At 40.4% G+C, this 69,256-nt stretch overlaps 7 protein-coding genes and 1 long non-coding RNA gene across 14 annotated transcripts; 3 read left to right on the forward strand and 5 right to left on the reverse strand.

Moving 5' to 3' along the window:
* Positions 1–11,042: 11,042 nt before the first annotated feature.
* On the reverse strand, positions 11,043–13,505 carry LOC145648915 (uncharacterized). The gene is made up of 3 exons (XR_014116520.1): positions 12,266–13,505; positions 11,658–11,935; positions 11,043–11,554 (listed from the first exon to the last, which is right to left on the reverse strand). It is a non-coding gene; the product is annotated as an uncharacterized LOC145648915 (long non-coding RNA).
* A 1,090-nt stretch (positions 13,506–14,595) lies between these two features.
* Positions 14,596–33,587, reverse strand: drd3 (dopamine receptor D3). Its single transcript, XM_081695539.1, has 7 exons — positions 33,300–33,587; positions 30,230–30,342; positions 24,113–24,249; positions 22,155–22,348; positions 18,293–18,358; positions 17,173–17,530; positions 14,596–15,042 (listed from the first exon to the last, which is right to left on the reverse strand). Exons 1-7 carry the CDS (start codon positions 33,585–33,587, stop codon positions 14,846–14,848), a joined length of 1,353 nt encoding a protein of 450 aa, XP_081551665.1. The 3' UTR covers positions 14,596–14,845.
* A 2,898-nt stretch (positions 33,588–36,485) lies between these two features.
* si:ch211-161h7.8 (thiosulfate:glutathione sulfurtransferase) lies at positions 36,486–37,791 on the reverse strand. The gene is made up of 4 exons (XM_027016226.3): positions 37,653–37,791; positions 37,027–37,149; positions 36,760–36,922; positions 36,486–36,654 (listed from the first exon to the last, which is right to left on the reverse strand). The coding sequence occupies exons 1-4, from the start codon at positions 37,783–37,785 to the stop codon at positions 36,600–36,602; spliced, it is 474 nt and encodes a 157-aa protein (XP_026872027.3). The 5' UTR covers positions 37,786–37,791; the 3' UTR covers positions 36,486–36,599.
* Positions 37,792–39,494: 1,703 nt separating this feature from the next.
* kpna1 (karyopherin alpha 1 (importin alpha 5)) lies at positions 39,495–47,779 on the forward strand. The gene is made up of 14 exons (XM_081720770.1): positions 39,495–39,629; positions 41,382–41,515; positions 42,198–42,311; positions 42,445–42,544; positions 42,630–42,724; positions 42,967–43,098; positions 43,360–43,448; positions 43,526–43,625; positions 43,918–44,081; positions 44,321–44,399; positions 44,572–44,697; positions 44,919–45,046; positions 45,563–45,738; positions 45,830–47,779. The coding sequence occupies exons 2-14, from the start codon at positions 41,390–41,392 to the stop codon at positions 46,015–46,017; spliced, it is 1,617 nt and encodes a 538-aa protein (XP_081576896.1). The 5' UTR covers positions 39,495–39,629; positions 41,382–41,389; the 3' UTR covers positions 46,018–47,779.
* A 532-nt stretch (positions 47,780–48,311) lies between these two features.
* On the reverse strand, positions 48,312–51,045 carry fam162a (family with sequence similarity 162 member A). The gene is made up of 5 exons (XM_027016222.3): positions 50,797–51,045; positions 49,877–49,957; positions 49,654–49,765; positions 48,850–48,958; positions 48,312–48,734 (listed from the first exon to the last, which is right to left on the reverse strand). Exons 1-5 carry the CDS (start codon positions 50,915–50,917, stop codon positions 48,618–48,620), a joined length of 540 nt encoding a protein of 179 aa, XP_026872023.2. The 5' UTR covers positions 50,918–51,045; the 3' UTR covers positions 48,312–48,617.
* A 128-nt stretch (positions 51,046–51,173) lies between these two features.
* mix23 (mitochondrial matrix import factor 23) lies at positions 51,174–53,675 on the forward strand. 3 transcript variants are annotated; one of them, XM_027016240.3, is made up of 6 exons: positions 51,174–51,671; positions 51,802–51,990; positions 52,578–52,703; positions 52,838–52,984; positions 53,245–53,304; positions 53,410–53,675. In XM_027016240.3, the coding sequence occupies exons 2-6, from the start codon at positions 51,940–51,942 to the stop codon at positions 53,458–53,460; spliced, it is 435 nt and encodes a 144-aa protein (XP_026872041.1). In that variant the 5' UTR covers positions 51,174–51,671; positions 51,802–51,939; the 3' UTR covers positions 53,461–53,675. The 3 variants fall into 3 exon arrangements, with proteins under 3 accessions (XP_026872041.1, XP_081576907.1, XP_081576912.1); XM_081720781.1 differs by having other exon boundaries at positions 53,488–53,675; XM_081720786.1 differs by having other exon boundaries at positions 51,812–51,990; positions 53,488–53,675.
* Positions 53,676–54,451: 776 nt separating this feature from the next.
* Positions 54,452–55,664, reverse strand: cst14a.2 (cystatin 14a, tandem duplicate 2). Its single transcript, XM_027016242.3, has 3 exons — positions 55,484–55,664; positions 54,838–54,939; positions 54,452–54,700 (listed from the first exon to the last, which is right to left on the reverse strand). The coding sequence occupies exons 1-3, from the start codon at positions 55,553–55,555 to the stop codon at positions 54,572–54,574; spliced, it is 303 nt and encodes a 100-aa protein (XP_026872043.1). The 5' UTR covers positions 55,556–55,664; the 3' UTR covers positions 54,452–54,571.
* Positions 55,665–57,763: 2,099 nt separating this feature from the next.
* Positions 57,764–68,114, forward strand: si:ch211-161h7.4 (uncharacterized). 5 transcript variants are annotated; one of them, XM_081720809.1, is made up of 18 exons: positions 57,764–58,103; positions 58,297–58,340; positions 58,517–58,581; positions 58,704–58,825; positions 59,312–59,369; positions 59,460–59,661; positions 59,756–59,836; positions 59,915–59,995; positions 60,078–60,281; positions 61,138–61,568; positions 62,330–62,713; positions 63,070–63,699; positions 63,845–64,430; positions 64,561–64,631; positions 64,748–64,909; positions 65,101–65,261; positions 66,318–66,408; positions 66,499–68,114. In XM_081720809.1, exons 1-18 carry the CDS (start codon positions 58,080–58,082, stop codon positions 66,582–66,584), a joined length of 3,483 nt encoding a protein of 1,160 aa, XP_081576935.1. In that variant the 5' UTR covers positions 57,764–58,079; the 3' UTR covers positions 66,585–68,114. The 5 variants fall into 5 exon arrangements, with proteins under 5 accessions (XP_081576935.1, XP_081576927.1, XP_081576931.1 ...); XM_081720801.1 differs by having other exon boundaries at positions 57,765–58,103; positions 63,067–63,699; positions 66,499–68,111; XM_081720805.1 differs by having other exon boundaries at positions 57,765–58,103; positions 59,918–59,995; positions 63,067–63,699; positions 66,499–68,111.
* The last annotated feature ends 1,142 nt before the right edge of the window (positions 68,115–69,256 follow it).

Consider the following 69,256-nt stretch of genomic DNA (forward strand, 5'->3'; position numbering starts at 1 on the left):
GTTCTGGGTCTACCCCAACTACCACCTCCTCTGAGTTGGCTGTGCCTGATATACCTCTAGTGGGAGGTGACCAAGGTATCTCTATCAGATACCTGAACCACCCCAACTGGCTCCTCTCAACAGAGATGAGCAGTGGCTCTACTCTGACAATGTCCTCTGGCAAAAATCGGGACTCTGTCCTGGACCAGGTATATGCCTTCTCCACAAAACACACGTATGAGGGGAAACTCGCATGCTGCTCCACTATCTGGTAGAAAGAGCTTGTCCACCGTTCCACAGCCAGCATGGGATCCACAGTTTTCCTCCTAGTTTCATAGGTTTGACAGTCCAACTCCTATACAGGGTCCTGGCACAGGCTTTTCGAGGTAGGCTGGGAAGCGAGATCTCTCATGGTTTGCACATACTCTCTAGTCCCTTCTTAAAACTGCAGTTTACCAGACCAGGAGTACTGTTCCTCAGTGTCATGAGTTATTGCAGAGGTGTGTCAGCCAAAACAGTCCCCACAATATCCAGGGCCTTCAACAATTCTGGGTAAATCTCACCTACCCCTGGTGCCTTGCCACTCTGGAGATTTCCAGCTGCCTCAGTTACTTTGGCCAGGTAAATGGAATCTGAGCCCATAGTATCCCTTAGTCCTACCTCCTGCAGAAGAGTCATGCTTGTCAGATTAAGGAGTTCCTGAAAGTGTTTCTTCCAACACTCAAGAATCTTCCCAGTCAAGGTCAGAGCTTCCCCACCGTTCCCTCCTCCTGAGCTTTCACAGCATTTTCCAGAACTTCTCTGAGGCCTCCCTAAAGCCGTGCTCAATGGCATCTCCAAACTCTTTACATGCTCTGTAGTTTTCTTATATGACTGCCGAGGCATCAACTTTTTTCGCCCGTTGGTTGAATAAGGAGTTCCCCAAGCCCAGAAAGCCTCCTCCTGCTAGACGCCGTCCCTCACCATTTGTGTGCACCATCAGGTTCTTGAGTTGCTGCAATCACGGGAAATGACATGTTTTTGGACACAGTTGTGTGCTTTGACAGTGGAGGTCTTGAACAGGGTTCACTCAGATGCCATGTTCCCCACCTCCTCCAGAACGTGCACAAAGCTCTCTCTCCTGGAAGTTGCAATTGAAATCTTTCCTGGCAGAGTCCTTCGCCAGTCTTTCCCAGCCGATCCTTAGTACATGCTTTGGCCCAAGGTGATCTTGTATAAAGTACACCAAAAAGCAACCTAACACTAAGTTCAAACATGGAGTTTGTTAAGGGCAAACTATGCCTAGCACAGGTTCAGATTGGCCAGAGCTTTCCTCCCAAACATTCCTCTGAGGTTTTCCCAGTAGTTTCACATGTGAGTGCTTAGAACTCTTTTCATATTGAGGGAGCCAGATTTACTCTCATTGAAGTGGAGACCCTTAAGTACCAGGTTAAAAGGATGATTCCTTGGAAATTTGCTCATCTTCCACATAACAGCATACAAAGGAAGAGGGCTTTTGGCTGGGGCCCAAAGTGACAGCTGAGCTTGGGTAGATCCACAGACAAGATGTCATACAAAATGTCATAACAGCACCTATTTGGTGAGCTCAACAGGCAATGTCGCATGAAGCTTCGATTGTCTAGGATGCTCTGCCCTATTCTCTTTTTTTCTTTTCCTGCTGCCTTCAGACAGCCTGTAAGGTCAGGCAGTGGATGTAAAAGTTGTGGTTCTCTCCTAACGGAGGCCAAGCTCAGCAGAGCAATTCAGAGCTAGTGACCTCTGAAACTGATGTTCATCTGCTGTTGTCTTTTAGCTCAGTTGTTAAGGTACTTGACTTCTAATCAGAAGGTTGCTGGTTCAAGCCCCACTACGGCCAAGTTGCCACTGTTGGGCCCCTGCACTCACCCATGATTGTACGTTACTTTGGATAAAAGCGATAGCTAAATGCTGTAAATGTTATGTATGATAAAATGATCCAGGTTTGGACCATAATGTTATACTATTAGTGTACTGGTATTGAGTTTAGTTCACAGAGGTTCAAGCTGTGAAGAGTTGCCATGATGATGCTGTACTTGTGGCTTTTACGGCCCATTACAAATCTAACTGCAGCACAGAATAATTGATTATGGAAAAGTTAAAGAGGTTTAAAATGAGTGAAATATCTTTACTGCTTTTACTGAAAGCTTCTTTTACTGATAAATATGTTTATCATCTGTTATTCTATTGCCCTACACTTTGGCAAAAGAGAGAGGTGTGGTTTGTTATAAAAACAACTACTTTAAAAGTTGTACTACTAAATGTGTCTTTTAACTACTTTTAAACTAGAAGTTGGCTACCTGTCACCAAAGAGAATGTATTGTTAAAAAGATGTGATTAGACCCTGGCATTAGTGAAACTGTATGCCAAAATGTTGTTGTCGTATCACACTTGTCTTAGAAATCACTTTGGAACTCCTGACACCTGGCATCTGGAGCGTTCTGTGAGAAATCCTCTGCCTTGCTTAACTGGGGAGGTTTCCAAGAAGATATGTTGTCTGGAAAGGACAGAAATAGGTTCTCCAATTAATTCTTCAGAAATTTATGACACCGGAGGCTTCCTTCAGCTGCCCCAGTCATTGTTGGAAAATAGATCAGGAAAGACACTCGATTCATTAAAACTTGAAAAACAATAACGCATCAACTGCCTTTTGATCAGTGGAGCTGGCGACTTTTTGGAGCAGTGGCACTTGCTTCAGGAGACAGAGCCTCTATCTACATGAAGTGAGACTGAATTGGGTATGAGTCACAGATAATGGAGACATTTTCAGGTGGAGGGGATCAACCTCGCACACACATTCCAGCATAATGCATTATTGATGCATTTAATACATCGCTGATATGCGGTGGTGAAATTACACATACAATATTTATTAAAATCCCTTTATGTTCACAATTGTAGAAGTTTTTATTCGTTGATTTTTAATGCCAGAGAAGAACTATGAATGCGTATATCTTAGCAAAAGTAATGGCAGAGGACTTGGCATCTCCTGGGATAATGGGGTGGTTTTCCGCTAGCAGCAGTAAATGGCTGGCTGCATAGAAAAGGAATAAGGACTTTCACACTAAAGCTTGTCTGTCCTCATGCTTCCTTACAGTGAAACATACAGGAATTTCTGGAAGTAATAGCTGGGTGAGAGAGTGAAGGAAGTTCAGAGAAATGGAGCATAAGTTGGGTGTTGCACAGAGACAGAAGCTAAGAGCCTGACCTGTGGGATTGTGACCATGTGGGGAACGCACAGTTTATCCAGCAGAATCGAAACTTGGTTTGAAATAAGCTCTTTCACTCTGGTTAACCTGTGGAAAAGGGTTTAAGAAAGTTTATGCTCTTCATGAGGGTTTAAGAAAATGCCATTTATGAAGTCTTAAGGTCACTAAGGGATATAAGATCAATAAAGGATTAAATGGTCTATAAGCCATGTCAGAAGAGCAAACAAGCAAGTAAGTAATATATTTCACCATTGACTCTAGAGTATCTTGAGAGCTAATATAGCCCAGATATTCTCATGCTGCATTCTACCCTTAGGCCTTCTGTGATGACCTTATTCACTAGACCTGGCTCTCGGATTTAGGAGCGAAACAACTGGTGCGCTGCCAGAGTCTTTCACCTCCAAAATGAATGCAAATGCAGATTAATGTCTCTCTTTACCGCCACCCCTTCAATCACTTCAAGTGCTGCCTCTGTCACATGCTGACGCCAAAACCAGGCTTCCCTCATTAGTCCCGACACAGAGCATTGTGTGTAAGTGGGTTTGGATGGGATATGTGTTCTGTGTCCCAGAGGGAAGGATGGTATAGGAAGCATTGCAAGGAGTCAGTAGCAGGCTGAAATGCAACCGCATAGCTGAGCTGGTGTGCCAGCGCTCAGCTGCCTGCAAACTCATGGTCACCTCTATCATTGTTCTGAGTGATTGCTGTGGGGGGGCCCATCAAACACACAGGAGTGAGACAGAAACATGATTGCTGTGGGGGGGGCCATCAAACACACAGAAGTCAGACAGAAACACTGTGTGCTGCTTGGATATGGGATGTCTTTGTTTTACAGTTGGCACATGGGGTATATTATTTCTTGTGTGAAAAAATGTATTTACACGAATTCCCCTTTTTTGAGTCATTACTCAAAAACATAATACTGATACTGCGCTGTCTTCATCCATAAAATCTTATGTCCACATTTAGGGGAACTCCAAAAAGGTTTCCAAAAGATCCAGACTTCCTTTAGGTTTCTAAAAGAAACATATATAATGCATGAATAAGTCTCTGCAAGAGTAGTGCACGGGGCACTAAGAATAAGTCGAAAGCAATGTTAACATCAAAGAATTATTAATGAATTTGAATATATATATTCACACTGCATATTTCCTCTTAAATAAACCAATTATGCAGTGGAATCAAGCACAGCTGCCATTGGGCCCTTAGACTTTGATTTGAAGGCACGTTTAATGACTGTTTCCATAGTCCTCCAGCAATGCTTTCGATAAAGAGAACACTTCACATGCACATGTCACTGCCCTTTGTCCGAGTCGGGATGTGTACCATCGGAAAAACGCGGCTTGTTTAACCTTTCTGCACAAAACACGATATCCTGTATCATGTAAGACGGGTCCTCACTCCAGACAGAATATTGCAGCTGCTTATGCATGCGATGCTTATGCTGTGAAGTCTACTTAAAGGACTTTATTTTAATCATTCATAGCCAAAACCTGCATTGGTTCATTTGCATTAGCCTACTGTAATTTCGATTCATTTTTAAACTTCTAAAACCTCTGAGTTTCAAATGTGCAGTTAGTACAAACATTGAGCACTTAGAAGACTTTTTTTTGTGGGCTTCAGGTGCTAATTTTATTTTGACTTGATAAAGCTATAAATTAAGTAAGGCAATAACGTTTCTAATTGGGATTTATAGTTCTTAATTAAGCCATGCTATTAATGACAGTCTGATAAACGGTATCAGTCTTTGCAAATGAACTACGCTGTCCACCAAACTAGATTTTTCCTTTTTGTTGCTCTTTTGTTCAGGAATTAATAACTGTTTAAAGCTTTATTAAGGTCTGAATGTTACCAAAATTGTATCTAAATGTAGCCTATAAATAAATCAACACACACCTGTTTGCCTTAATTGAATGTGTGCAGGCTGTGCAAAAGCTTAGAAAGCTTCAGAGTGCATGGAGCTAATGGAGTGGTCACTCATTATGAGTAAATGTCTGCACACAGTCACCACCAGACTGCCTAAGTCAGCACACAGCATGGTTATGGCTATGGTGCATTGCACAGTGAATCAGTGCACTTTACCTGCTGTCTGTCACACACAAATTCATCTTTATGAATGAATACTTTCTTTGTCACACACAAATTCATCTTTATGAATGAATACTTTCTTTGTCACACACAAATTCATCTTTATGAATGAATACTTTCTTTGCGATCTTCCTTATCTGCACATCTGCTTTCACTACACGATCACTTGGTGTCCCTGTGCAGACACTTGCTATTACTGCATCCATTACACATGCATTCTACTAGGAAAAGGGTTGCAGTGCACATTTCCCCAACGTAATGTGCTCCATTACCCAGGTCTGGGTCTGGCAGACAAAGCCTTTCAGTAGCACAGGCAGCTGAGAGAGCATGATGGACAGGCCTTACTGGGTGAGTGTAGCCATGCGAGCGCAGATTGATAATTGTGTAAGCCGTATGTATGTATGAGGAGAAATGCAGTACAGTTGTTAGTGTTAGTGTTACTTGTTAGTGCACATGTTCTTGATCAAGTGAGTTATTGCAGGTGGCATTTGGTGTGGCTGTTGATTTATTTTCAAGCACATCCTCCATAGTCCTGTAGCTACAGATTGTCCTATAGCCACAGATCCTCCATAATGTAACTCTATACTCACAGATCCTCCAGTATATAGCTCTATAGCTGCAGACCCTCCATCACATAACTCTATAGCTACAGATAGTCCATTATATAACTCTGTACAGCTCTGTAGTCACAGGTAATGACTTCGGATACAGCGGCTGCGGCTCAGAATCAAAGGAGAAAGAGTGTTAGTAGCTGGAAGAGAGATGGAGAGACAGACGGACACACACGCCCACACACCTCTGTCAACTAAGAACTAAGCTAAATCTGCTTTTTGTAGGGTTTCCTCCATTTCTCCTATCACTTTAGCTTCTCTGCCGTGCCTTCAGACAAAACGTAGCATGGGCTCGCGCCTCCCAACATGGCTATCACCAGCTTTCACACATACCTCACTAAACATGTGGTCAATCTGGAAGCAGTAGTAATGCTGATGTACGGCTGGAGAGAATTTCTACCTCGCTGAATTAGATGTGATGCAGTAATACACTCTATAGAAAGAATATATGAGTGGGGCAGGGGCTAGTAACTGGGTAAGTGACTTGCTCCCAAACACCCCTCTCCATCTGTGTCTGCCTCCTTATTCAATTTTGTGTGTGTTTGTTTTTAAATAAATATATTCTACAGCCCGTGTATGTAACAGAAAATGGTAAAATGCTTACCACAAATCAGTCCTCTAATAGGTAGAGATTATTCCATTGTGTGGATGAGACTGGGTCACACCATTTTTAACTGCAGAGCTGAGACCTGAATCAGCAGTGGTCCTCAGCATAAACTGTAAAAGGAACCGTATGTGTTACTGCAAAGATATTTGCAACCAAAACAATTTTTTGAGGGGGGGCGCATTCTCTTCCAGGAGTGGAGCTGAGAGAGAGAGAAGCAGGAGACACTGTGCACATTAGTTAGTAAGGTTCTTGATCTCTTATGTCAGTCCTCCTACATACAAATCCTGTATGTTGCTGGAAATACAATCAAAATGCATGCCATAAACAAAACCAGTGCTGCCTTAGGCTGTATGCATAATGTGGGCATACTCATAATGCAATGTAGCTGATGCAGTTTCCTTTAAACATACTTCTTTTTGAATATTAAAAGCCTCGCCCCGCAAGGCCAGCATAGCAATTACTCAATTGCTGGATTATGGGAACAGACTACTGTTCTGACAGCTTTAGGTCTGATTTTATAGTAATTATTTTAGTTATAGATTTTTCTCATCTCACGGGTAACAAGTGCACAGAATGAAAACTGATGAAGGTTCTTGAGGCAAGGAAAAGTGAAAACAATAGACGCTCGAGGTTACACACACTCGCGCTCTCATTCTTTCTCTTGTGTTGCATGTGTTCTGCTCGCATGAAGAAGAACGTTGATTTTTTTTTTTTCCATGTTGCCTGAAGAATTTACTATGAAGTGTCCTATATGGAGAATGGATGAAAGTACTCTGTGCTGACAGAATAAGGGCTATCTTTGGAAAGATTGACAGAAGGAATGTCTGTCCTCTGTGTTTTCTCAACACTTAGACTCCCTTTGTTTTCCCTGGTTGTGGTCACAAAGAACCTGTGTGCATGCCATGTCTATCATTAACAGAAAATTTCTTCAGCTAATGTTACAAAAAATGCCAGCTGTCCGCAGGAGCCTCCTTGTAGCTACAGAACCAAAGCAGTAGCACAGAAACAGCACACGCATGTGAAAATTAGGTTGACTGTACCTCATATTAGTTATATCAATACTCTAAAACTCACCAATGGTATCTGACAGGCTTTCAAACCCTCTGAATTTCTATTGACTTTTTAAAAAATACATATTTAACAACCCAGCAGTGACTCTGTTTCCTGAAGATGCTGAAGGAAGCGTAACCACCATGTTCTACAGAGAGACAATAGATAGCATCCCGAGTCCTGAGTAGCTGCATCACTGCCTGTTTTGGGAATTGCTCCATATTGAATGCAAGACCCTGCAGAAAATAGTGAGAACATCCCAGAGGGTCTCGTGCTTCTCTATCATGAAAATTTACAATGCACTCTGGTTTCGCAAAGCTACCTGCATTGGGTAGCTTCCTGCGAGAGAAAGGGCCGAATCCTTCTCTCTCTCTTCTCTTTCCTGCCATCTGGGAAGAGGTACCAAAGCATTCAAACCCTTACAGCCAGACTGTGCAACATTTTCTTCCCCCAATACATCAGGCTCCTCAATTCTCTGAGACTGATGACAAATATTTAACAAATATTGTATTCCTTTTAACAATACTGTGTTCTTAAATTGGTGTACGGGCCGTATGCTATAAGCATAGCTACTAAAATGTCACAGTATGGTACATCCTTTGCACATCCACAAACTTTACTCTGTGTTGTATACTGGTCGGTGTTGCCCTATATGTTATCATTGGTCCTGTATTTCATATTTATTGTTCACACTTATGTTCTTCTTTTGGGTTGCAGCACAGTCCTGGAGGAACGTTATTTTGTTTCACCGCATACCTGTCTATAACTGGAATGACTAAAAAGCCTTTTGACCCTTGAACCCCCAGAGAAGATTCTGAATGTTCAGTCCATTTCTTGATATTCAGGATTTAACTACATTTCTGATTATTAGGTTACTCCTTCCTCCCAGTATCATAAATTGGGATGCTGAGATCAGAGCTGCCACACTTAAACAACTAAACTGTCTCCTCTTAACTGCTGTTACATACAGTCGTATGAAAAACAAAGTACACCTCTTTGAATACAATGCTTTTACATATCAGAACATAATAAAAAATCATCTGATCTTTAGCAGGTCGCAGATGAACAGTGAAACATGATAAATTACACTGAGTGATTATTGATTTAACAAAACCTAGGCCAAAATACAGAAGCTATGTGTGAAAAATTAAGTACACCGTTACTGCTTCTATAAAAATTGAGTGTTGACAGTGTTGCTAATTAAATGCCCTTGATTAAGTGTAACCACCTCTATAAAAGCAGAAGTTTTGGCAGTTTGCTCATCTGGAGTGTTCAGGTGTGTGTTAACACAGTGCCAAGGAGGAAAGACATCAGCAATGATCTTAGAGATGCATTTGTTGCAACCCATCAAGCTGGGAAGGGTTATAAGGCCATTTCCAAACAATTTGAAGTCTATTGTTCTACAGTGAGAAAAACTATTCATTAGTGGAAAACATTCAAGACAGTTTCCAATCTTCCCAGGAGTGGACGTCCCAGCAAATTCACCCCAAGTTCATACTGTGCAATGCTAAGGAAAACCACAGAGCTACATCTCATACTCTGCGGGCCTCAGTTAACATGTAAAATGTTCAAGTTCATGATGGTACAATTAGATAAAAACTGAACAAGTACAGCTTGTTTGGAAGGGTTGCCAGGAGAAAATCTCTTCTTTCTAAAAAGAACACGGCAGCACGGCTTGCATTTGCCAAGTTGCATCTGAACAAATCACAAGACTTCTGGAACAATGTTCATTGGAGAGATGAGACTAAAATGGACGCGTTTGACTATAATTCACGGTGCCATGTTTGGCAAAAATTAAACAAAGTATATGAAACCTCACAGCAACTGTCAAGCACAGTGGTGGAGGGGTGGTGATTTGGGTTTGGTTTGTAACCACAGGACCTGGGTGGTCATTGAGTTGACCGTCAATTCCTCCGTATACCAAAGTATTCTAGAGTCAAATGTGAGGCAGTTTATCGGCCAATCTGAAGCCTGGCTGTGACTGTCATGCAACAGGACAATGATCCCAACCACATCAGCAAATCTATAACAGAATGGCCCAGTCAAACAGATCTCAACCCAGCTGAAAGGCTGTGGACTTTAAGATAGTTGTGTGTAAATGAATGCTCACTAACCTCAATTAAGTAAAGCAAAATTCTAGAGAAGAAAGGGCTGTTCCTTCAGAACAATGTGAGAATGATTATCAAACAAAAAATGATTACTGAAGATGTTTGCACAAGATGGTTGTACAAGCTATTTATTCATGGGGTGTATTTTTATTTGTTCACACATAGTTACTCCATTTTTGCTTCATTTTTGTTAAGTAACACAGTGGAATCTGTTAAGTTGTATTTCCCTAAATAAGACATGTTAAGGACTAGATTATTATTATTATTATTATTATTATTATTATTATTATTATTATTATTATTATCATCATCATTATTATTATTATTATTGTTGTTATTATTATTATTATTATTATTATTATTATTATTATTATCATCATCATCATCATTATTATTATTATTATTATTATTATTTTTAATTATTTTTATTTTTTGGTCCTTACATGCAAAACCCTAAAATCTTGTTTTTCATGAGTGGGCCTTCAAGTTTCTTAAGAAGTAGCTGACGTTTCCTCCCTCAGCTTCACACTCTTACTGAAAACCGACAGTGCGTCCTTATTCAGCTGGAGGACACCAAGCACATCAAAACACCTGGTTTCCATTCATAACTTTCTCATTCTTATAAGACTGGCAGAGTGCTAGGAAGATCAGGATCTGGTCTGGGATGGTGTGGTGGAGAATGAAACCTGTGAATGCGTGTCCCTCGACATGAAAGAGGCAGCATGCAGGCTACAGACATTCATGGTACACAATAACCACAGAAACATTTGCATACCTACCAGTACATACGCCACATTTCCATACCAATTGGCCTATAGCACAATGTGCTCACACTGTTGATGCAATAACAGCTGAGTGCCCATGATTTGGGTTCCTGTGCTCACAATTTGTGATCCTGTGCCTGCTATACTGCTGAACATTGCAAATCCTGGATGGGCACAGCTACCAATGCTGGGGAACTTCATCACACACACACACACAATCAGCATTCATTCTGACCAGACTCACATTTTGAATCCAAACTCACTTTCTTACAGTTATTTTTGTTTAAGTACGATTTTGAAAATGGGGCTCATTTTGTCCAAATACTAACACATTTCACACAGCCACACACAAAAGCAATAGTACACCTAAGGTCATTCAAAACTAAACAATGTATAAAATCCCAATTTTGTCACCGTATGGCACACACAGGGTTCATACATTCTGAATCTGGTTGAACAAGTTACACATTGCTGTACTCAGACTAAAAGACCTTTAACATTTCTGCTTTTCAAATTATATAGTCTGGGGTTTATTTTATTCAAAGGTACTGTTAGAGTAATGCACATAAATAACCAAACACAACACACAGGACCAGCACTGCACACTGACACATTTTTATTCCTCTCCACATTTTAACATCAGTCAATATGCATTTTTAAAGGTTGTATTTTGCACTGGATTTCAGAGCAGAACATATTCTAAGCATAAATAAACACATTTGTGGAGACAAAAAAGAAAGCATGAATTAAAAAAAGAAGCTAATCACCTCTTCGCCTATCTGGATGTGTCCACATCACAGGCTATGTCCTCTCTCACAAGACAGTGAAGGAAGAATAACAATGTATCCCAATGTCAACAATGCATCTCGTCTGCTTCTCACCCAGTTCTTATGTAGCCTGTCTAGAAATGTGAGCAGGTGGGCCATGTTGTAAGGACCTAAGATGGCATGACGATGCAGGACCCCGTTTTGTGTGATCACAGCCACAATGCGATGTTACCATCATGTTAGCTCTGTAGCCAGAGATGTTTCTCCCTCTTCTTCTTACTTTTGTTAGGTTAAACCCAGCCTCATCTATAAAGATGAGTACACGCTGGACTGCATCAGCATCCGTTTGTTAACCACTTGGAAAAAGTGGACAACGTGTATTTCAGCCTACTAAAAGATTACATGTAAAAAGGTTCTGTGTTCAGTGCACAATACTGAAGTGTACATTACGGTACTTACCTCCATATAATCAGGCTGCGTGTCTATTATTTTCTGAGAATTTCTTTCAAATGGTACAGTTGCTTCACCTGCATGTGATGTTGTTTTTTTTAGATTCTCCCACGTTGATAGAGAGTCCTGATGGACTTTATTAAAAACTATGCGCTCATTGTTAGGACGCTGGTTAGAATTTCTCTGAGGCGTATTGCATTACTGGGCAAAACCATGTTTATGATAGCGCTCTCTTGATCCTCTGACAATACGGGATCTTTCCTCCTTGATGTTCTCAGCTCTCAATCCTATGTAGACCAATCAAAATACATGTAAAATGTCACAGGAGAGTGTACACTCTTAAAAACTTTTTTTCAAGGGTCCTTTAGTGAGGGTGATGACTATATATAGACCCATGGCAGCTCAAAATACCATTTGTATACTTAAATGGTTCTTGGCATGGTGAAATAGTTAAACAGACTTATAGAGAATGTAATGTATATGTTTCTATATAGCACCAAAAAGGGTTCTGCTATTGTTTGTTTCAACCATAGAATGCAGTGAATGGCTGCCAAAAAATACTGTTGTAGGAATAAATTGTAGTTATTTTACTGTAGACGGTAGAGAATAGTTATCACCTGTGCTCTAGTCGAAATGTCCGAATACTGTTGGAATAGTCTATCCGCTGAGCCTGGGCTGAGCTCTCTGTCCATGTTGCTCGAATGCCATCTCACAAGTTTGTTTTTTGTCTTTTTGGTCCATGTCCTCCTCCATGTCTATACCTCTTCCTCCATAGGCATCCCCTCTCATCCTCACGCTACCTCTTCCTCTTCCTGCAAAGCTGTCTTCCATTTTTTACTGAAGGCAGGTAAACTCATCCATTGCCTTTTCATAGTGCATACACCTGATTGGTGAGTTTACAATTAAGCGCCTAGGTGTCTGTACATCTGACGTACTTGTTTTACCAGTTGGTTCACATTTCTGGAGGTGGTGCCTTGACATGGCAAGGACGTGAGATCACGTTAGATTTCTGTGGCTAATGTAGAGAAATGTCTTTAGGTGTAGAGAAATGTCTTTAGGTTTAGAGAAATGTCTTTAGGTTTAGCTTCTTGAGTGTAAGGTTTCACTAACTGTTATTTTTTAATTTAGGTGTGTAAACAATCATAGAAAAAACTTTAATCCAAGCACACAGATACAATGTTTGAAATTCCATTAGAAGAATTATACACTTGAACCTAATAACTGTATATGCAACCAGTAGAAACATGTTCATGTTTGCGTACAATCAAACAATATCACTGGAAGTAGGGAACAATGAACAAGGGGTGCGGATTAGGGAGCACAGAATAGAGAATGGAGTAGGGAACATGAAACAGGGATTAGTGAACAGGAAGCAAGGATCAGGGAGTAGGGAACAGATAGTAAGGAACTTGGAACAGGGATTAGCCAACAGGAAACAGGGAACAGAAAGCATGGAATAGGGATTAGGGAATAGGGATCAAGTGCGCTTGCATGAACAGTACTGCTTGGTAATAGTCTTAGGGATCCTCTGTTCTATGCCTCTCTCAGCCACATCAAGCGTTCATTATATCCAACCACTATCCACTATCACTGGAGGAATGCACTCAACCCATTTCCTTCTCTCACACATATACACTCACACTAGGACACATCCACAGTTACATGCAGTTAGATATTCTGTTGTAATCATTTAAAAAATTAATTATGTGTGCTTGCATTTTTTTAAATAAGGCATGTCCTTGTGTTAAATACATTGCAAATTACAACATTTATCCCGAATCCCTATGGACCAATTAATGGTTTGGAGTACAGATTTTCCATGGATGTGTAAATATCTCTATTTCATTGGGTCATTTCCAGGATTTTCAGATTTAGTGTGTATGTGTGAATGTTATGTCTCCTGTTTGCAGTGTTGTGTGTGTGTGTGTGTGTGTGTGTGTGTGTGTGTGTGTGTGTGTGTGTGTGCGCGCACGCGCGCTCAGCATCTTGCATGCCGTTTTGTGTACAAACAGCCGGAGTGAACTGATCTGGGATTTTAACATTTTTTTATCTCTCCGTCTCTAGTAGGTCAACCCTCCTCCATTAGCATCTGCCTTCATCGGGTCTTAAAGTCACATAGGTAGGGAAGCACATACACACTCACACACGCTACTTTATATAGACATCCTTCCTGTGAGTGCTAAGATCTCTCTGACAGAACCTCATTGTCTCATGAAGGGAGGAAGTGACTGAACAGGACAGTAGGAAGTGTCAGAGTGAATCCATTAGGTGTCATTCGCCCTGGGCTGGCAATTGGGGAGCAAGCCAGCTACTATCACTCACACTGTCCTTCCTACTGAACCGCTGAAATCGGATATGCACACAGAGTTTCCCCAAGTGTGGCGAGACAAGGCAGGCTGTTCAAAATACACTCAAGCATGGCACACATTCCACCCCCCCGCCACATCAATCTTCATCCACCTTGTTTCCAGCGGAGCCCCTCAGTAAAGGCTTTCTGAAAATCCGCAAACTCTGCTCTCTTTCTCTCTTAATGCTTTCTGTCGGTCAGCGATGTGCACGCTCAGCCCCACCTGTCACTGAGGAATTATCTCCTACTCTTGGCCAGAATGTTCTTTTTTTGCTCTCCTCTTTGTTTAAAGGAATTCTTCTTGTGCATTTGTATTCCACATTTACGAGAGCTGAGCTAATGCAGATACCAATTGGAATTTCATTCACAATAACGCAAATGTGTTCCAGATGTAATGACCTTATCTGTCCCTTGTCTCCACAGTCTTAGGGCTCCTCACCTCTAGGGGAAGCTAGCATCCAAGATTAAGTCTCTGATCTTTCATCCTGCCCCATAGATGTCCCTGCTCCTGTCTCATGTCCTGCCCACCAGTCACATGCCAAGTGCAGATGAGGGACTCCAGAGGCCAGAAACGAGAGCAGCTGCTCAGCTCAGCAGTGTCAGGATCACCACAGCTTTGTGTAGTCACATCCATGCTAGTGCTTTTCCTTTCAGTCATTACTCCACAGTTCTGCCATTTGGAGGTTAAGAGGGCTTATCCTCCATCGCCTTCTGCCATCACCGAGTTGAAGCCCTCTCTACTTCCCAGTTCAAGGTTCACTGATAATAAAGTGCATGAGATGGTATGGAGGATGCCCTTGCAGCCTGGCATAAAGATTTCTCGGGTTCCTTTTTGTAGTTCCGTCAGAATTCAACATGTAAGGATCCTGATGAAGGCGCGGCGAAACTCAATGTTGAAGGTGGTGTAAATGATGGGGTTCAGGGCGCTGTTGACGTAGCCCAGCCAGGTGAAGGCGCTGTAGAGCTCAGCGGGTATGTGACATTTTCTGCAGTGAGTGTTCAAGATGTGAGTCACGAAGAAGGGTAGCCAGCAGATGAGAAAGACCCCTGGAGGACACACACACACACACACACACACACACACACACACACACACACACACACACACACACGCACATATGCACATGTGCACACACATGCACACACACACATGCTCACACACACATATGCATACGTGAACACATAGGTAGATTGGTTATGAACTCGTAATTAAAACATTAAACAAACATATAGCCTTCATTAACATGTAACATATATAAAGCCCTTAATATAAAGATTAGATGTCCAGCAACTGCTCTTTTAAGTAATGCTTGAAAAAATTGTACTCTGAGCTAGTTAGTTTTTTACAATCATTTTTACACTTGTCTCAATACCATGTCCACTTTTTCAAAACTCCTAACACATTCACCATATCAATATGTTATGCAAACTAAACTGTCTATACTTTTGCATTGCTTTGATACAAAAGGCATTCAATAACCACTTCTTCCACCACCAGCAAAAGTCTGTACAACTACATTTGCAGATATTTAAATACTCTGTTCAAAACAGTTAACTTTCAGTTCAAAACCCAACAAAATTCTGAACACTGTGGCTGGTAATGTGTTGCATTTTAACAGTCAGATGAAAATATACTCTTGAAATATGTAAGACCAATTATTCTGAATTTAGCAGAAAGTTGCATCAGTTTTTTTGTTTGCAAGCTTGTTACTCTCAGTACAAAAGTTGTCGTACTTGCATTGAAATGTGCAAGTGTACTATATAGAGAAAATATAGTTGTTGTTGTCACTGAAGAGATATTTCCACTGTTACTGTAGAACATGTACTGCTCAAACACCTGGCTGTCATTTCAGTTAAAGTCCTCCGCAGACGATTTTTGTTTGTGCCCTGTTACCATATATTGGGTGTGATATTGATTTAACTCTAAATGCAGGATGACAGGATGGATGGCCCAGGCCAACAGTGGACTTCTGAAACTGAGAGGCAGACAAATATGTGTGAATTACTGTATATAGTGAAAATATTAATTTGCTATCACAGTACTGTATTTGTTATTGATTGTATATATTTTTTCTTTTCTGAACTACAGTATATTGTACTGTGAGAACAAATTGGAAAATACAGTAAACCTCCTGAAGAAAACTGTGAATACTTTTATATTAGATGATAAATATTGTTATTCTGGGTTGTTGATACAGAAAAACATTCATTACAGTTTACTGTAAATTTATGTAACACATTCATGATATCTATTGTGAGAGGTATGCCAACAGAGCAAAAATTTCTTTAGCTGGCTTGAAATATTTGTGAATGCAAAAATCGAGGAAAGGGAAACACATGCTTATTTAGAAATGTTACAAGTTGGTTGTGTTTTAAAGTTAATTGTACAATGAGTGACCAAGCAGTGTTGGGGGAGAAAGCATTTGTTATAGTTATGGCAGCATGAGTCACCTTTGGATGAAACATGTTTTGGTGATTGAAGTGAATTGAGCACCAAAGGTTAACTGATGTGCTGAGGTGTGTGTTTCAAAAGCACACTGTGTGAAGGATTTCGAAAAAGTGCACATGGTACTGAAACAAATGTGAAAATGATTGTAAAAAACTGTAAAATATCCAGAAACTTATCTTAAGGGCTTGGTCACAAGAACAACTTGACCAATCAGCTTTGAGCTGAGGTAGCATGTTTTATTCGTTCCCCACTTAGGCAAACACCTCACATTGCCATCACCATCAACCATCAACCTCAGAGCGCTTCGACCTTCCAACAATGTGCTGTAGCAGATGGTGAGATATGATGCTAATTGTGTGAATTTGTGCTGACAGCAGCTTTGGAAGGCTGCAGGGCTCCCACTTTAGAGATTCTAGAGATGGGACTCTAGAGCTGGGACTCTAGAGCTGGGACTCCAGAATATGCTCTTCTCATCATCACATCACTTTTTTAGGTGCCAGAATGATAGTGATCAGTAGTATTGCATGTCCTCCATGAGTTGTTAGAGAAGGTACTATCTCATTAAGTCTGAATTCCACATCCCTTGCTCCTTGCTTGGACATGAATTCCACATCCCTTGGCCTTCCTCCTGTCCCTCCTCTTCCTCCCAACTGGGCTCCTGTTTTGCGAAACCTCCTAATAAATCAGTTCAGGGAAGGAACTGGGAATTGTGGCAGAGCATTACTCACCCAGTACAATAGCCAGCATTTGTGTAGCTTTCTTCTCCCTGGAGTGCATGCTCCTGTGACGTGCTGGGGTGACCCGCTGAGGCCCTCGAGGGGCTTGCTGGAGAGTGGTGTGCGTGCGTCCATTAGACAGCTCCTTCACTTCACAACTCCTCAGGGTCACCTGGCCTTCCTCCTGTCCCTCTTCTTCCTCCCGGTTGGGTTCCTGTTCGGTGCGGACAAAGGAGGCCTGGCTTATGCTACAGTAGTTCTGCATGTCCACTGGGGGCAGCAGGGAGTTCTCGGCAGGCATGGTCCGAGGGCGTTTTCGACGCAGGCAGGCAGGTAGAAGCTTGGGACGAATCACCCTCTCTGTGCTCTCCTAATCAAATATCAAAGATACAGGAGATATGAGAGAACGACTTTAACAATAACGTAATGAGTGGAGTATTCATCAAGTTATTCTCAAAGTAACACAGTTTTACATGAAACTTTCAAATGATGGAGACACGTGGGACCCAGTACTGCTTCAGTATTCCTGACAGTATTCCTACACTCTCTTTATAACAGTCTTTAATCTCATCATCTCATCGTTTTCCACCCTCAACAGCTAGACCTTTGCGGCCTCCTCCCACCAGTTTGCCACTGTATATGTGCTGGTGTTTTTGTTTTGGACAAGGTCAGGTCAGCTTTTGCAGGCAGACATGTGCCCAGACCTGACTCATCCCTTCATTATCTCCATACAAGATATTACAAGTCCTCTCTCCAAGTGCCTCTGGTCCTCACACACCCCTGATCCCAAACAGCTACATCTTGATCTTTGAAAACTTGAATAAGTGCCTTGCCCAGTGCCCTATTAAAGCAAGCCACTCTTTGAAGTAATCTGTGGAAATTTACGTGACGAGTACGAGGAGAGCAGCCAGAGGCAGTGTGGAGAGCCGAGGTGTGCCAGGGCTTCTGCAGCTTTCGCAGCTTTCCCTATGGCTGCAATTACAGCAGTACAGTGAGAGAAAACACTCACAGGTCTAGACTGCCAGGAACACTAACCTGAGCCTCTGCACTGAAGGAGTCAGTTACACACTCCAATTTGGTATAACATAAATTTGGATAAAAACTGCAATCTCACAGTTATGCACATATTTACCACATTGAGCTGGATGGGAGACAGATCGTGTCTCTCTTTATGAGTCTCCTCCTGCAAACAAGTCTCCTGCACAAAACAAATCAAAGACAAAGGGTCAGATGCAGATATTGAGAGAGAGAGGTATAGAAAAGAGAGGTATAGAAAAGAGCTATAGTGGCATGATACAAGAAACTGGGATGAGAAAGAGAGAGAGAAGAAGCGAGAGAGAGAAGAACCTAGTTTCCTGCTGTCAACAGTGTTTATCATCAAGACTGGTTGATATGAAAGGTTTCTTTCCTAAGCTTAATCCCTCACTGGCACATGGGTCACAAGCATGCACAGAATTGTGGATACTGGGTGCAGTAACCCTGTGTATTTTCATTGTACTGAAATTTACTCCCCATTCAGGTTATAGATATTTATAAAAGGTTGCAGGTCTCTACATGCTAATCTATCTCTCACAGGTGATAAGATGAATTATCCAAGTTTACACAGTTTTCTGACAAGCCAATTAAATATCTGTAAGCAAGTTCATTTGTACAGGGAAGTTTATGGCATTTATGGCACTTCTGACGTTCTGTCCAACAAGATCGACGGCAGACTGAACAGTGCGAAAACTGGCACCTTGTTCAGAAAGATGTCCAATTAATCAAAGAGATTCTGGTTATTCTGTATCATGACACTCCTTCTCCTATGGCTTTTGTATTTACTGTCCTAAAGTTCTCAGAGGTCATGTGCACCATGCTGTCAGACTATGGCAATTGCAACTGTGCCAATCAGGAGCTAAGCTCTCCTTGCTGAATATAATAGCTTTTTGAAAGAAGGAAAAACTCTCAGCACATCTTAAAAAGCTATTTCTCTGCATATCATATATTAATGCATTTAAATGAAGCCTAACCATGCAATAAAATTCTAGCACCATAATGGCTTGGCTGGGACACTTTGAAAGGCTTGACATTCAAACAAAGGCTATAATATGGAAATCCAGTCCAGTGATTGAGCAAACAACCAAGCACTATCCCACAGTCATGCTGTCCAGTAATGCCTCCTAAGAAAAGCAAATGTATCCAGTGCTTTTTCAAAGGTGAGGAATATAACACCTATATGGGGTGTGATCCAAGATCTATCTCTAACAAAGTGGTTTGAATCATTAAGTTGGATGCAGTGTTGGAACCCACACTAAACCTAATGGATGTGAGATTCTGTTATTAATATCTTGTGTTCTTTTGTATTGTAATGAAAGGATGATGTTTGCAGGACACAGTCAAACACTACAGTAACTCTAAATAGGCAAAAGGTTTATGTGCCCATCTTAGGCTTAGAAAATGTTATATATATATATATATATATACACAGCTACTGATCTCACAGAAAACAAACAAACTCACGGAAAACAATTTTCTTGATAACAGAGACACAGCTACATTCACTGTGTACATCCCAGATGTAGCCACTGAGCTAGCAGGCCGCACAGCAATTCGCCGGGATAGAAACAAAGTAAGAGCAAGGGAGAGGTGTGTGCATCTACGTACATAACAACTGCTGCACCAATACCAAAATCATAGAGAAATCAAGAGAAAAGCTCGTTCCACCATAACAACTCTTAAAGCATAATCTGAAAGTACTTCATTACAGCTCCAGGACAGGTTTGAGAGGTCAAACTGGGATATCTTTAAGGAAGAAGACTTGGAGGTGTACACATCGGTACTCTAGACAAAACTGTGTTGACAACGTCACTGTCAATACACACATCTGGGTGTATACCAATCTGAAGCCCTAGATGACAAAGGAGGTCAAAACTCTCCTCAAGGCCTGAGACACTGCCTTCAGTTCCGGTAACAGGGACCAATACAGTACTCCTAGAGCCAACTTGAAGAAGGGCATCGGGGAGGCAAAAGTAGCCCACAAGAGGAAGACTGAGGATCTATTCACCAACGACGACTCACGCTGGTGTGGCAGGACATCCAACACCGACAACTACGTGACCAGCAACCACAGGAGCACAGTTGGAAACACCTCGAGGGCAGAGGAACTTAACTCTTTCTTTGCCCACTATATGCTACCACCACCAATTAACAGCCACTTTCCCACTATACAGGAACATGAGATGAGACGTGCACTCAGAGCAGTAGTCCCAAGGAAACCTGCCGGCTCTGAGGCGTGATAGGAAGGGCGCTGAAGGAATGTGTAGACCGGCTATGAGAAATCTTCACAAAGATTTTGTGAAGTGACCTGTCCCTGTCTAAATCCATCATCCCACCCTGCCTGCCTGAAGTCTGCCACAATCATTCTACTGCCAAAAAAGATAGCTATCAGTAGCCTCAATGATTATCATACAGTACTCACTCACTCCACTCATTATGAAGTGCTTTGAGAGGCTGGTCCTACAGCACATCAAAGCCAGCCTCCCACCCACATTCGATCCACCCAGTTTGCCTAGAGAGCAAAAAGGTCACAGAGGATGCTATTGCCACCACTCTTCACACTGCACTCTCTGGCCTTGAACACCAGGGGAACTATGTGAGGATGCTCTTTATAGATTTCAGCTCTGCTTTTAACACGGTCATACCAGGCAGATTAGTCACTAAACTCACTGACCTGTGAATCTCACAACCCATCTGCCTCTGGATAAAGAACCAAATGTCCTCAGACTGTTAAAATAGGCACTCACCTCTCCTCCTCTCTGACGCTTAGCATGGGGGCACCACAGGGCTGCGTGCTGAACCCTCCTCTCTATATCCTCTACACCTATGACTGCATCCACACACATCCCATTAACAACATCATCGGGTTTGCGGATGATATGACCGTGGTAGGACTCTAAGGAGCAGATTATACTACAGTGATGAAGTCCAAGGCCTAGCAAAGTGGTGCGCTAAGAACAGCCTCATCCTCAACTCTTCAAAAACAAAAGAACTCATCATCGACTTCAGCAAACACAGTGTAGACACTGACCCACTCTACATCAATGGGGACAGTGTAGAAAGAGTCCCTGCTTTCAGGTTTCTGGGAATGCACATTGTGGAAGCTCTCTCCTGGACCACCAACACCACCGAAATAGTCAAGAAAACACAGAAAACACTCTATTTCCTGAGACTCCTCAGCAAATGCTGCTACAAGAGAAGCTGCTGGTATCCTTCTCCCGTATTGCATCTCGGTGTGGGGAGCCGATTGCTCAGCAGCAGACAGAAGAGCTATTCAGAGGGTCATTGCCACTGACCAGAAAATCATTGGCTGCTCACTGCCCTCCTTGGAGGACCATTTCATCTCTCGCTGCCTCAGCAAAGCAGCCAGCATACTCAAAGACCCAACACAACTCAGAACATCCCCTACTTGATCTGTTGGCCTCTGGGAGACGTTTCAGGTCCAACACTTCACGGGCAAGCAGATTTAAGAACAGTTCTATCCCTGAGCCATATGTGAACTGAACACTACCAAACACCAGCAGTGACTGTTTGAGTCCTGTGTCACTCACACACTGTAAGACCACTACACTGATGCCTGTTTATTTTGACCATGTGTCCATAAGAACAGCACTCTACTCATATACTATATCTAATATATATATATATTAGATATAGTATTAGATATAGTTTACTATAGTATTAGATATAGTATACTATTTATATATACATATATATATGTGTGTGTGTGTGTGTGTGTGTGTGTGTGTGTGTGTGTTTGTGTATCTGCATGTGTATGTGAATGCACACATATGTGTGTGTCTGTGTGTGTATGTGTGATTATACACATTTGCATATGTGTATGTGTCTGCATGTGTGTGTGAATGTTCTCGTGTGTGTGTGTGTGTGTGTGTGTGTGTGTGTGTGTGTGTGTGTGTGTGTGTGTGTGTGCGCGCACACTCTGTTTGCACTGCTCTTACTGTAGGTGGTGGTGCAGGCCCTGGCTGTATCTGGCCACTGGCCTGGCGGAACATTATCCTCTTCCTCCTCCGTCTGAGGAAGATGTAGATGCGGATGTAGACCAGCAGCGTCACCATGAAGGGCAGGTAGAACGACACCACTGACGAGTAGATGACAAAATCCGGGTTTGAAATGGAACACACCAACGGATCATCTGCAACACACACACCACATGACCAAAACCTTTATTCAACATGTATAACTACATTACACATACACAGAGACTCAAAGACTGTTCAACCGTAACTCATATGAGACATTATGAGAAACTGTCAGCTCATTTTTCTATGGTCTTCTAAACATCAAACCCTTATGATGTGATAAGTGGAGCATAGGTAATGAAGTTGTCTGTGCTTTAACATGTTATCGGCATCCTCACATGCACAGATCTTTGGAATTCATGACTGTATTAGCTCGTTTCTATGGTGACATAATTAAAGATTTTTGTAACTTGTCACCATCAAACCTTTAGAGTAGGTGGATCAGGAGTAATCCACTGAGAACATTAGAAAGATTCTACATTATTCCTGGAATGTTTATTTTTGTATGATACTGCCTGTTACATCTCCTTGTGAGGCGAACTCTGTTAACTGATTGCATAAATTAATTGGCTTGAGCATTTGTTTTGCACACATACAAAACTTTATCAGGCTCTGATGAAATGTCAGAAATCTTTATTTCTGATACTATTTATATCAACACTGCTGTCTGAAGATTGAAGAGGCAGACACACATACCCACCCACACAGAGATTTGGGATGTATGTATATTCATTACTTTTTAATACAGTTCCTTAGAAACCTAGCAACTATGCAAGGACAAATGAACAAACATAGCAACATCATGAACAAATATAGCAGCATCATGAACAAATATAGAAAAATTATAAACAAATATAGAAACATCATGAACAAATATAGTTACTTCTAGAAACTAATGTTACTCTATGCTTCACTAGTGAATGACTATGAGACTTTATCCCCCTAGTCATTGGGCAAGGTGATTTTAGACAGTAAGAGTCAGGACTTATATACAAATCATCAAATAGTGAAAATTATCATTCACCCATAACACACAGGCATTAGTCCATATCACAAAATATATGGTTAGGTTACATGTTTGACAACCAGTATGTGTTTCATATGGGAACAAACTATCAATGGTTGGTGAAGTGTTAATTATATAATCTTGGGTTGATTGATCACTAGATCTCAGGATTTCTTCATGAATCATTAACTGGAATAGTGTATAATACCTCTTCATTAGTTAAGAGTATTGGCGTCCTTATTGTAAAGTGATAGATCATGCCACAGAGTCATATGTAATGGATGGAGCGTCATTGAGAAACAAACAGTAACTTCTGATACCTTAGCACATTGTCATGAGTCATTAACATGAACAGTATGTAGTATTTCATTATTTGTCCCCTTCCAGGTTGCCACTATATACAATCATTCTGTATAATCGTTCAATATAACTATTAGAGGAACAAATTATTCCTTCTCATGATTGTTCACTGACTGTTCAATGAAGCATAATGCAATATTACTATATTTATTTATGATGTTTCTATATTCATTCATGATGCTGCTATTTGTTCATGATTTGTCCTTGCATAGTTACTAGGTTTCTTAGTAACCAGGTTCCAGGTTCCTTAGTAACCAGAGCAGTGTGTGGAAGTTTCAAGCGGTGTATGGCAGTTTCAAGCTAACATTGTCTGGCAGCATCAGAATTTAAAATAATTATGAATCTTAGCAAAATAACCAAATCGAATTAACTCAAATTCTGGGGAGATCTCATGATACACAGAACTGTTTCCTAAAGAATCAGAATTGAATCGAATAACTGCGAGATCAGAGATTTATACCACTCCTAACCACCATTATGAGAAGTAGTAACAGATGCCATGAGTGTTTACCTGTGGTATTGAAACCAAACAATAGGGGGCAGGAGACCGCAAAGGCCAGGATCCATACAGTGGCAATCATAACCGACACTCTTTTACGAGAGCTCTGAGTGGTGTTGTACAATACAGGCATCACCACGGCTGTGTACCTATAAGGAAGAGACATGTCATCTACTTGGAAAGGTAAGAGTAGTTAAACTTTTTCACTTTATTTTTTGTCAAGTGACTCAAACACAAACGTTAACAAACAATGAAAAGCTTATTCACAGGCCTCTCTCTGTACATAAAGCACTACACATAAATATACAATTAAGCATAAACCTATAAACATAATACCCATATATAAAACAGCAACCTGTTCTTGAAAAATGTATATTAGAACTTGTTGGCCCTCCTGTGGCCTTTAGAACCTCAGCAATTAATTGTGGCATAGATTTAATTATGTGTTGCAATCAGTCTGCAGGAATCTTGGCCCATGTAGACATGATAGCTTCTCGCAGTTATTAGATGGAGGTACTGACATGCTCTGAAACCATTCTAGCTTGGCCCAGAGATGCAGGATTAAGATCTGGGCACAGTGAAAGGTAAGTAAGTATAAAATAACTCACTGTCATGTTGCTGGAACCAACCCACAATGATACAACTCTTGTGGCATGGTGCATTATCCTACTGAAAGAGTCCTTCTGTCATAGGATAAACAGCTGTCATGAAGGGATGAACTTGGACTGCCACAATGCTTGGGTAAGCCCTATTGTCCAAACGTCCAGCCACAGGTGTCAGAGGATCCAGAGCATGCCAAGAAAGCATTCCCCACATCATTACTCCACTTACTGAAATGTTGACACCTGACAGAAATGGCTCATTGATTCATGTTGCTTGGGCCAGATTCTGACCCTCCCACCAACATGGTGCAACAGCAATATGGAGATTCATCTGACCAGGTGATGTTTTTCCACTGCTCAGTGATCCAGTTTTTGCACTCTTTTGCTCACTGAAGTCTGTCTTTTCTGTTTCCCATAGATAGCAATAGCACTCAAACTGGTCATCTGCAGATGTAGCCCATCTGTGCTAAGGAACAAGAAGTTGTTGTTTGGACATATTAGTTGGAGCACCAGTACAGTCTCAACACCGTTGCATGAGAAAACTCCTCCAGATAGGCAGTTTTTTACATACTGGCTCCAGCCAGCACTGATGATAATGCCTCAGATGAAATCACTCAATTTTCCCATTCTAATGTGCATTCACACAAACTGAACCATGGAAAACTTGCTCACCTGGTTTTATACTGCATTACATGGTCATGTGTCTAATTTCCATCTAGGGAAGCACCAATTGTGAAAGGGCAGGTATAGCTAATAACGTGGCCATTCAGTGTATAAATTCCTGTCTTGCCCTTCCAGTGGGTGGTCATATCTTAAGTGACATTGACTGCGGCATGGTTGTTGATGCTAGATGGGCTGGTCTCATATATGTAACCATTCATTTCAACCAAGGTATGCAGAAGAGCGTCTCTGAGTGCACAATATGTCAAACCTTGAAGCAGATGAACTACAGCAGCAGAGGACCACATTGGGTGAGACTCCTGTCAGCTACAATTCGCATGGGCTCACCAATACTGGGCAATAAAATATTGAAAAATGTTGTCTGGCCTGAGGAGTCTCAATTTCTGCTGTAACATTTGGATGGTAGAGTCAGAATTTGCTGTAAAGAACATGAAAGCATGGATCCATCCTTCCTCATATTAAAAGTTCAGGCTGGTGGTGGTAGTGAACGGTATGTATTTTCTGCCACACTTTAGTCCCCTTTATACCGGTTGAGCATCGTTTAAATATTAAATTGGATTATATTATCAGATGAACCATTAGCATATATTTTATTGTTTATCACTCTAATAACCTGAGGGTAAAAATCCTGTGGTTCTGATATAGACAGCGATGGAAGAAGTAAAAACAATTTAAAGATGCGAGATTTCCCAGTGATCTTTATAAAGACAGTCTTAAAATGGCAGATTTCAGGCAGTCAACATTACAGCAATCCTCACTACCCTATGTAGGCTTTCTTTCTGAGCTGGAAGTGGGACCGCACCGTACTGTAATGCAGCACCATCGTCGTTTCATTTCAACTCCTTGAGGAGTATAGGGCTTCCATCATCACCCTCCACTTCTCTCAGGCTCAATCCATTTTGTTCCTTCCCAGGTCAAATTCGATGATGTCATCTCCTTAGAAAAGGTATGCATCCAGCTTGTTTTGGATGGCCCTTCTTTTGTTTCCCTGGAGAGCTCCAGTCCAGGGCCTGGTTGATGACAATGGATGGTTCCCTCCACAAGCTATGACTGACCAATTGTCATTTCCTCCTACATGTCTGTATGGCAATTGGTTGTTGGTCAGCTATCATCCATGGTGTCTCATTCAGTGCCTTATTAAACCATCTCAGGTGGAGAATTTTTCTCAAGTATTAGTTAGTACTGCTTTACTGCACATATACGATTTTACCAGCCACGCTACCTGTTTTATAACCACTGAAGTGAAAGATACTGGATTACAGTCGCAGGTATGCACAGGTGGCCATGGAAAGTAAAATATTAAAAATGTCTGTAAAATCCATAGCCTGCATAATACAGTTTAAGGACTTGGGACTGGACACCATTCCAAATACCCAAACGAACTCAGTGCTAATGGCCACTGCAGTTCACTTTACTTGTATTCAATTACCTCTTATGCTCCAGGCATATTTAGTCATTAACATGTATTATTCATTAACTATATAAAACTAATAAGGAAGGCATGAAGTTTCAAGATTGACAACCAAAATGATGCCCCACGGTGGCTCTCTCAAGTGTAAATATGATACAATAATAGCAAAGTCTCCCCAGTCATTCAGAGTGAAAATGCAGCACCAAGGTTCGGGGCCCAGCTGTGCTATGTATCACCCCTTGCTATGGGGCAGATGAGGTGAGAGGCAAAAGAGGCTGTCTCATTGTGTAATGCAGCAGAAAGCCTCATATACACAAGAAGGAGCCTTATACTGCATTTTGCCATTCATAACTGGGGAGCTAATACGTTAAATTGACTGAATTATCTGAGATTAAGTTGGGGGAAAAATGACAGAAATGTGAGAACATGATTTGTGTACTCCATTAGGGCATTTGAAAGTTACAGTTTTCAGCTCGCCTGCCACGTAAGCTCACTTTTCTTGTTTGTAGACAAAATTGGATACTTTGGGACCTATTAACTATTTGAATTATTCATGTAGATTAATACATTTTATCATATTGCCAATGAGCCCCACTCCTATCTATCTGACAGGTGAGAGCAATCCTATTTACACTTGGTCATGCATCTAGAGCATGGTTGGGTAATAGTGGAATATTTACCCAACAGTTTTTTGCTTCACAGTTACAGAAGAAGGCACTAATTAGATTACAGTTAAAGAAAAAAAAACAGTAATCAAATTACTAGTACATTTTAAAGGAATTATCCCCATAAAAATACAGGATCAAAGTTTAAATATGATCAGAGTGTCACGGAACGCTCGCCTCCCGCAAGTCACGTGGTTTGGCCAGCCACGCGTAGTGGGAGGATCTGTTTGTGGCCACACCTGCACACACCTGCACCTTGTTTGTTTATATGTATTTAAACCCGTGTCGAAGTGTGCAGAGTGTTGGTCATTGTGGATGTGACGTGTTAATGGTCTTTTCGTCATTAAACGTATTCGTGTTTATCGTGTGTAATACGTGTGAGTGCCGATGCTGTTATATATAAATAAATGTTTGTCCACGTCGCTGGAGTCTGTGTGTCCTGCCCCTCACCCTTCGGCACTCGGGCCACCACACGTTACACAGAGTTACATCTGAATAAGCGCATGGTTTTTTTTTTTACATTTATATACAGTCCACAGGGAATAAAACAATACTTGAAATCCTTGGGAAACTATATTTTAAGAATAATTTTATTATTCTGTATTTTAGGTAACTTAGTAATAAAGAAAAAATGTAATTTATATTTGCTTTTATTAAACTTTACCAATTTGAGGACTTTCTTCAAGGCCATATGTTGTAATAAAATTGATATTTTTTATTAGAAATTAATTAATCACTCAACTGTGAATGATTTACTACAGTAGTGTCTTGGGTTATGCACTGCTGAATGCAGAACAGACCACACTGCATGCTTGGAACCTTCACAAGTCCCATTAACATAACAATTCCTCAAGCCACAGAAAGGAAATTCCAATTAGCAAAGAGGGATGAGTTTTGGCCAGACTAATAGAAACTGATCTCTTTCTCAAGCCATTTACTTCTGCTTCCCATCTCTATCCACAGACATACAGAAAGTGAAAAAGAAGAGGCAATTAATTCAACATTAATATTCATTTCCTTTAGAGGGAGACTGACCTCTGTTGCAAACACATATTCTTAAACCTTATAAATGTCTATTTCTTTCTATCACAATCCCACCATAGAACTCGTGGTGTGGTTGGCATCCAACCCCCCCAACACAGACACCTGCCCATCCCCTTTCCCACCTCTTCACAGCCACACAAATGATCTCAATCACCAGACTATTAATCAATAACCACACACCTGTCCTTCGTTCAACTTAATCGCTGTCTCTGTCTGAACCCGCATGACACCCTGCAATGCTTCACGTTTCACCTCACACCCAAAAGATGTGAAGTTTTATTCAGCCTGCTTCTTTGACAATCCTAACTTTGCCATTTGCAAATAACTGAGTTATTTGCACTCGTGCTTCCCTCTCTCCTTGATCATTTCACAAAAAACAAACTAAAATAGACTCTCAAACCAGCCACATGTGTGTGAGGGTGTTAACAATGCACCTGACCCCTCAGCAGGAACTGAATACATTATTACCACTGTAGCCCCATTATTACAGGTGTGTGTTGCATCCAGGAAGCGCAAACACACAGTCACAGATGCACACTTCCTCTGCAATGTTGTTCATTAGAAGAGAAGCGAGTGCCTTTTGGCTGAAAGTGAATGTGCTGAATGTTCATTAATAATAAATAGAACAAGAACTGCGTGTCTGGTAAGATAAATGATGTAAACTAGGGTTAGGGTTAACCTTAACCCTAACAAGGGGATGCATACCCTGGCGTGGGGAGGAACCCCAAGCTAAGGTTTCATCAGCATCATTTCATATGTAGAGAGGCAACTTGTAATTGTCTCTTTCGCCAGCATCCTGCTTTCTCGGCCAAGACAGTATAACCGACCCAACTAAAGATGCAGTTCCATCCAGACTGTCCCTGCCTCTCAAAGTTGGAGAGTCTACAGAGGAGTGGCTGCTTGACTAATTGGTTGGATTTTGACTATGGACCAGGTTAGAGTAGCTAGCATAGGTGTGGTACACCTCCCTCAGGAGGCATGGGTTGCGCCAGAACTCACCAGGGATGTCAGTAACAAAATGCCCCTAAAGCTAGCCAGGAGACCTGCTCCAGTTCTCCACACCAATAGCATGGAAGGGGAGCCAGTGCAATCCAGATCCGGAGCCTGAGTCTACTGCAGCCCCTGCCCAGAGGACTGAGAAGGTGTTGGTTCTTGAAGTGAGAGCTGACCTGTTCATGCCCCTAACCTCTGTGTAGGCAGGACAGTGGGCCTGGGAGGGTGCCCAGGAGCATATCTAACCTGCTGTGCTTCTTTAGTTCCACGCTCCAGATGCCCTGCTCGCAGGAGGCATCAGCTTGGCTGAACCCCACTCCCAGGACTGTGCTGCCATTGCACATAACCCCTGCCATGGGCCTACTGTGTGTCTCTCCATGCACATGCATTAAGGGGATTGGGTACTGTAACGGTATCCCTCCCCAGCATCTTCCCCCATGTGGTGGCATTCGCCATATGTTTCGGTATTGTTCTGCTTTGTTTGGCTGTCCATTTTTTTGTTTTGGCTTCCATCCTGCACACTCACCCATTACACAATATTTTGATTAAATACTAATGAATATGCTCAATGAATTCAGCAAGGCAAAACGGAAATGCATGGAATTCAGATGTAACCAACACACTCAAGAAGTGTCACTAGAAATTCATGCTACTTCAAACTCTAAACATGAATCCCAGTCAGTAGAATATTGGCTCGATTGGGTAAAATTTTGAAAAACATTTTCAGCATTACCTGTCGATGCTGATGGCACACAGATTGAGGATGCTCGCAGTACACATCATCACATCTAGAGTCACAAAGATGTTGCAGTACAGACGGCTGAAGAGCCAGGCGCCCCCAACCACCTGCGCAGAGGAGATGAGATAGCATTAAACATGCTTTCAAACCTCGTATCTGTAAATGCTATATTTCTATTTACCCCAATCCTTCCACATAATTGTCAAGGGAAGTGGGACAAAGTGAGTACTGTTCTGTCCATTTAGACTCTTCCTATGTCCAGCAATCCTTTGTGAGTGAGAAGCACTGTAAGTAAATCTTTATTTGTATATCACTTTTCTAGAACAAGTCTCAAAGTGCTTTACAAGTGCTATAAAATGCAACACAATAAAATATAATACAATCCAATATTCAAAAAGTGAGACACACAAGAAATGCTAAAATACATACTCACATAAAATACACACTGACATAGTTCAAGAGCTACTAAAAGCAGGAGAACAGAAATAAATCTTTAAATTAAAAGAAAAAAAACATAGCCTGATTATTCCACAGTTTCGAAGTGTAAGATGTAAAGGCCGATCCCTCTTTAATTTTACTTTTGCTCTGGGGACAGCTAATAACCCCTGATCTGGGGACAGCTGATAGCCCCCAGTCTGAGGACAGCTAATATCCCCTGATCTGGGGACAGCTAATAGCCCCTGATCTGAAGAGGACATGAGAGCTCAGTAATGTATGCTAAGTCTGGTAAGTAAGCAAATTTTTAAAATCGATTCTGTAGCTTACAATTAACCAGTGGAGAACAGCCAGCACTGGTGTAAAGTGCTCCCTGTGCTTTGTAGAGAGGACAGGCTACAGCATTTTGAACAAGCTGCAGCCAAGCCACCTCACTCTGACTCAAACAAATGAACAAGGTATTGCAGTAGTCCACATGGGTGGATACAAAAGCATGAATCATTTTTTCAATGTTTGGAAATGGCAGGAAATTTCTAACTTTCCTAATGTTTCTAAAAAACTTAGAAACTGAAGAATCCTCTTGATGTCTATAGTAGAAATGAGATGAGGGTCAAAGGTCACTCTCATGGTTGGTCCCTCCTAGCATACCTGTCTCCATGGTTTCCCTCTCTCTTGTTTAGCTTTACTTCCTTGTTGTGGTTCTGTTCCTTAGTTTAGTTTTGTTTGCCCCTTATGGGTTGCATCTGTGTCTTATTAAACCTTATTAGTACATGTTTTTAAACCCTGTCTTGTTGCCTGTGTGTTTGCTGATCATTGTGTTAAATCCAAGCTGCCATTTGTGATTCCTAGCCTCTGTGTGTTATTCCTAGCTGTTCGTAATTCAAGCCTCCTGTTTTCTCTGCCTGTTTGTAGTTGCTATTGTTTAGTGTTAGTTCTTATCGTTGTGTGTGTTATTGTTATAAACAGCTTCCCTTTTTTGTCTTCGTGTGCTTCTGTTTGTTTGTGTGCTATGTATTCCCAGACTCTCCATGTTGGCTCACTGACCCTGGACCGTTCTAACAACTCTGATTGTGGATTTGCCCTTAATAAATCTCACCCTCCTCTGTGTATGCGTCCACCTCGTGATCGCTCCTCATTACAGTCACACCCAGATTTCTCACAAAGGGCTTAGCCTTTAATCCATCAAGAGCTAACTGCCCCTTTCTGGATATGTCCTCTGGACCCATGATTAGGACTTCTGTTTTGTCTTTGTTGAATTTGAGAATGTTTTGAGCATTGGTAAGATTGTACAATCTGCCAATGTCCTTTCGATTCACAGAAAGAGATATATGTGTGCCCTAAAACTAAAAATGAAATGAACCATTAAAACTTTGAATAAAATTGCCTAAAGGGAGCATATAAATAGAGAATAAAAATGGACCCAAGATATAGCCTTCAGGCTCCCCACTGCTCAGAGACAGTCTTCATCTCGGAGTCTTCAGTATTCCTATCATCAACAGACACTACAATTGTCCTGCTTGTTAAATAGGAATAAAACCACTTTAATGCTGTCTCAGTAATTCCCACCCACTGTTTTAACCTTTCTATTAAAAGACTATGCTCAATCATATCAAAGGCTGAACTAATGTCTTAAAGAATTAAGACTGAAACTTCACCAGTGTTAGGGTGCATTAAAATGTCATTTAAAACTCTTAGGAGAGCTGTCTCTGTGCTTTGCTTTGGGCAAAACCCAGACTGGAATTTTTCCAGAGTGCTATTCTCATCAAAAAGCTGCATGCATTGAACTGCGAGAGCCTTTTGCAAAATATTTTAGATTAAAAGGTCATTTAGAAATAGACATAAAATAACTCAAATTGACAACTCGAGGTTAGTTCTCTTTAAAATCAGCTCTACATATGCCTGTTTAAGAAAGGCAGGAACATATCCTGAACTGTGCAAACAGGTGGACATACTCTGGCTGTCTGGCCAAAGTGGACAGTGTCATGTGTTGAGGAGCCTAACAGGCTTCTGGATTCTTCTGTGAATTTACTGATCAGTTCAGTGGTTGTGGTACTTAACTAGTATTCAGTAGGTTGCTGGTTCAAGCCCCACCACTGCCAAGTTGCCACTGTTGGGCCACTGAGCAAGACCCTTAACCCTTGATTGTGCAAGCTGTACTCAGTCATAAGTGTAAGTTGCTTTGGATAAAGGTGTCACCTAAATGCCATGTAAATGTTCACTTCGACAGTGACATAGCTGTTGCATCCTTAAGTGATACTCTCTTAATGAGCTAAAATTTCATTCTTATTCATAGAGTTCTATTTCTGGGTTTGACTTAACCCCCAGTGTCTGATGAGTAGATGAGTGGGAGGGAAGTCTGATCCTTCTGAGATACTAAATGAACAGTGGTGTAAAACATGGCTATTCTTTGAATTTCTATTTCATGATCTAACTCAGTAGTTTATAAAGGGGGCAGAAGGGAGAATTCATTCAACCCCTGCACCATCTAGATCATAAGATTGTGAATGAAGTTGCGTGTAATAATAATACCAATGAAAAAATTCATTGTTAAAATGAAACAGTGATTTTGGGAGAGAAATAATCTCACAGAAGCTCCCCCCACTGTGCTGTATGGCTTGTATGTACTCACCTCCAAGTAAACAGCCCAAGGCATGACAAGAGACGCCACAAGCAGATCAGACACTGCCAGACTCACGACAAGGTAATTAGTGGTGGTCTGGAGAGACCTCTCTCGGACCACTGCCAGGCACACAAGAACATTGCCGAATACAATGGCCAGGATGAGCAGAGAATAAAGCATGGCATAATAGTTCAGCAGGCCCTTGTGGAGGTCTGAAGCCAGGCTGGAATTTATCCCTGTGTTGAAAGATCCCTCAGAATCGTTCCACAGCCATTCACCGCTGTGAAACATTGCCATGTGTGGGCGGGACCTGAGAAGAATGGACACAATAGTTTGACGAGCTGAAAAAAACTGCCAATCATTAGTAAGGTCTACAGCTTCCAGTGTATGATATCAAACCCTGTATATATTAATAAGCGTAAATGTGAAGACTTACTTTATACTGACCTTACTATAGCGAGGTCATGGACAGGTTTTGCATAGCACCATGATCTAACAAGCATATTGAGGCTAGGTAAACCAAGCCTTACACACTTTCAGTGAATGTATGAGAGAGAGAGAGAGAGAGAGAGAGAGAGAGAGAGAGAGAGAGAGAGAGAGAGAGAGAAAGAGAGAGAATGCTTTGCTCCGCTGCAAACTTAGCATTTTATCTCCTGAAAGCAGAGCGCATCTTTGTTTCCTAACGCGCCACACTACCTATAAAAAATGCGCACGGCTGATCACCAAATGAATCTACAAATTGTAACTTTAAACCAGGACATCCATATACACAGTATGTCTATTTACTTTAAATATATGCTACATTTATGTAAGTTATTTTTCCCTGGAGGAATAGTATTATTTTATTTCGGATCTGGCATTTGCAGTAGACGAGAGGCAATAGAGAGGAATAGACAATTTTGTTCTCATTTATACTTTGAAACCCGATTAATCTGACACACCTTTGGGTAAATAGCTATGAAAAAATACTCAAAATCAGTGACGTCAAAAATAAATTTCTTAATTTAATGACCTACAGGTGCAACGAAGTAGGCATATGAGCACTGCGCATGAAGTAAATTCTATAAAAGTTATAGTAGTGTAAGCAGACACGAGGACAAATGTACGGAAAACAAACATTAAATAGTGTTAGTGCTGAAGTTCCCAAATTCATCTTAAAACTATCGCATGACTCCATGCCAAAGATGAATATTGTTCTGCATTAACAATGCAAATATATAGCTTAATACTGTCCAAAATAGAGCACCTCATAGATTTTAATGTGGATTGTATAGAATGCGTACCTGTTTCTTCAGCGAAGAGCCGAAACGCATCGGAATGCACTTGCTCTGAACGCTTGGAGGATGGAGTTAAGTGAAGAGCCCTTCTTTGCGCGACCGGCCACAAACGGCTACCATTCTGCCTTCGTATCGAGAGTGTGCGTCTCTTCTGAAACTCATTAATGCACTGTAGCACAAATACAAACGCACATCAGGTCTGTGCATCGAATTACCCGCTAAAACCAGCATTCCTATGAGTTTACAAGATATTGCGCTGTGCCGATAATGAACGCGAGAAGGCATTCATGCTTTCCAGAAAGCGTTTTCTGTTGGCATAAATCCTTCCAGTTTTCAGTCACTGATTTTACACCCCAAATACTGAAGCTCGCAACATAATACTAAATGAATAAATATATATTTTTATTGGGTTAAGATCATTTTTATCCAGTATGAAATAACCTGGATGAAAGGAGAAATGTTCTCTTTTTTTGGATGAAAGGAGAAATTTTCTTGGCGCTTCTCTTCATGGGTATAAACGTGCAGTTTGAAAATAGAATCCTTCCGAGAGTCAGCAGCTCTGCTAACAGACCAAGACGCAAAGCGGGCATGCTTGTGTGAGCGATGAATTGCTGCTTGGGGACATTTTCCATGCAGCTAACAGCAAACGAACTTAAGCCACACACAACATAACTAATTGCTGTAAATTAGACTAACGCACACCAGCATATAACCCACACTTTCCTGATGCCAAAAATATTAACTGTTCTTTACTTGACCTAACTTTACTTGACCGTTGTTAGAAACCCATTTATTATAGGAACTATTTATAGTCAGGGCACATTTGTATTATGCTGTTGAAATACAGTTGTTTAGAGCCAAACATTAATGCCTCCCATTCAGGTGCAGGGCTCCTCGAGCCAAAACTGTGCACTCTTTGATCTGTGTGTGTATGGGTTTGTGTTTGTGTGCGCAGTTGTAGTAGCTCAGTATTTAAGGTACTTGACAAGTAGTCAGTACTTTGCTAGTTCAAGTCCCACCACTGCCCCGTTGCTACTGTTGTGTCTGTGAGCAAAGCCTTTAACCCTCAATTGCTCACGTTATGTATATTCATAATTATAAAGCTTTTTTTTGGATAAACGTATCAGCTAAACAGAGTAAATGTTTGTGTGTGTGTGTGTGTGTGTGTGTGTGTGTGTGAGAGAGAGAGAGAGAGAGAGAGAGAGAGCGAGAGAGAGAGAGAGAGAGAGAGAGAAAGAGATATCTTAGCACAGGCTTTGTTTTATGACTGGAGTCCAGGTAAAGAAAACGGGCCCTTCAGCTCTTTGTACACTACTGATAACCTGAGCATTCATGTGTTAATGGGGTCATCTTACTAACTGGAGCTGAGTGTCAGGCTCAGATTAGACATGTATGCCGTCCAGAGTTCAACAGCTGGAAGCAGACTATGCCCTTTGTAAATCATGCACTCTCCAGATCCCCGCCCCCCATCTGTAAGGCACAAATATTCCCATTTTGGTGCTATTCATGATCGCTTCTTCACTTCAGCAGGCATTGCTGCACGACACGTTAGCCTTAAGCATTACAGTTGTGCACTGATGCAGGGATGGCCACATCTACTACTCCATCAGTTTATTTTGTTTATCAGTATCTGTGGCCACGAACCTGTGTCCACAGTTCTACTCATGAAACCAGAGCTGAGCTGTACAGGTATAATGTCACTTTGTCTCCCCCTTCTGACCATAATGTCCAGTGCCGCACACACACTATATGCTGCATGTGCTGACTTGCATTTCGGACACGTATAACCAGAGTCTTAGTTCATAGGTTTTTGAGAAACGATTCCTTTCTTGTCCACTCAATAATTTTTTTGAATACATTTAGATACAGAAGACATTTAGTTTAAAGCCTTTACAACTATAAAAGTAGAAAGACTCAACTTTATTGGCATTGCTCAGTACAAGTACAAGGCAATGAAATGCAATATGAATTCATATGAAGGTAAATCGGTAATGCGGTAATAGATTGGAGCATCTCTTCTGAACATTAATAGTTACTGCTTCTCTTTCTCAGCCCATTCATTGTACCCCCCTGCATAGTGGCATGACCTGGGAGGCAGAGGAGAGAGCTTTAATTCAGATGCTAGTTGCCTTCTGAGAGTAAGTAAAGCTTTGCATAGCTCTGGTTGCATGTATGAATGGCTAACATCTTGCCTGCTGAATCCCAGACGGTGGGCAATTGCGAGCGCAGTTAGGCTCCTGCGACCTCTTTGACAGTGGAATACAATGTTGTCGTCTTCCTTTTTGGGGGCTTTTACTGTATAACATTTTTCAAAGAGCTCTGGGGAGAGCTTGAGAGACTCCTCTAACTGACCCACTGTTTAAGGCAGATAGATGACAGCATGAAGACATATATGCACACAGCAGCATTTCTGCAACTATGATATATAGTGCTTCATATTTAGGAAAGATGTTTCTTACACGGAATATTCACAGAATCGCGAATGCGGCCTGCCTGGAATTCATCTGGATTTCGGACGTCAAACAGCTGGACACTGTGATTGGCCAGCATTGTCTTCAGTTGTTTATGTGTCACAACTGAATCTGATGAAACCAATAATATAATTAGTTGTAATACAAAACTGCTTTGCAGTCTTGATTTTCTTGAGAGTCATACATGTAGCAGTGATCTGTAGTGTTATGATGACAGGAATTATTGTGCCGTAATCATTACATACAGAAGCAACACCCGCAAACACCCCCCGTCAGAAATATCTTACAGAAAGTAAAGAGTGTATCTTTCTTAAATTGTGAGTGACTTAAAAAAACTCACGGGGATATTACAGTATGGAAGTAGACCTAGCTTGCATGGTAAATATGTTCTTTGACCCCTTATCGAGATAGGCACGTATACAGAATCTTTGCAAGTGTCTTGAAAAGTCAAAAATATTTTAAATTTACAATTCTATAATTTGTTTAAATCAGCATGCGTCAAAATGTCTAGATAGCGCAGAGGCACAGATCTACGTTTGATATGACTGGATGACAAGTAATCTATGTGAAGCATTAATTTTTTTTAAAAAAAATTGCTAATGTCATGATTTTACCGCGATTTGACGGAACTTCGCTGAACTTGACAGCGGATGTCCTTAACCCATGGCCAGCTGTTTGTCCCACATAGTAAACGGGTTTGAATACAGCGACAAAACCGATACGACGTAAAGCAGGAAAGAACATCATTTCTAATCGTTGAGTCAGTAAAGGGGCGCAAGGTGAAGCAGAGACTGGCTGCTTTCTAACGCACTGTTGCTGTAACGCTGCCCTCTGGCGGTAGAGGCCTTTTGAATTAGTCGGAAACACTGCTAACGCCGTTATGTAGATACATGCTGGAACACGTCGTGGTTAGACAATCATACTTAAATAATTAGCGATGAAGAATATTTAAGCCAAAATATAGTTAAAAATTTAATTGTAGGTGACTATCATCATTTGAATGAACGAGTGAATGAATGAATGAATGAATGAATGAATGAATGAATGAATGAATGAATGAATGAATGAATGAATGAATGAATGAAGTGGAAAGGTCAAGACGTCTGACAATCACCTGTATACTGAAAATTAAAATGCAAGGTCTGTTTTATAGAAAACGTGCGAATATTTGCGGGCCACATAAAACTGATCACCTGTCCGTGCAGGTTTGCATGCTTCGGTATATCACTTCAGAAGTTTGCGTCACAAATATGATATTTCAATAGCCTATAGTTTTATAATATGCTGTTCATATAAGACTTAGCTATTTCATTTACATGCTAATATATAGTAGTATGTGACCGCTCTCATTAGTCAATTATTGGTTTCACTTGAATGTTCTTCGCCCTCCACTAGAGGGCGCTCATTCAGGTTTTACCCCGCGTACTCTACTACCACATTGCCCTGTCGCAGGAGTGCTGACCCAATGAATTTAAGGACCCTAAGCAGAATTTGATTCAGAATTTGAATCAAAACTAATGATTACTGTCAAAACTTCTATTTCTATTTTAACCATTTTATATTTTGGTAGCCAGTGTAAGATTAAAATGATAGCTGTCTATCTAGCCACATTAGCTGAACATGCCTTTATCGAACAGAAGTATCTAGTCAGGACAGCCAGTGAATGTTTATGGTTAACATAATAATGCGTTTTGAAATGAATACCATCGAACAGATAGATAGATAGATAGATAGATAGATAGATAGATAGATAGATAGATAGATAGATAGATAGATAGATAGATAGATAGATAGATAGATAGATAGATAGATAGATAGATAGAGATCTAGGGAGCCCTCTGGTGGCCACTGAGGGTTCTAAGCAGGCGCTGAGTTTGGATATGCGTCGGGCCTGTATCAGTATTGGCGTAAGGTTGGCGTTTGGGGTCAAAATTAAATGATTAAACAATGTAATACATGACACATTTTGGTAATAAATAAATAAATAAATGATAATAAAAATAAATGTGACATTAAGTGTATCTATTTAATACTTAATGTAATTTTTAAATTATACATCTGGTTGTATGATGTCTCCCTCAACAATATTTTGTTATTATGTTTTCACCCATCCAGCATCGCAGTTCCCATGGCAACAGCGTCATGTGTCTCTGCTGTGCACAGCGCAGTTATTAGCCTATATATATATATATATATATATATATATATATATATATATGTGTGTGTGTGTGTGTGTGTGTGTGTGTGTGTGGAATGGGTCATAACACACACACAATAAATAAATATATATATATATATTTTTTTTTTTTTTTATTGTGTGTGTGTGTGTGTGTGTGTGTATAATGCGAAGAAGAGTAACTAAGGTGACTAACTGCAGTGTAATGTAGTAAGACATGTAGAGATATTCTCAATTGTAGTAAAGTACACAGTGTTTCCAGATAAACAAGTTTCGGACAAGCAGTGTGTGAGCAATGCTGAGAACGCCTGCGCTGGCATTCTCTGCCATCACACATGCGCAGTAGCATAGTACCGGTGTACGCTACAGATCAGTGGCCTGAACGACAAGGGGATAATCGGAACAGTTTTTATAGGTAAGTCTGTCAAGAATCTAACGACTTTATATCTATTAGTAATTTTTACCCAAGTGATACAAAATATTGCTCTAACAACGACTGGAGAACATACCGAAGAGGCACCAAGCAATTCGCCCGGCGAGCCGTTGTCAGCTATCTTCATCTATGCTAACGCTAGCAAGCGCAACTGCGTATTCTCGAAAAAGCCCAGCAGCTAAGATAAGCTAGCAGGCTAAGCAAAATTAGCCCAATCTTCCTTACGCGCTTAGCTAGCCGGCTCGTTGGTCTTGTAGTACCGTAACCCGTATCGCTGGCTAGTTATTTGTTGATAAATGTCGGTGCTGTCTGAGGTCGTCATAGCGATGATTCCCGCACGTCACGGGCTAGTCTATGCGCGGCGGATTAGCGATGAGCAGCTAACGCTAGCTGGCTAACCGAGGACTGTTTTAGTTGTAGCGTTAGCTAGCTAGCTACTAGCTAGTGATATTTAGTGCTCTAGCTAGGTTAGCTAGCTAACTAGTACATTAGCAATTGGTAATATAACTAGTACCTTAGAATTATTTCCACCTAGCTAACGCTATATTGGCCAACGTTACCGGAAGAAAACCACTCCCGTTATTACCTCACTTGCTCCTTATTCCTAGCTACGATAGCGTTAGCATAGTGATTATGAAACATTGAAAACATTTACAAGGTCTTGGTCGCTTCAGGTTTCTTCAGAAACTAGCTAGCTAACAGTTACTAGATAAAAAAGGTTAAAGCGATGATGGTTAAAGGACAGATTATGGTGGCTATGCTCTCTCCAGATACCTTCGCGTTTCAGAAGTTCCAAGCTTCCTAGATAAACCAGCAAGATAGCTGGAGCATGAGCAATAGCAAACCGACTGATGGATTACTCTACTTTGTTCGGTACTGTTCGTACTGATACGTTTACTTGATCCTACATTTGTCATGAAAAATGGAATCGTGTAGCTAATTTTCCGCCTTACTGTTCTTAATCTGCGAGGCACTGTGAATTAGATCGGAACTGCATGCCTGCGCGCGATAGCGCAAACAACAGTGTTGTAACTCCTCCATCAGCCTTTAAGAGTTTAATTCGTCTGACCATATAAGGTCATAGCGACATCCAGTTTACCTGTCGGCATTCTGACCACACTAAAAGACATCACGAATCGCAAACAAACACTGACCCCAATGAATTAGAATGAACACATAGGTACCGCATTCATGGCCAAAGTAGCTGGAAAATGCATAAATGTTTGCCCCTGACAGCAAGCTAGTGGACTACTTTTGTTTGGAGCTCTATCTTCAGTTGTACCTTGCGAGTGATTTGCATTTCAAAATACATAAAATAATGTTCCAGGGGAAGTGACATTATGTAAAATGATCTTTTTCATTGACGTGTCTTCATCTTATTATTATTATTATTATTATTATTAGTGGACACATCCCAATTAATAAATGTGGGGGAAACGTTCTTTCCTCAACAGTAACTTGGTAACAAAACTAATCAATATAAATGTCTCATTGTAGTGTAAATCAAGTTTTGTATTTCAGTGACTGTCCATGACAGCTTTACAGCAGAGTGCAGATGTTCAGTTCTTATACCTAATTTAGTGTCTGAAGTATTCACATGCAAACTAATGATTTTATGATTATGACAGTTGATTGATTTATGTCTTGTGTGCATTACTGTGCTACATGACATTTTTCTATGCATTTAAAGTGTGCTTTGTACTGAAGTAGTAAAGGTGCCCTCTTCTGTTCTAGGCTGCATCATGAGTCAGGGAAAGGACAATGCACGACTCAGAAGCTACAAAAACAAATCACTCAACACAGACGAGATGAGGAGGAGGAGGGAGGAGGAAGGCCTGCAACTACGCAAACAGAAGAAAGATGAACAGGTAAGATAATTAAAAGGCAGTATGTTTGGCTCACTCTAACTTTGGACTTTAACTTTCATTTCAGTAACAGGAGCAGCCTGTTGGGGTCTCTGCTCATAATTCGGTCATTAACACTTTTGTCAATCTTGCGCTTGTATGTTGGGTTTAGGCTTATTTTTCAGCTGCCATCCAAGTCAAGTTTTTACATACTCTTGTGTTTGCATTTAAGGCAGTGTTCTTCGAAATTGATGTATTTCAGTTTTATCTGAGATTTTATCAGACATTTTATACCCATCCACCACCTCATCCCCCCACTCCCCATAAAATAAATACATTTATTTTAATTGCACAGGAGAAGTTTCACATTTCACATTTTGGTCCCATGATTCCTGGCTGTTTTTCCCTCAACAACTCATGAATAAAAGTGCTAATCTTCAACACCTGGTGAACTATCAGCGGACTTCTGCCACAAATAACCTTTAGTGATGAAAACTTCCATCACTATTTAATTTTACTGTATGGTTGCTGGATAGTCTTGCAAATACTCACAAACATGAGTTTGAATATTCATAGCAGAAAACTTAGATCTGTGCAAAAGAATTGGAGCACCTTTGTAACACTGTGATGCAGGCAAAACCTGTTGATGTGTGCAGGCGTAGTTAACTGAGGCTTAAGCTTTGTGTGTGTATGCGCGATTCTCCAGCTGTTCAAACGGAGGAATGTGGCCACTGTGGAGGAAGACTGCGCACTTGAGGAAGATGGCATGTCAGACACCGGCTACCTGGAGTCCCAGGCCAACAACATGGACCAAATCACGGTGACACTTTTAACACTGTAGAACTACTTCTGTCTGTCTGTTTATTTGTATAACTATGTATTAATCTCAAGATCTATCCAAATGCATTTATGTATGTTTGTTTTCTTGTGTAATTATTGTATTTGTATCTTAGGGAGGTGTTATTTCTGAGGACATGATTCAGATGATCTTCTCCAGCTCTCCAGAACAGCAGCTTATGGGAACACAGCGCTTCAGAAAGCTTTTGTCAAAAGGTCAGTTGCCACACAATTGCCCCACAACTTTTATTTTAGGATGCGACCTATTTGCTAATATGTTTGTTATATGATCCTGTATTAGAACCCAATCCCCCCATTGATGAAGTTATTGCCACGCCTGGTGTGGTGGAGCGCTTTGTGGAGTTCCTAAAGAGGAAGGAGAACTGTACACTACAGGTAAACACACACATGCGCAGTCCTGTCCAGGTGCCATTAATCTCATTAGCCTCACTGTGCTAATGCTGTTCTCACAGCAGCACTAAATCTGTTCTTGAGGATGGAATGGTTTCAGGACAAGCTCATGGTGCACGAGTGCATTTATGTTGCAAATCTTGCCCAGAGTCTTGAGCTGTTTGGCTTTTAAGTGCATCAGTGACAGACCCAGAGTGCAGGGTGCCGATGGGTATTGTTTCTTGCAGTTTGAGGCTGCGTGGGTGTTGACGAACATTGCCTCAGGCACCTCCCATCAGACACGCGTGGTCATTCAGGCTGGCGCAGTGCCCATATTCATAGAGATGCTCAGCTCAGACTTCGAGGATGTCAAGGAGCAGGTAACTTTACTACACATTCACACTATTTGAATGTACCTTATATAACTTGCATGTGTACCTATTAATGTATGGCAAGTATTCAACCTAAACATTTTCAAATTTTTACAGTTGTAGTATTTCACCAAGCTTGGCATGCCAGTTTCACACCAGATTCTGTTGGCTAGCTGTGAATAATATTGCAGGCCAGAGATGCAGCATCTGTTGTGCTTTCTGTGATGTCTGTGTGGATGAATCATTGCTATGTTGTGTGTTTCATGGCAGGCGGTTTGGGCACTAGGCAACATCGCGGGGGACAGTGCGGAGTGTCGAGATTACGTGGTGGATTGCAACATCCTACCTGCCCTTATGCAGTGAGCTATAGATTGTATTATTGTATATTTTTGTTATTGAGTGACTGGATCTTGAACATTATTGCTCCCATTTCCAGGCTGTTGGCCAAACAGAACCGCTTGACGATGATGAGAAACGCAGTGTGGGCTCTGTCTAACCTGTGCAGAGGGAAGAACCCACCTCCAGACTTCTCTAAGGTACAGGCCACTATTACCAGGTCAACACATTGGGTTTCTGTGTTTGATCTAGTCGGAGCGAACTGAATGGGGTTGTATGTACAGTCTCCCTCTTGAGTGGTTTTAGATTTTGGTTAGGGTTAAACCCCAACCTTCTCCAGGCAGATTGGCTGTTTCCCCTACACTGATGGGTCCGATTGATGGTTTCTAAAATAAGGGTAGATGTCAAGGTGCTTCAGTATGTTTTATCATCCTGTCCTTAAACCTTCGAACCAAACAATATAGGTGTGTGTGTGTGTGTGTGTGTGTGTAGGTGTCTCCATGCCTCAGCGTTCTCTCCTGGCTGCTCTTCGTAAATGATACGGACATTCTCGCGGATGCTTGTTGGGCACTGTCCTATCTGTCTGATGGTCCCAACGACAAGATCCAGGCTGTCATAGACTCGGGGGTGTGCCGCAGACTCGTGGAACTTCTCCTGTAAGACGGCCCTCCCTGGGCAAACGGTATCCTAGGGGCTGGAGAGAATGTGAAGAAGTGGTTTAGATCTAGATTTAGTCATTTGAACAAACAGGACTCCTAAAGACTATGTTAGCAACATAAGGTGAACACCTTGCTGAAATAGCTCTTCATTCAGGCATATGACGGAGACTGTTTTGAAAATGTCAATATGTTGTCGTCCCAAGAATTAGTGAAATGGAATTCCTTCTCTCTTCCAGACATTCAGATTATAAGGTAGTCTCTCCTGCCCTTAGAGCTGTGGGTAACATTGTCACAGGAGATGACCTTCAGACGCAGGTAATGAAAGCAGAATAACTCTTTAATATTTGCTTTCTGGTATTACAGTAGTGTTTTCATTGTGCAAGCGGGACACTCAGCTTGTAGCCTTATAGATTGTAGGGTTGTGATTAATGTGTTCCTAAGGCCTGGCCCGGCTGGCCTTCTTGGCTGCTGTGTTGTGTCTGAGCAGGTGATCCTGAACTGCTCCGCCCTGCAGAGTCTCCTTCACCTGCTAAGTAGCCCAAAGGAGTCCATTAAGAAGGAAGCCTGCTGGACCATCTCCAATATTACAGCTGGCAACCGAGCACAGATACAGGTCCCCTCTCTGCCTGGCTTACCGCACAATTAAGTGTCTGCCTGTCTGTCTCGCGCACTCTGTCTATATGTCTGTCTCATGCTGTCTCTGTCTTGCTCTCTCGCTGTCTGTCTCGTGTGCTTGCTCTGTCTATCTCGAAGCACCTTTGTAAGTCACTCTGGGTAAGAGCATCTGCTAAATGCCATAAATGTAATGTTAAATTTGTGTGCCTCTCTCTATAGATGGTGATAGATGCAGGTTTGCTCCCTCCTCTCATCAGCATTCTTCAGGTGGCAGAGTTCCGTACGAGGAAAGAGGCGGCGTGGGCAGTCACCAATGCCACCTCAGGAGGCTCCGCTGAGCAGATCAGGTTAGCCAGGACAATTTGAGAGATCCATATTTCTTATTTGAAAATCTTGAGGTTTCTGTTGTTTATCCTGTAAAATACTACGTGGAGGAGGGTATAGAAAAGGCTGGTGTTCTCTCACCTCGTTCATTTCCCCAGTCCAGCATTTTGAACATTTTTTTTGTGAAAGAAATAGCTGCTCAATGAGGATTTCCAAGCACAGTTGGATTAAGATAAAACAGGATTACAATGACCGAGTCTTTCAGAAGTGTCTAGCACATTGCAGATTGATGGAGGCCACTCCCATCTATCATTTATACCAAGTTTTTTTTAATCCCATTACAATCTGTCTGTGGTAATATTACGTTACCCTACATCCCCATGTCAAAATAATCCGATCCTAATAGGACGTAAGTCATCAAATATGTCATTTACTGATTAAAACAATGTGCCTGCTTCTATCTGTTGCTCAAATGTCTAGTGGTGGTGCAGGTCATTATAATTATACAGCTATTGTGATGTTTATTTCTGTCTCAATAGGCATCTAGTGGAGCTGGGGTGCATCAAGCCTCTATGTGACCTTCTCACCCTTATGGACTCCAAGATTGTGCAGGTGGCTCTGAATGGTCTAGAGAACATCCTCCGACTGGGAGAACTGGATGCTAAGAGAGGAGGAGGAATTAACCCCTACTGCGCCCTCATTGAGGAAGCATATGGTATGTACAACCCACCTGTATTAAACTTTCATGTCTACAAAAATGTCTTGCGATGTGGTTTGGTTAGTAATGGGCCAACACTCTCCCTCAGGTCTGGACAAGCTGGAGTTCCTGCAGGGACATGAGAATCAGGAGATCTATCAGAAAGCCTTTGACCTGATCGAGCGCTACTTCAGCACGGAGGACGAGGATCCAGCCCTGGCCCCTGCTGTGGACCTGCAACAGCAGCAGTTTCTCTTCCAGCAGTGCGAGACTCCCATGGAGGGCTTCCAGCTCTAACCCCGCCCCCGCTTTTCACATGCCCCACACAAGAGGCAGAGGTGCCCCCAAGCCCCACTGGAGAGAGTGACTTAATGATCATGATTATTAGTGTGTGGTGTTGCGAGAGCCTGCATTGCTGGGCAGACCCCCTTTCCTGCTTCCCTCACCTCTGCTGTCACTGGACCGCATCTGAAGAACAGCTCAAAAAGAAAATGGCCAGACCCTGACAGTGCCGTGAACATCATGACCACCTAAACCCTCTCAGCCAACTCTGGGATGTATCAGAACAACCACCCACAGACATCAACATAATTATTCCCATAGCTCATAGTGTCTTGCATTAATCTCCAGTACCAAACCATGCAAGGATCTGGGATAATCCTCATCCACACCTGAATGTGTCCTGTATAAGCAAGCATCAAAAGCCCTGTGCGAGTAAACCAGGAACACTCAACATCTGTCCATGAGCTGATGGAAACTGGTAATATAGTGCTTGTATGACCTTACTGCAATACTGACTCTCTGGAGGGGTGGCCTTTGCGCAGTGCTCTTTTCACCTGTTTAAAACACTGGACTGACCGTGTGACTGTGTATGCGTCACCAGGCGCTCCAAAAAACAAACAAACAAACAAAAAAACCCCAAACCAGCAGAGACATGGCCAGTCTGCCCTGAAGACTGAAAAGACTTCTGCTGAAAGCGACGCACTTTTACCTACGTGTTAGACCAGGCTAGTGTAAAGATGGCTCTTGTCATATGACAGGACTGAAGTTTGTGGTTCATGACTGACTATGCCAATTTGGCAAACTCTTGCTTTTAATCTCATGCATTCCTCCAGTGACTGAAAACCGACTGGCTCCAACTTGCTTTTTAAAGCATTTGCACCTTTTTAGGATTCTGGGAGTTGGAGTCCTTGTGTCCCGCACTGAGACTGTTGGACAAAGACAAACCTTTAAAAAATGGGGTTTTTTTTTGTGTGTGTGTGTGGGGGGGGGGTGCTTCGGACTTTAAGAAGACTTTTGGGACTTTAAAGGACAATTCCATGTGATTATCATCATCTGCACTTTATGTTCAGTTTAAATTGTAACCAACTTCCTTTCTGTGCAGTGCAGTGCTTGGCCTACTTTTGCTCTCCACTCCTCAGGAAATGAGGTGAGAAGGTTGTGTGCATATGGTTTGCACTCAAAATCACAGGACTTTCATTACAAATAGAAACACACTAAATATCTGAGTGCAGTCTCACTGCCTCCTCCTGTCTGATAGACCCCCTGCCTCTAGAAAGCTTCCTCCACCAATCAGAATCTCTGAACCTTTAACGAGCTGAAGGCTTGGCATGTATGTGTGCGCGTATGTGTGTACGCTCGAGTGCGTGCGTGTTTAACAAATTTTATCCGATTATGCTGACTGCAGACCGATGTTCAGATGATCCCAAATTATATTAACTAGAAAGATACGACAAAAACAGAGTCAACGACTGCATTACCTGTAATACATTTCATATGTTTGGGGTAGAATCTGTCAGTTCTGAAGGTGCCATAATCCTTGTTGTGAAATTGAGTTTTAAAAAAAATAAAATAAGGAAAATAGTAGCCTAAATTAATCAAAATTAAACTTGAAATATACTGTGGATTTTGTTTAGCTCAAAAGCTGCAAGATTGTTTACTAAGCTCTTTTTTATGCTAGATTCTCAGAGATGACCAGCTCTCCATGTTCAATACTGCTGTAGTATTGAGATTGTGTAACTTCTCTGTTAAGCCATTTGCATAAATCCTGTTTCATGAAGTCCATGGCCATTTTTATCACTTCTTTTCAGTTCCATTTGGACAGCTTAATATCAGTAATTTATATAATTGCTTAATATATACAATCTGAACGTTTTTTCGACTGTGTGCATAGAAGATTTCAGAGAAACACATTTTGAGATGCATCAGTCGCCCTTGTGTCAGTCCCGCGTTCTTGATTAGTTTCATAGACTTATGTTTTTTTTTTAAACCATCCTGATATAGTCATGTGGCCAATTCCAAAACATTGTGAGCTGTTGCAGTAAAGCAGGATGCTCCTTGCTGCTAGCTTGTCCCTCTTTAGGGTTCTGCCAGTCATTACAGTTGCTGTGTATTTCTGAGGACAGGCAAGTTGATAAGGGCATCTTTAGAACATTGATAAATCAGCTGCTTTCTCCCAGCTGGTACACACTGTGCCAGTCTCAAGAGCTCATGCTTATCAAACTAGCACAGCAACAGGGACAACCTGGCTGAAAGATCCAGTAATACTCCTTTACCTAAACCCTGAAGCCTACAGAAAGGACAGCAACCAGTTATGGGGTAATTTGTATTTATTGTAACAATTTAAAGTTAAACACTTACAAACACAGTCTCTCAAACTAAAGGAAAAGTTCATATATATATATTACATTTCACACCATAAACAAATTAAGAGAAAAGTCCATTTCTATGTCTCGCACCATAAACAAAATATCTACTTGCAGAAACCTTTGTATGCTAGAAACCCAACTTTCGGCCAGCTATACTGGACGAAACATGATAAAAGGTGTACTAATGTGGCAGATTTTGAAGGGGGAAGTCCTAGGATTCCCCCAGTGGCTGGAGCTCTGCTAGGGTCTTCACTGCGGCTTCTCTGCTTGGGCAGGCAGCCCCGCTTGCTCCTGTTGAGCGTCCTGTCTCCACCGAGCTTTCTTCTCCAAGTTTATGGCTGTCAGGTTTACATTACGCCGTGCTGCCTGCAAAGGCCAAATAGTACATATTTATTTCTAAATGAAAGAACTGGGAGTCACAAGATGTCTTCTGACTGAGGCCTCTGGAATGCCTCATGCTTTTGTTGCAGGCATCAAATACCTCTTTTCCCATAAAAATCATGGCCATGCAGGCAAGGATGGTCATGCCGATCATGAGACAGCAGGCCTTTACCCGCACCTTGTTCCTGGCTGCATCAATCATCTCAAATCTAGGGGTCATTAATGCACAAGGGTCATTAACAGACACTTGATGTTAACAAAAGTGATATAGAAAGTTGTTTACAAACAACATAATATTAATGGTAATTGTATAAATAATGTAGGAAAGTCACACCCTAGGTGTACATAAAATGAAGATCATGATGACTAAGCATATCATGATCTGGCAGTTCAAATGCTTAACTGCCAGTTAACTGATGCTGCTTGAGTAATTACGGATTTTAATCCAGGAAGGTGGTGTGAAATCTCAAAAGAGCACTATTAAGTGAGAAGCAGCAAATTCCCACCAGTACACATCTTTGGATACATGTGTTGTTTTGTTGTTGTTGAAACAAAGACCATGTTTCTAAACCAGCTGGACCTCCTTGCTCCTTTAAATGCTACTAAAAGGGTCTGTATCCTGTTCTATGAATGCCATATAGCTGTAGATGCTGGCCACCCCTGTTTTGCCTCAAACCATTAAACACATGGCATTCTTTGATCTCTACCCAGATATCAGGAATTACACCAATTAACTGCAGGGACAGGGAGGACATCCTGTTTGAGCTACAGAACAGAAGTTCCATGGGTGTTACCCACAGACAGACACCATGTAACGTGACATCATGAATGGAGCCAATGAGAGACCAGCGTAGCGTGATGTCTAAAAGTGAATCCGCTATGTAAACAGGAAAAGACCACTTACGACACCATCTCTGGGATTTGCTCATGGGTTTTAAAACGTCCAGCCCATAACAGAATTCTTTTGTCCATAGCAGATGGTCGAAAACCAGGCAGTTTGAACCCAGGTTGCCGTGCTATTGGTAATATAAATTGAAATTAGGAAGACTGAGTCAAACATGGCCTGAATTATGTTCCAATTTCACAGCATCAAGACTTAAACCCACCACCCCAACCCCATTCCTAACCATGTGCTGGCACGGATGCCTCTTCATGCACTTTATTGCACAGCTGCCTTCGGTTTGCAGTGTTCAGTCTCCGCGACAGCCCTACAGGGGAAGCCAAACAACAACATGAGCATTTGAAATGTATCTGCTGTAACCAGTAAAACAATTAGGTTGACACGCAGGTAGGACTAAGAGCCGTGCGAGGTCACGAGTGTGTCTGTGCATTTCGCAACTCTCATCTGCAAGTGTTTTTGATGAGTCAGAGTGATGTATGTGCTTGTTAACAGCATTTTGATCTAGGTTTATCTATCTATCTATCTATCTATCTATCTATCTATCTATCTATCTATCTATCTATCTATCTATCTATCTATCTATCTATCTATCTATCTATCTATCTATCTATCTATCTATCTATCTATCTATCTATCTATCTATCTATCTATCTATCTATCTATGACACACGCTAATTATTTATCTACCTACCTTCTTAGCTACACGGTCATTTGAACTTTCACACCCAGGTAGGCTATGCAAAATATAGATGACGTGCATTTCGCAACTATCATATATATATATATATATATATATAATGTGTGTGTGTGTGAGAGAGAATGAATGAATTGTAGTACACAGAGTTTCAAAGAAACAACGTTTTGGACAGAGGTCCTTCATCAGCTGTGCAAGCAAAGTGCTTCTATATATATACTAAAACGATGAAATATTACTTTTCATTCGTCGAAGACGAATTAAAAATAATAGTTATTTAGCTACCTTGCTAGCTACATGGTTATCTGTAAAAACATGCTACGTATTTATAATGCTAAATATAGCTTAATAAATGTTTCGGTAAAACAAAAGGGCAGGTAAAACAAAAGATCTGACTGACATATCCAGCTGAATTCCCCAGATCTCTTCTGAAAACAAGTTAAGTTACTCACCTCCAAAAGTGCTAAATGCAGAAACAGTACGACTTCTGCGTATTGCGGTGAAGATCATGCAATTCATCTTGCAATTATAGGAGAAATTTATAGGAGAAAATAAGCTATATTTGTTAATCATATAAACCAGCAGAAATAAAGAACAGCCAAATAAAGAACAGGTATTGCTCCCTCAACGTACATGTAGCTAGCTAAGCTAGAAAAGTCACCCACTATCAGTACTTGTGTGTGGTGGTGAAATGCGTATAAGAGTGGTGGTGCCTTCAATACGACGAAGATTCTCCGTGACATTCAGTGTTTTTTCGCTATACCACCACTACTTCTACCACTACTACTACTACTACTAACAACAACAACAACAACAATATTAATAATAATTGTTATTTATTTGTATGTAACCTTTTAAAACAAAATTTTCTTCTAAATTGCGTAATCCAATTTAGGATCGCGAGGCATTTAAAAACAAAAGTTCACAATTCTTTAAATGTTAAATATAAAATACAAAATAAAAATAGTAATAAAACTCAAAATAATGTAAAATGATTAAAATACAATCCTTAACGAGCACTGTCGTGTAAACCTTTGACTCCTATTTGTAAATAGTTAACACATACATGTCTGTCGATTTGTTGCACCTTTAATCGCAACTTTGTTAATATCTATTTATGTAACAATATTTTAACACAATTTCATGTAACTAAATACGTACCAGACCAAACAATTATAACAGTTTCCCTGTCACAAAAATGTATGTTGCTTTGAACGTACCCCATCAAAGGACCGCGTGTGACTGAAAAGGGTCCGTAAAACCCGACAGTTTAGGACTTCAGGGACATGGACATAAACAAAGCATCGACGTAGATTATAAATAATTGGTAGGCATAATTTCTGTATAAAATGTTGTATTTTCAGTCTTTTCATCACGACGTACTTTTTTTTTCTTTTACATTTAATTAATGTAGTGTTTTCTTATTTCATTTTTTGTATAAATTAACCACTCTTTAGATTGATTCAGGAATTATAGGTTACGTGACAAACAGAAACAACAGCCTATACGAGACGGTGTGGACGGACCGTTGTTATAATTCAGGCTCTTCTTGGGCACTCTTGGATTATTGCAGTCTGCGAGGACCTTACTCCACCATGGCGGCGCCCAGTGGTCCTCTTAACTGTGAGGACTTTTCAATGTTTCAGGTAAAAACTATCGCTTCGCCTAAAATGACCAGTGTTAATTCTCACACTGGACCTGTGATCGTGGTGCTGTTATTAAAGTAAATGCTAGCTACGACGTTGTTCGGCCACCACGGACTAACTGCAGGACACACATGAGTTCACGCTCCTCTTTATGTTTCCATTTCTTTGCCATTTGTGTGATCATGTAATGTATTTTATGTTCCTTGCACTTGTGACCTTCCCTGTGACCATAACTCTTTATTCAAAATTCAAAGTACCTGCAAGTCTTTTGATTTTTTAATTTTATTTTATTAGTATTTTTTTTTTTTAGGGATACGTTTATTTCTGGATTTATTCATCCTAATAGGTTCTTGAAATTAGGGATCTTTTGAATAAAAGGTTTAGTGAAGCCTTTGGATGCTACTAGGCGTTTTGACAGCATTTCAGTGTCAAAATGAAAGCAAGAAAATAATTAATCCATATGCTGTCAAAATAATTTAGGGAAAAATCAATATTGTTAAATAAGGTGAAATTAATAATTTTAAAAATCCATAAAATTCAGTCTGGTCATTTGTATGTGCATATATGTATGTCTGCACGTCTCGCAGGAGGTGTTAAAAGTTATGCGTACTATTGATGACCGTATTGTCCACGCACTCAACACTACTGTACCCACTGCATCCTTCTCAGGCAAAGTGGATGCCGCTAAGACCTGCAAGGACCTCTATGAATCTGTCGGTATTGCCTCCGTTGTGCTGTAATGATTTATTATATTTAATTTGACATGTAATTATATGCTCACCATTCTTTCTTGGTCTGTGTTTTGCTTGCATGAGAGGAACCTTTTAATGGTAAATGTCTCTTGCAGCTGATGGAAGCTCATCTCAGTAGAGAGAAAGCAATAAAAAAGTGTATTAGAGAAACTTCCGCTGTCGTTGGGCAGTTACGTGAAGAGAGAGCAAAGGACAGTGATAACCTGTCACTTATTAAGCAACTCAGGAAAGAGCAAACCAAGGTACTACTGGTTTCTGCCACACGGAGGCAGCAAAAAACATTTTAATACATTTTCCTGGGAAAAAGTTTAAGATGGCATGAAGGATTCTAACACGCTGTGTCAAATTATTATAAAATCTGCAGTACTTAATAGCTTCACATGGGCCAATTGGTGTGGTCAATAGGGCAAAGTCTTGTAATTGTAACAAACAGTTTTCATTTAAATACATAATTAAAACAACTTTGTAAAGAATGTTTGTTTTATTTTATTATTACTTTTAGTTAAAACTCATGCAGTCTGAGCTGAACGTTGAAGAAGTTGTCAACGACCGCAGTTTGAAGGTCAGAAAGTCAGAACGGTCTTGGGCTTGTAAAATTTTCATACAGTCATAATCATGTCTGAATCCTCACTTATTTGAATGGCCTCTCTCTCTTGATTCTTCATAGGTTTTCAGTGAGAGGTGTCGAATTTACTACACCCCACCTAAGATCAAGTGACTCTGTTTCCTCTTTTGCAACCTGCAGAGTATTTACACCATTGGCTGTGGTCCACAGCTGGAGCCAAGACTGGATTCTGCCCTTCAGACTCTGTGCCTCCTCCTCCCCCTCCCCTCAGACCCAGTGCCCTCTCCTTACCTAACTGTAATACACCTTCTATGTATTCATATAGATGTTTGACAAAATGGATTTTATAAAGATTCTTTTTTCCAGTGGCTAACGGGTCTGTGCTTAAGGTGGTATGTCAATTAGTCTACAGTACAACTTGTTACAAAGTAGTCAAGGGGGTGGTGGTGGTGGTGTGTGTTTGCATACACGTGTATGAGGCTTTTGTCCACAATATTCAAGATGTATATTTTTTTAATGATTGTTTATGTTGGGATTTTTCACTTTACTTGCTGGCAGTATAGTTTTATTTTCATTATTACATCACAAGTACAAATGAATGACCCATTTCCAGTGGAGCCGTGCTCACTACCTATATTTACAAGTGGGGTGGAGAATTTTCTTTAAATTCTTTACTATAGCCATTCCATAGTGCTGGAAGTGGTTAAGACCAGTCTCACCTGCCTGCAAAGATTAGGGGGTAGATTAACCCAAGCACATTAACAGAAGTGGCCACACTGCCTTCTGCTCATCATTATTCTCTTCATACATTGTCCAAGCACAGAGGGATTCTTATTCAGCTGTGGCTTCAAAGGGTCTTTAGACAGTTACTCAAATTGTCATAATGATTAGAAAAGGAGCACTTGACCTTACTTGATATAAAAATGTCTGCATTCAAACTATGAATTTGGGATATTGTATAAAACAGATTTATTCAAACACATTGATGGTTTAGGGAAACAAAAAGGCCCAGTCCATTAAAGTCCATGAATTTTTATTTTAATCATAGTACTTTCATTATTTAGCTATTTAATAGAATCAAGTTAAAAAGTCTTCCTCTGCTCATATCCTATTTAAAATAATACTAAAAAAATCAGGCAGATCATTTTTCTGATGTCATCTGTATTTTATTGGATGGATTTTCACCCCTCACACATTAATCATTTGGACTGTAAACAGTTGTAATGTATCCAGAGTATGCCATATGGTGGCAAAGTGAATATGTTCAGAAGTATTCAATAGGGTCATGGTGGGCTTTTGGTGTCTGCACACCGTGCACGTGTAGGGTACTTCCTGCGTGAGGCAGCATCTCAAAAACACGCAGGTGAATGTACTCTTCACCCCCTACATGGACCTGAACCAGAACAACAGAAAATACAGGTTTACAGCTGCCAGTGGTTGTATAATTATACATTTATTTTTTAAAAACAACAAACCAATTTAACGATTAAGGATTCCTAATATATTTACTAGAAGACCTGTGTGCATTACCTTGATAAAATAATTAGTCCCAGCTACTATCTGTGTCTTGTAAGATTTTGCGCTGAAAACATCAAATGCTTTGCCTGCCTTCGCCTCTGCTTGAAGCTTCACCTGTAATTTCCAAAATGAAACATTTTTAATAAAAGTCTTGTACCCTGTGGTTATAATGCCACATTAGTATGTGGTGGTTCTTCGTATTAACTATGAAGAATATAGCCAATCACTGGCACGTTTTTTTTTTTTTTTTTTGAGAAAGCCAAAACAAAAGGTCACCCAGATTATGGCAGGTTAAGGGATTTCTAGTTACAAGAGTCAAACTTACACACTACCTGTATTTTTATCAGTATTGTCATCACCGCTAACAATGTCATCAACTATAATTATCGTTACAAACTGGTTCATTTAGTTTGCTTACACACTGCATTGGTAAGTGTACCCTTAGTGCCAGTTTTACGGACACAGATCAAGCCAAACTTGTTATTTTTAATCTTGGCTGTGTTAGCAGCCGTGCTCTTGTTTTTTGCCAACCTTAGTTTGGCGTATTAAGCGATTCACTTAGACTTAATAAAAAGCAAGCGAATGTTAAAACAACATTTTGGAGAAAAATATGAAAAGGAAAAACTCGAGCCAGTCTTTAAATAAAAAAGATACTGACTTTGTCACAGAGTTCCTGAATTTTATCATCTGCATCCTTCGCCTCAGAGGTCCCGCCACACAATAAAGGCATTTTATTAAATTATGGCCTTATACTGGTTTACTAAAGCTCTCAACGCCCCAAAGGTTTTCAGAAGTTAAACGCGTTTTGTCTTTCACTTCCTCTCATATGATTTATGGAGTGCCTGTGTTGATGCAAAATCACATGATGTTTCAAAATAAAAGTCATCTCGCAACCCTGGAAATGATTACGTAAAACAAAACATAAAAAACATCCAAAGTGAGAATTAAGATGCAGTGTGAATTGTAAGCATGATGAAACATGCTAACATACTTTTTTAGTAGTTGTCAAAATAGTAATTGATGCTGCTGATATGTTAAGGTAAAATGGATTTTCCGAAGTTTTCAGTAGGATCTTGATGAGCTTTGAATATGTGCAGATCATGCAGTGCAGTTAACTCCAGTCACGAAGCAGCGTTTTATGAGCGCACAGGTAGACAAAACACAAGCCAAAAAAGTATTTGCACCTGTCAGTCATTCATAAATATTTTATAACTAACAACAATAATAGTAATAATAATAGTAGATTTAAAGAATAAAGGTTCAAAGTATCTTATGAGGAGGGCATGCATTTGTGCAGGTTTGTATTTATAAGAGGTGATAGGCCAAACATTTCAGATTGGAAGAATCAGTCTTATGCACTATTGACATTTAGAAGTATGTCCATCACCATTAATGATGACATCTAGATACAAACAGTCATCATTACATACTGGTTCAATTATGTTAGCACACAAACAAGGTAACTAAAAACAAGAAGGAAAACATGCATTTTAACAGCTCTACTGGCATTTGGAGTGACATATTAATGATCAAATTGTACATACACCTAGGATAAGATGTATAATATACTATGCCATTAGAGCTCCATTAGAGCGTCACATAGCACCTGCTATACTCTCATCATTCCTGCAACCACAACATCATGAGTTCTTCCCCGGGGTCATCATGTAGGCAAGTCCCATCATCTGTGTTTAGCTGAGTTAAGCCCACGACACCTCCACGAATCCACAGTGAAATCTGGTGTCCCAGCCTCACCTGTCTCCAAGCTCACTTTTAAACCTCGTAAGCACTATTTCACTAGCAAACACAACCATTAAGTCCATGATGGCCTTCCCAGCGACTAAGGTCACACCCAGCCCAACTGGCACTGTTATAAACAATACATCATTTTTACTTCAAAAGTGTTCCTGTTTTAAGACTGTCGGGCCATCTTGTATGACTGCAAATAATTGCCTTGATGGCTACATAGTAGCCAGATGTACCTAGCCGTCTAGTCCACATTTAAGAGTATGCTCATCAGCGCAACTGATGTTATATAGATACAAATGCTCATCAGTACATACTTGTTCATTTAGTTCACTAACAGAGGCAAGGCAATGCAAGTTTATTTGTATATTTTAGTGGACATGTTCTTAACCTTAGTTTTCATTTGTTTTCCATAATAGATATTCCAAGGTTTTTTCATAAACCCCCATTAAAAAAATGCAGAAAAATGACTGAAAACATGAAACAATAATGTGAATAATACAATAAATGCAGTGTAAAGAGCCAGACAGAATGTAGAAGAGTTAGATAAGACAGAGTGATCATTCAGAATCGACTAACCTGAACTTCATCATTAGAATCAACAACTTACAGAAGTACTAGGCACTAATACAGGTTAATTTACCTGTCATTTGACAAATATGACATCTCTAATGTGTGAAGCACGATTTTTATTGTAAGGTACTTACGCATTATAACTACCCAGTCTACCCATTTTGCTGATTAATTTTCACATTTAGGCAAAGCTAAATTTAGACTACATTAGTTGTCTATAGTATAAAACAATTCCCAAGCAGCAAGTTCCCAGTTCCCAAGTTCCCAGTGGGATGTTTTCTCAATGTGAGAGAATGAAGTTCAAATAAGAGTCTTTAATGCAATGAAGAATGAGTTTACTGTATACACAGGAACATTCCAGAGTATGTACACCTATAGATGACTGGATATTCGTTTTAACCGTACTTGCAGATCTTTTGTTTAATCTCCAGTTCCGTGGACTGGTTAAACGGACTTAAATAGCATGTATTATTACACAACGTTACAAAAAACACCGTGCAGAATAACTTTAAATGGTAAAAGTTTTAAACATGGAAATACAATGTGAACGCGATTTTGTACAAATCCTGTGGATGGCGACATCCGTCACTCTTATGGTCGAAACTGAAGGCGCAACGAAGAAGAAGATGGGCGCGAGAATTTGTGTTGACATCTAGCGTTAGTTAGCCATCTAGCTACCTAATTACGTGCTTAGATATGACATTGTTCGTTTTCTTTCTTTTTTTTAAACTTTAAATGATATATTTACAAACCTTAAATACCTTAATATTTTTGTCAACATGAAAATCACAGTTTTTAAATAAATAAAATCTTAACCTTTTTCTGTTACAATTTTCCCGGAAAAGTGGCGGACAACTAGCGAGATTTGCTAGCTAGCTAAATGAGTTGCTAGTTAGCAGCTAGCTATTAGCATTCGTGACGCCTTCCACAAATAAATGGATCGAAAGATGCTCAACTTGGTCAGTGATTAGCGTTAAAGTCATTGTTATCTGTTTGTATTTAATTTGAACAGAATAAAACAATAGCGTATTTTTGCAGCGTACTGCTAAGCTTGCTAACTACGTTGTTGTGAATAGAGCAGCTACATCTACTTTTTGCTGAAATAAAAGTAATATGATTAACCAAAACGCCAGTAACTCTGTGTATCTTTAGGCAAGAGCGAAAAAGAAACTTCGTTACTTCCGAGCAGAGGAAAAGTAAGTAGCTACCTAATTAGTTATGCTAGGTAGTATAAGCTTGTTGAGTTTGCCCATTGATGTTTTGATGAGGCCATTGTAAATGTATAAATATGCATTTTTGCTTTTGTGTATTACGTTAAATCCTCTATAAGTCGAACAAAAAGAATCCCGACCACGTCTGTTTTTCTTTTTAGAACTCCGTGTGCACTTAAAGACGTCTACTCGCTACATGACCTTGATAATATCTTTGACGATCTGGGTAAGAGATTAATTCATTTGTAATGTATCGCTGCCAGCACTTCTCTCATTCGTTGTATGCTAAATGTGTGTTCATTAATTAAAGTACATTAAGACCATTTTGATCGTTTTACCGCCCTTTAGATTCTCCATCTGAATCCGGTACGCCTCTGCTCTCCCCATCGCCCAAGAGCGCTGGGTTAGTTGAACAAGTGAGTACAAGCCACTCACCAGAAATGAAGCCACCCTCACCCTTCGGAGCAGAGGTAAGTATCCTGGTGCGGTACACACTATTTGTTTGGTTTAATGCATTTGTTTATTTAATTGTATCAATCATCCATTGGGTGCAGAATTGATCAAGTAAAATCAACAATCAGTTCAGGTTGGCAGGCAGTGTTTGTCTATGTATACACCATGTATTTATTACATTTATTCAAAGAAGATTGCAGGTGAGTAACTGCAGATGTAGAGTAAATGATGTACAGATGATCAAAAATGATTTTTGAAGTGCTCATTTTCAAAGTATTTATGTACTTATGTGAGTTTAGCGCTAATGAAAACAATAAATTGGAATATTCTCTATAAAATTGACAGAAGTTATTGCTATTAATATGTAAACATTGTGGGTAAAAATATCCATTGTATGCATGCATGTAGATAAAATTTAATCTGGGAGACAAAATCATTCCTAGTTCCTAGTTGCATATTTTCCAATGCACAAAAACAGCTAAGATCTTGGTTTTTATATTCAGGAACCAGAGGTATTGGCACCAGAAAGTGACATTCAGGATGACCATTTAAATGATAAAGGTAATAATTTAGAATTTCTTGGCAGCAAAAAAGAGAATATGTGAAACTTATGCAGGTTGTGCACTTACTTTGCCATGTTTTCTGCATCAGAGAGTCCTTTTAAAGTGATTGCTCCAATTAAGACATCCAGCCCTATTAACATGGCAGTAGTTGGAAGTGGAGCAAGGAATCCAGAACAACCTGACCCATCCCCTCTAGCATTTCGTGGTGAGGAAAAGGAACCAGTAGAAGGTGACTTAAGGCTGCCTCCATTCAATCAGCTACTGATGTCTCCTAATAAACTCCTTCAAGGGTAAGAATTATAGAAAAGCCTAAATAAAGCCCAATTATGGTTGTGGTTGTATGTCTGTCAGAAATGTGAAGTATGCTGTTTCCTTCTTTTATAGGGACAGTGATGTCCTGGAGTCTCCACCAGCACGTTTAGACTTTGGAAAGCCTTCTAATCTCGATATTGTTTCTGTCCCGAGGTTTGCTAAATTATTTATTGTCTAGGTTTATTTATCAAAGCTTAAAGCACACATACATAGTAACATTTTTCTGTATAGCAGTACCCCTCTACAATCCTCAACTCTACAAGACCGAGAATACCAGACCACAGCACCAGAAAAGGGGGAAGAGTTGCAAGCGTAAGAACTTTTTTGTTGTTGTTTTTTTGTTTTTTGCAAAAGTTGTGTCACATCTGTTTGTAACAGATTTGTAATCTCTCAGACTTTTTTCCATAATGAGTATGGGTGTGTTTAGAGACAGGAGCCCAAGCCTGCCACCAGCAGAGGTGCTTCAGGGAAGTCATTCTGACCCCCTCCCACAGGAGCAGTGTAAAGACCAGGGCCAGGAAGTGAAGGTGGATGCAGAGGTCAAAAAATGGTCTTTCCAGCAACAGCTCAAAAATGCCTTACAGCCTAAAGCCTCATGGTGAGTTTTGGAGTGAACTGTTGTGTTTTCAGGGATGCATGTATCTAGGTATGAGTATTTAAACATTGTCTAATAGAGAGAATTAACTTATGCGTTATCCATACAGATGAATCTCTATAATCTCCAATGACCAACGACAGTTACCAAAACTATTCTTGTACCCCAATCCTCCCTTTTTACTTTGGTGTGACTTAAAAACTGTTTGTTACATCAAAGTGAATAGGTCTACTCTGTGCATATTGTTATTAAAAATTCATAGCAATCACAGTGGCTTTGCCTGTCCACTGTGAAAAATTCCCCTGTATCATTTTCTTTGGTTTGTAATGCCATCAAAGAACGTGATTTAAAGCACTCACTTGTGAAAGTAGTGATGAAAGATGAAAGAGGGTGGTCCAGTCAGTGCAGCTGAATTTATTTAACTTGAGGTTTATTTTTGGGTAACAGTTCTTTCTCTCTGTGTTTGTGGGTGAAAAGTTTATTTCCCATTTTAATCCAGTTGCCTCATTGGAAACATAGACACTGTGTGACTTGATGAGGAGTTAATGATTTTTATTGTGCATAATGTGTTTGTGTATTTACCATTGCTCAGTTTGGAAAATTCGGGGATTGTAGATATTGGAGTCTCATGTTGGTAACAGAATGAAGATATGTTGAAGTACATGTGATCTAAGAATGTGGATAGCCAATACATCTTGCAGCAGTGGTGTTATTAGGGGACCTCTGATAATTTGAATGACTATCGCTTAAGCTTATTCGGAGGTTTAATGTGAATAATAAAACATACAAGTGCCTTTTTGTGTCACGTATGTTTGTAGTTTTTCTTCAACATGTAAAACAATTAAAACCTATTCCTTAGTTTCAGAAAACCAGAATCTCAGAAACGGCCAGTTCGAGCTCCTTCACCAATTGAACTGGATGATTATGATGATTTCATGATCCTGGAAGACGACACTCCCATCTTGTTCACCATTCCGAGGAAGTCGGAGAGTAGCCAGAAAGGGAAAATGGCACCAGAGGTCCGTAAGTCCAATCCTACAAAGGTGTCTGAGGTGAAGCAGGCTGCTCTAAAGCCAACAGATGAGGCAAAGAGCTGTAAAGATGAACCTCGTGCTCCCAAGCTGCCAACCTTGAAGAAGGGTGGAAAAACATGCAGTAAAAACACAGGGACTGTGGCTCAGGAAGCTTTGGCAGAGAGTGTGGAGTCTTTAGGAGCCAATGAAGAAGTGGCAGTTTGTGAACAGATCTCCTGTCCATCTCCACAGGCCACCCAAGATGCTGATTTGCCTAGTAGGTTGCAAAACTGGATATAATATTTTTTTAAATCATTCAAATTTTCATCTTGAGTTCTGCAAAGATATTTGCATATGCTGCATTTGTTTATTGGGATTTGGTGGAACATACAATTATCTCCTGGAAGCGTTCATAAAAAATATATAATGTGTTCCCTTAATAACAGGGTGTTACAAGAAAAGACGTTTGAAAAATTACTAAACACTAGAACAGGTTATTAAAAAACAACCCCCCCCCCCCCCCAAATAAAAAGAAGGTCTCCAAGAAACCTACAATAGGCAGACATGCATATGCTACAATTTTGCTGTAGAAGTGAGTGCATAATAATATATGAATCACTAGAACTTCTACCTACTGGTAAAGACTTGGTGAGTTACAGTGGGTTAAAACCTGCCCAGTTAGTCACTGGAGATGTTATTTGGCTTCCTCATTTCTCTTATTAAATATTATTATTAAAAAACTTTTCTTTTATTTAATAAGTCCCAGTCAACTCGGCACCAATAGCTAGACCCTGAAAGTCTTCCCTTTTCTTCAGATTTGCTCAGAGGGGTAGGTTGATTTTAGCTTTGTCCTGTAGTCCTGCTGTACTGTTCATCTGAGAGTCAGCAGGGCTAAAGTATTTAACCCATTATCAGCCTTTTTTCTTTTTTAAAGGAACTTTGCATCCTGCTGTTTGTGAATATTGTGTAATTGTGCATTGTCTGCTTTTTGTTTTTTTGTTTTTTTAATTGAAGAACGATTTGTTATTTCTTTTGTAGATACAGGTAAACAAAGAACAAGAAGCAAAGCCAATCCTGATCAGGTTGGAAGCAAAGATGGAAAAAAGGATGTCCAGGTCAAATCTCCAGGTCAAAAACCTTCAAGGAAGAAATCTGCCAAATTAACTTCTGATACCAGTACCAGGAAAGAACCTGAGACAAATGTGAAGAAAAAAAACACCACGGCCAGATCTACAATAAAAATAAGTGGCCCTCTCTCCACATCGTTAGTCACAGCAAAACTAATGAAGCATGGCAAAAACAGGTCTACTGTACAGACAGAGACATTGTCTAAAGACAAGGAGCAGGAGGACAAACTCCATGACCACAATGAATCAGTTTTGAACACCAGAGAGCCACAGCAGCGGAAAAGCACTATTGAAGGTTAGCTCTGTAATCCGTATTTTCTGCATTTGTTTTCAGATGTAATGGGAATGCCAAAAACACTATTGTGATACATTGAAATATTTCAATATGATTAATGTAAACAACATATTTAAATAATGTAAAACAAGCATTCTGAAATCTAAAATTATTTGTTCATCATTGTTAATACTATAATCAGTTTTTTTAGTGCATCTAGTTTTAGTGTCCTATTTACTTGTACATTTTAGATAGATCTTAATAAGTTAAAAGGTCAGTGTTTGTTGTTTCAACAGTAAAGACATCCTAAAGATTAACTGGAATATGGTCCTACTGCGATTTCATTACTAAAGTCAACTTCTTCTTTCATATAGCAGATAAGAAAGCAAGCAAGCAGCCAACCACGAAGCAAGCAGCTTCAGAGAGGTTAACAAAGGTCACGAAGGTGAAGACAAAAGAAGACTTGAAGCGAACGCAGTGCACTGTGCCTGAGTGTGACTTTTCTACAGAGGGTCCTGCGACTGGCAGGAGGAAGAGGAAACCACCTGGGGAGTGGTGGCTTGCCCCCCAAAGTGAAAGCCTCACCCGGGAGCAAGAGGAGGTTGTTCATCAGTCTTTACAGTTAAAATCCCACAAGAAAGTAAAGAGGAAAGAAATACCCTCAAGACCAGCTGACTCTGCCAAGGACCCGTTTCCTAGGACTGTTCGGGACAGCCCGACAGGGCCACAAAACACTGTGGCTGGTGGGAAAGTGGCCAAAAAGGGAAAGAAGCCTCATGCTGATGAACTGAAGTCCAACTCTGCGGGTCACCAGAAAAATCCTAAGAGAGCACATGGCAAACGTAAACCCAAGATGGTGACTGCAAACCAATGTGCAGCTCCAGCTAAAATGATTTCGATGACACCAGCTCCTGTTGTTGGAGAAGAGGTGGAGGGTTGTGCGGCTCTTGAGCAGCTCAGTTCAGTGGCGGGCAGTACTCCATTTAGACAACCAAGCCTTACTCCAGGTACAGGTGCAGAGTTAAAATGATCCCTTTTAGCTTGATATACTGTGTTCTTTCATGAGCAGGATGCACATTTTGTATATATGTATTTGTGTGTGTGTGTGTGTGTGTGTGTGTACTTGTGATATATATGATGTTTTCTTTTTAGGAAGGATGTTTGATCAGATTTACACACGGGATAATCAGAGTGGAGCTGCTCAGAAATGTCGCCAATCTCCACTCCATGGACCAGAGACTGTTCCAGGGAAAAGGCAGAGAAAAGCCCCTGGCACATGGTGGGAGGTGCTGCCTTCTCAGACATCTCCTGACAGCTCTTGTCCACCTCTGAACTGCTCTCTGTCAAAGCCCATACCACAGAAGGACCATCGCCGTGGCACCAGTGTTGTCAGTTCCCAGAAGATGCCAGTTCGTGCTCAGAAAACAAATAAAAGAAGTATGATCAATACGCCAAAGTCAGTGAGAAGGTCCTTGGCCACGTTTAACTCCATATTGGCCTCGGCAAAAGCTGAGGCTTCCATAGTGAGGGGTCTCAGACGAAAGGGCTGCAGGAACCTGCTCCACTCGCTCGAGGAACAGTCGGAGCACTCAAGTGAGATTGTCCACAGCGATGGTCCACAAAATGCAAGCGGCAACGCTACCTATGATGTCTGTGTCAGTGCTGTCACCATGGAGCCTGTTACTGGCAGAAAGAAAATGGATGCTAGGTTATCAGCTGGGTCCAGAGTGTCTGATCAGTAAGTTGTGTTGGTCATCTCTGAATAAGTAATTAAAATTTATTAAGTTTAAAAATTCTTAATGTGGATATGTTAAATCAATCTGCAGGATAGTGAATCTAGATTGAGTTGGGTTTTCTGTCTCATTTAGTGACATTGGTTTCAAAAGTGGACCTTCATCAATGATTGAGCTTGAGAGATTCGAAGAGGAAGAGGATTCTGGTAAGTGGCAAATAATTAGCACCACTAATTAGATTAAATTTAATTAATTAGTTATTAAATATCCTGAAGCTATCCAACAGCATAATTTCAGGGTCTCACTTGTGCTCTAATTTCAGACTTGCCGTCATCTCAAATAATTCGTCATTTGCGACATGTACCACGGGTGCTGGCAGACTGTGATCTGTGTGGCCCCCCACTGCGACCCATCGTTTTGGAGCCTGAAGACTGGGACAACCTCTGTGTCTGGCTCTCGCATCTTTGGCCTTCGTCTTCTAAAAGTAAATGTTCATTGTTATTCAGCACAAGATGTTTTATGTTGTGATGTCCAGTAGATGTGTTATGTCTGCAGGCTTGGTCCAGACATGGTCCTCACTTTAGCACAAGCCTGTAATCTTTTAATATACTTGCCTTTAATTATCGATTTAATTTTGTGCTGTTCACTAATATGAATTCAATGTTTCCCTGCTAGATGGCCGAGTCATTAGCCCTGATGACTTCCACTGGCATGCTTATGGGGGAAGAGGAATGGGTCATACGGTGGACCTTCAGAACAACACTTTCTCCAATGGCAAGATTTTGCTGGGGTCGTTTATGAAGAAACCTCCGCAGGTGGATCTTAATGCAGTGACTGTAAGTAGTTGGCTCATGTTGCTTTAATTCAACACACCTCATATGCTACAGAGATGCAAACCTTTCTCCTTTCTGTAAAATGCAACATTTTGAGATCAACATGGGTCACCTACGAGATCCGAGGAGAAAGGTGGGGGTGTTGGATCACCGACAGTAGCAGTCAGAACAGTTCAGAAAGACTTGTTTACATTCTCTGGACTTTGTGAAGACTCAACCTTCCACTGCCTTCTCTGGTGACTCTGACTCTGATGTTCTTACCCTAACCATCTCACTCCTAACTACCAGAGGCAACAAGTACTAGCTAATCAGAGGCAGAGTAGGACTTGTCTATGCTGATTGCCAGAGGCTTCTCTCTGTTCTTGTGATGTGAAGAGAGCTAAAGTATGAGGAGTCTAGCAAATTTAAATTGATGTTAAAGTGGCTTTAAAAGTTTGCTGTGAAAATAATTCTGTCCTTAAAAATGATCTGCAGTTAATAAATACCTACTCTTCAACTTGGTCTTATAATTTGGCAACACAGCTGTAAATTTGACATCTTAAACATTGCTGGATGTTTTGTGTTGCAGCTTGTGTAATTTTGTGAAAGACCTAAAAGAGCATGAAGCTTTGCAAGTGAAGCAGGTGGATGCAGGATGCAAGTATAGTTGGAACTGGGTGTGGTGACAGACGCCACTACCTGTAGTAACCAGAAATGGGAGCATACCCTCTAAACCTAACCCTAGATGTGGCAGGTTTCCTCTAGCCACATAATGTTCTCACCTTTACCCCTTACATGTTTGCGTACCTAATGGTGACTATTAAAACCCCCCCAACAGATTTTCTGTGGCTGTTCTGAGGTTTTGAATGTAAAACCGAAACTCATGAATTTAGTCTTCTGTAGATGAGCTTTATTTATTACCAGTATATTACTTTTTTCCATCTAGTCATCCTGTGCAATCTGATGATTGATCATGTCGTCATGTAATTTGACCTTGTCTAGAACTTCTGTAAGTTCCAGGCCTATATTGGATATAATTTTATCTCTGAATGTATTTTTCTAATTAATTTTTTTATCAAGGTATTTAACGTAGTGTCAAGTTGTGTGCGGGTAGAAATTGATGGCATCATGACAGTATACAACTCTGGGCAAACATTTGTGACACCTTGTGGTAAGAAACTTTAAAATTTAATAAACGGTCTCAATATAATGGAAACCAAAAAAAAAAGTAATTTAAAAATGTTGTCTCTCTGTGTGGTAGGGCAATCCTACAGCATTCACAACATCTGCCGTGAACCTGCTATATTGTGGTACAACAGGATGCTGCCTAATCATTCAAGAAACTGACCAACCAAGATACAGGCACTGATCATGGCTTCTGGTCATGTGTTTGTAGATGATGTTTGGACATCAATCTGTAAATATACATTTTGTTTTTAAAGTCATGGATTTAGAAGGACCTTAAATGTCTTGCTAATGCCTTTTGATTTGCAGTTTTGATTGTATTTTTATGTAAATAGAATTGTAGTAGCTTCAGGAACTGAGGACAGACTGATTATCATTGTTGTAAAAAGAAGAAAGAAGCTATTTAATGTGCTTTGTCCAATTTTTAATATGCAAGGTGTATTAGTATAAAACATGTTCCCATGTACCCATTAATTGTTTCTTAAATAATTTCAAATAAATCGTAAGTGGTCAGTAGGGGGCAGAATTTCATAATGTAAGGTATGCATTTGATAATGTAAGGTATACATCTGTCTTTGTCCTTGTTTGAAGGTAGAAAAAGAGAGAAATTTGCTGTGAAAAGCTGTTACTTTGCTAAATGACCATTCTGGATGAATACGTGATGGAGGGCAAACCATGTTTAACTGATGCCATCATCCTGTTAAGTGTGGGTCCTCTTTAAAAGCATCTTTAATGATGAACAGATTACTCAGTTGTGTTCATCTTTAGCAGTCTCCTTTGCTGAATCAAGCCATAGACTAAATTAAATATAGTCAGTTTAAAATGTTTCTAACTTACTTTAGGAGAATTCTTAATCTTTTAATTATACAGTGTGTTTATAGCTTCAAATGTATAGTGTAAACACGTGAATAAATGAAGGAGGTGGACAAGTTCTTTGATCACCAACAGATCTCCCTGCTGAATAAGACAGATGTCCCAATTCCAGAATTGGAAACAGCAATCACTTATAATAACATCCTCTTACATTAGTGGTCAATGGAATTATGCACTTTAATATATTAGTCATCTCTCTTCAATGAAGGACTGTCCAATTTGTTAAGTGTGCAGATATCGTATCTATTTAGACCAATGACCTAAGCAAGCTCTGTAGAATATACTTAGGAAATATATACATATATTTTAAACCACACTTCACAGTTTTTAATGTTGCTATAATAGACCAGTATCCATTGTGTAATAAAGGTAAGACAATTCCTCTCACTTGGTATTTATCAGCAGGGTGTCCACGGGTCTTTAAAAATTCTTAATATAAGACTGTGAAATTTCAAATTTTTGTTCTTCAGACTTTTATCTGCTGTCGGTCCATTGACGTTTCGGAAATGAAATTCCTGTGCCTAATGCTTAGTTACTATCCACATTCTGTGATTAGGGCTTGGAATCTCAGAAATCAACTCTTTATCTAGCTTTAGATAGCTATGTTTGAACATGACAGTGAAGTAACAGCTTGTTACTTGTTAAGCTCTAATCAAAGAGTCAGATACAAGGATCAGTGTCCATTGCGAAGGATACGGTGCTGTCGTGGTTGTGCAGTCTGCCTAGTTCAGCTAGCTGTATCTTGTCAGATGTCTTGTCCACTTTGCCCACACTTATTCAGTGTTATGCCTGTCTTCAAAATGATGAGCCCTCATTATTAGTCTGAAAGTATGTGTTCCTCATTGACTGTGTTTTGACTTTGAATATACTCAACTTCACACTTCACACTGGAGATATCCTCATGGACCAGTTTCGATAAACAAAACCTCAATTACTCTGTCCTTAAACATGTATGACTGGATTAGTAACATTAGTACTTTTGGCTTTTTACAAAACAAACAAAAAAAACCCTGTTGTAAAAACCCCTGGCTTTAACAGTGACTAAACTCAATCATAATTTGCCCACTCAATTATACTAAGACACTCTTATTTATACTATACTATAGTATTATTTTTTTTATAATACTGTTTATTGTTTTATAAATTCAGAAATTATTTTTGCTGTAGTCACAAGTGCTCAGTTTTAGAACCATTTTTTTAACCTGTTATGTGGCAAAAGCAGGTTTCTGTTTAAAAGAGAAAATTGCATTTAGAAACATGTTTTTATATCTTATTTTTAAAAAATCAAAACAGCAAATTACAAATAGTTACATTGCTGCTTGAGTCAGCAGTGCTGCTCTGTAAAGCTGAAGTATTTCAATCTTATGGTGCTTTCTAGTTTGATTAATAGGGATTAGAAAGATAACGGCAATGCCTGGGACATCAATAACTCATTTATATTATCATGCAGTCTATCTGTGCTTTAGACAAAGCCCATGGAGGAAAAACAGTGAGATAAACAACGAGATTAAAAACTCTTCTCAAACCTGACACTTGATAGCCAGGAACCAATTATGGATGGTAATTTTTAGGTATTCTACCTGTTGATATTTTTGTCTGTCCACGCTGAAAACACATGTGGATATCATTAGTTTAAATGCTTCTTGGTATGCAGTGACCTTTTTGCAGGTCACACAAGGAACAGATGCATGAAGCTGCTGCTGGTATTCCGCTTGTTTCTCTTGCCCTTAGGTGTCAGTGGGTATAACTATATACCGCACTTCTGTATAGAGGGTAGGTGGTACTAATTTAACCACTCGGCATCCGCAGGTCTGTAGTGAGGATCCATTAGCTTCATCATGATTGATGAAGTCTAATAAAGTGCATTAGATATCTTGATCAAATAAACCTGCTATCCAGAATCTCAGTAGAAGCTTTGGGTTTATGCCAGCCCTGGCTTAATGTATTGAAATATGTACTTG

Source organism: Electrophorus electricus, chromosome 1 (genome assembly GCF_041902795.1).
Source record: "Electrophorus electricus isolate QZ-2024a chromosome 1, ASM4190279v1, whole genome shotgun sequence".
In the NCBI taxonomy this organism is placed as follows: domain Eukaryota; kingdom Metazoa; phylum Chordata; class Actinopteri; order Gymnotiformes; family Gymnotidae; genus Electrophorus; species Electrophorus electricus.

Bases quoted from the DNA above. Each gene is read 5' to 3' on its own strand.
- drd3 (XM_081695539.1), bottom strand. From the start codon at position 33,587: ATGGCAATGTTTCACAGCGGTGAATGGCTGTGGAACGATTCTGAGGGA. The intron at 30,343-33,299 runs GTGAGTACATAC...TCCTCTGCGCAG, and splicing joins CTTGGGCTGTTTACTTGGAG to GTGGTTGGGGGCGCCTGGCT. The intron at 17,531-18,292 runs GTAAATATGTGC...ATATTTGATTAG, and splicing joins CTCCCATCCAGCTCAATGTG to GAGAGCACAGAGAGGGTGAT.
- si:ch211-161h7.8 (XM_027016226.3), bottom strand. From the start codon at position 37,785: ATGATGTTCTTTCCTGCTTTACGTCGTATCGGTTTTGTCGCTGTATTC. The intron at 37,150-37,652 runs GTAAAATCATGA...TGGTTTCATCAG, and splicing joins CGAAGTTCCGTCAAATCGCG to ATTCAGTTGTGACACATAAA. The intron at 36,655-36,759 runs GCAAGATGTTAG...TCTGCCTCCCAG, and splicing joins CACCGTCTGGGATTCAGCAG to GTCATGCCACTATGCAGGGG.
- kpna1 (XM_081720770.1), top strand. From the start codon at position 41,390: ATGAGTCAGGGAAAGGACAATGCACGACTCAGAAGCTACAAAAACAAA. The intron at 42,312-42,444 runs GTGACACTTTTA...TTTGTATCTTAG, and splicing joins ACAACATGGACCAAATCACG to GGAGGTGTTATTTCTGAGGA. The intron at 45,739-45,829 runs GTATGTACAACC...ACTCTCCCTCAG, and splicing joins CCTCATTGAGGAAGCATATG to GTCTGGACAAGCTGGAGTTC.
- fam162a (XM_027016222.3), bottom strand. From the start codon at position 50,917: ATGATTAACAAATATAGCTTATTTTCTCCTATAAATTTCTCCTATAAT. The intron at 49,958-50,796 runs GTGAGTAACTTA...CTTCCCCTGTAG, and splicing joins TGCATTTAGCACTTTTGGAG to GGCTGTCGCGGAGACTGAAC. The intron at 48,735-48,849 runs GTATTTGATGCC...TGGCCTTTGCAG, and splicing joins TGATTTTTATGGGAAAAGAG to GCAGCACGGCGTAATGTAAA.
- mix23 (XM_081720781.1), top strand. From the start codon at position 51,940: ATGGCGGCGCCCAGTGGTCCTCTTAACTGTGAGGACTTTTCAATGTTT. The intron at 51,991-52,577 runs GTAAAAACTATC...CACGTCTCGCAG, and splicing joins AGGACTTTTCAATGTTTCAG to GAGGTGTTAAAAGTTATGCG. The intron at 52,704-52,837 runs GTCGGTATTGCC...TGTCTCTTGCAG, and splicing joins GCAAGGACCTCTATGAATCT to CTGATGGAAGCTCATCTCAG.
- cst14a.2 (XM_027016242.3), bottom strand. From the start codon at position 55,555: ATGCCTTTATTGTGTGGCGGGACCTCTGAGGCGAAGGATGCAGATGAT. The intron at 54,940-55,483 runs GTCAGTATCTTT...TGGAAATTACAG, and splicing joins TTCAGGAACTCTGTGACAAA to GTGAAGCTTCAAGCAGAGGC. The intron at 54,701-54,837 runs GTAATGCACACA...GTTCTGGTTCAG, and splicing joins GGACTAATTATTTTATCAAG to GTCCATGTAGGGGGTGAAGA.
- si:ch211-161h7.4 (XM_081720801.1), top strand. From the start codon at position 58,080: ATGGATCGAAAGATGCTCAACTTG. The intron at 58,582-58,703 runs GTAAGAGATTAA...ACCGCCCTTTAG, and splicing joins TAATATCTTTGACGATCTGG to ATTCTCCATCTGAATCCGGT. The intron at 63,700-63,844 runs GTACAGGTGCAG...TTTTCTTTTTAG, and splicing joins ACAACCAAGCCTTACTCCAG to GAAGGATGTTTGATCAGATT.